The sequence below is a fragment of the Clavelina lepadiformis genome, chromosome 7 (genome assembly GCF_947623445.1).
Source record: "Clavelina lepadiformis chromosome 7, kaClaLepa1.1, whole genome shotgun sequence".
NCBI classification, from domain to species: domain Eukaryota; kingdom Metazoa; phylum Chordata; class Ascidiacea; order Aplousobranchia; family Clavelinidae; genus Clavelina; species Clavelina lepadiformis.
The window spans coordinates 16230628-16289419 of NC_135246.1; the positions used below are offsets into that span (position 1 = coordinate 16230628).

The 58792-nt window shown below is 38.9% G+C and overlaps 3 protein-coding genes and 1 long non-coding RNA gene across 9 annotated transcripts; 1 reads left to right on the plus strand and 3 right to left on the minus strand.

The window, feature by feature from the left end:
• Nucleotides 1–376: 376 nt before the first annotated feature.
• Nucleotides 377–5208, minus strand: LOC143465993 (uncharacterized). 2 transcript variants are annotated; one of them, XM_076964564.1, is made up of 7 exons: nt 5020–5208; nt 2609–2663; nt 2202–2312; nt 2024–2134; nt 1852–1950; nt 1619–1671; nt 377–1329 (listed from the first exon to the last, which is right to left on the minus strand). In XM_076964564.1, the coding sequence occupies exons 1-7, from the start codon at nt 5056–5058 to the stop codon at nt 1258–1260; spliced, it is 540 nt and encodes a 179-aa protein (XP_076820679.1). In that variant the 5' UTR covers nt 5059–5208; the 3' UTR covers nt 377–1257. The 2 variants fall into 2 exon arrangements, with proteins under 2 accessions (XP_076820679.1, XP_076820678.1); XM_076964563.1 differs by lacking the exon at nt 5020–5208 and adding an exon at nt 2886–4973.
• Nucleotides 5209–6267: 1059 nt separating this feature from the next.
• On the minus strand, nt 6268–22742 carry LOC143465410 (uncharacterized). Its single transcript, XM_076963665.1, has 9 exons — nt 22623–22742; nt 17792–17955; nt 17642–17706; nt 11916–12060; nt 10644–10850; nt 10396–10490; nt 9644–9738; nt 7357–7496; nt 6268–7099 (listed from the first exon to the last, which is right to left on the minus strand). Exons 2-9 carry the CDS (start codon nt 17943–17945, stop codon nt 6507–6509), a joined length of 1494 nt encoding a protein of 497 aa, XP_076819780.1. The 5' UTR covers nt 17946–17955; nt 22623–22742; the 3' UTR covers nt 6268–6506.
• On the plus strand, nt 11564–15592 carry LOC143465411 (uncharacterized). 2 transcript variants are annotated; one of them, XR_013118613.1, is made up of 4 exons: nt 11564–11955; nt 12019–12119; nt 14531–14728; nt 14833–15592. It is a non-coding gene; the product is annotated as an uncharacterized LOC143465411 (long non-coding RNA). The 2 variants fall into 2 exon arrangements; XR_013118612.1 differs by having other exon boundaries at nt 14845–15592.
• An 818-nt stretch (nt 22743–23560) lies between the features above and the next one.
• On the minus strand, nt 23561–56721 carry LOC143466148 (histone-lysine N-methyltransferase 2C-like). Of its 4 annotated transcripts, none has more exons than XM_076964779.1 (86): nt 56544–56721; nt 56055–56234; nt 55521–55745; nt 55291–55403; nt 55049–55134; nt 54719–54847; nt 54412–54511; nt 54109–54247; nt 53862–53976; nt 53689–53766; nt 53465–53584; nt 53064–53343; nt 52807–52949; nt 52444–52636; nt 52248–52365; nt 51972–52135; nt 51631–51755; nt 51329–51481; nt 51038–51171; nt 50652–50816; nt 50148–50349; nt 49913–50022; nt 49705–49781; nt 49300–49395; nt 48415–48555; nt 48134–48313; nt 47734–47847; nt 47471–47595; nt 47260–47366; nt 46989–47100; nt 46423–46555; nt 45968–46111; nt 45635–45807; nt 44958–45477; nt 44523–44722; nt 44244–44350; nt 43997–44115; nt 43742–43887; nt 43041–43372; nt 42772–42950; nt 42526–42596; nt 41904–42423; nt 41512–41644; nt 41115–41344; nt 40739–40893; nt 40444–40596; nt 39631–40219; nt 38459–39502; nt 37733–37949; nt 37404–37548; nt 37092–37224; nt 36916–37013; nt 36572–36745; nt 36321–36437; nt 35852–36198; nt 35305–35704; nt 35055–35138; nt 34507–34941; nt 34250–34403; nt 33992–34099; nt 33635–33852; nt 33121–33303; nt 32833–32925; nt 32419–32547; nt 32028–32231; nt 31531–31692; nt 31112–31296; nt 30756–30928; nt 30504–30565; nt 30304–30402; nt 30159–30206; nt 29931–30038; nt 29414–29485; nt 28894–29125; nt 28654–28799; nt 28377–28532; nt 27683–27844; nt 27291–27462; nt 26981–27126; nt 26713–26869; nt 26304–26440; nt 25991–26121; nt 25064–25235; nt 24739–24929; nt 24413–24521; nt 23561–24130 (listed from the first exon to the last, which is right to left on the minus strand). In XM_076964779.1, exons 1-86 carry the CDS (start codon nt 56642–56644, stop codon nt 24038–24040), a joined length of 15225 nt encoding a protein of 5074 aa, XP_076820894.1. In that variant the 5' UTR covers nt 56645–56721; the 3' UTR covers nt 23561–24037. The 4 variants fall into 4 exon arrangements, with proteins under 4 accessions (XP_076820894.1, XP_076820893.1, XP_076820892.1 ...); XM_076964778.1 differs by having other exon boundaries at nt 36342–36437; nt 49681–49781; XM_076964777.1 differs by having other exon boundaries at nt 32836–32925; nt 49681–49781.
• Between the last annotated feature and the right edge of the window lie 2071 nt (nt 56722–58792).

Genomic DNA, 58792 nt, shown 5'->3' on the forward strand with positions numbered 1-58792 from the left:
TGAAGGAAAATGGTTTCCCATGATAAAACTCTGTAGCGTTGGCCTACATGTGGAAGTACAACGTTTTCGATGTTTTAAACCAGTAGTCACAAATCGAAAAAGGGTTTTCTTAAATTTGTGGCGCATGTAATGGAGGTTTAAACAAAATGCCCGAATGCTGATGAAAACTGACGTAAACTCCTGACAAAGGCTGCGTGTCCGTTCCAGAGAGCACAAACTGCTAGTAGAGTCCAAAAACTTTTATCTCCACCGTTCACAAAGATAAATGCAGAAAGCTTATCTTCTCGAAAACGCGTTAAACGATCTGTGTTACCTGAAGGTCCAAGAAACGTGCGATTTAGGTCAGGACAACATGCCAGAAATCAAAGCGACAAGCTTCAGTAAAAAAGTTTATTTTCTTTGTTAAATTTGTGCGGCGCAGTCACTTCAGATTTTCCAAAACTTTTCCATAACGGCTGTCACAAACAGTTTTATTACTAGGTTTTGAGAAGAGCTCGTTTTGTTTTATAAACACGTGCGAACTGTATTGTTTTGCAATTACAATCATGTTGAGGCTTCCTAGACAGCCTTCTATCCAACCACAATTGACAGCATTGACAGCTGACCACCAAAATCGAATTTTCAAAGTCAAAGCCACACACGTGGACACCTATATAGGAGTTGCAGATGTTCTTGAGAAACAGCTTTAAGACGGAAATGAAACACACAAAATAAAATAATTCGTTAGCTTATAGGTTGCATCAATGTCCATGACATTTGAACGCACAATGACAATAAAGCTTATCCTCAGCATCAATGTAGAAAATCGAGGAAACCGCAGATTTTTCATTACACCACCATGCTAATGGTTAATCCAGCACTTGTTTTTATTTTTAGTTGGATTAAGGTCGTAGTAAGTGAATAATTAGCACTATTTTGGGTAGAATTAGATCTATAATCTTGTGAAAGTTTTCATCTGTTTATGAATGAATAACTTGAATGACGTAGAAATCTTTATCTGTATGAAATAAGAGCTAATATAGCGATTTCTCGTAAAAAGCCTTGCGCGCCTCACATAATGGAATAAGAACAAAAAAGCAATGGGGCATGGAATTCATACGGCAGGCAGAAATAAATAAAACGCATGAAAATGCAACGATGTCTCAAAAGTTGCCTTTGTGTTATCACAAATGCGACAGCCTTTTTATAACTACAGCCATGCTAGCTTGGGTTTTCCCAGAAAAAGAGTGGATTAGCACTTGTACCGTCCTTCATCAATCAAACAATTTCCGTCTTTACCGGTGCATTGGTCGTAATATTTGGAGTTGTAGTCGTCCGGTCTTTATTAAGCTGAAGTAAAACATTCAAATTACGTCGTAGGCATCCTAAAATTAGTGGTTGAACAGTCAAAATTATTACAAGTCAACTACCATGCACTTCAAAGCAGAAATGAGATCTATTTGAAATGCTATATCATTAAATGACAAAATATCTAATTATGAGATTTAATTACAGGACAAATTAAGATTTCGATGGTTCTTCGAAAGATAATAAGTCGTGTGCTTTGGCAAGCAATTACCCAAACAAGGGTCTCAAAGGCTAAGTGAGTTTGAAGCACAAGAAGACAAATGCAATTTACCTTCAAATTTGGACAGGAAATACTGATACATCTGCTGGATCCCATTACGAAACCTTTAAAAGGCAAAAATAGCCAGTTTGTACAGACTTTAACAAACCATCAAACTTTAAGCATTCAGACAACTAAATTTAATTATTTGAGTCATATCGGTTAGCGTGCTCCCGAATATCACGTTTAGATCGCAAGTATCGTGCCTAATTTAACTAGAAATAGTATAAGATACAAAAACCTACCAAAGAGGCAACCCCAAAAGCAAAGTGCCCCAACTGCGACGCAACCCAACACAATGAAGAGGAGGGTGGTAAAATTTGAACTGGATTTGACCGGACGACCTGAAAGTTTTTCGCAAGTTAAATTCACCGCATAGGCAAATGAAACGGAGTTAGAAACTGCAAGCATACATACCGTACTTAATAGTGTTATTCTTGGGTAAGGGTGGAACCCTGCAGGGTCTGTTGTAAGGCTTAACATTCATATTACACATGGGTTCGTTGCAACAACAACTTGCTTGGGGACCTTGGTTAAAATGAACAAACAGTAAATACCTCAAGCATTTTTCAACTTCAGTTTACAAGAGCCTCACCTATTGGGCAGAAGTTTGTATCTGGGTGGTGTATGTAATATGGGACGCAAGCTGTGGTTCTGCATAGTTGCGAGTAAGGATCCTGCACCCCTACCACGCTTTTAGCACAGCCTAGATCAGCAAAAAATTGAAGTTAAAAATGTGAGATCAAAGTATGTACTATAGTACTCTGGCTACTGAACGTTATACATTTTTAAATAACTTCATAATTTTGAGTTCAATTCATACTCAAAACCACAAAAATATTTTAATAAACGTTTGTTATATTCTTTTTGCAAATTGAGTATGGTGAGCAATACCATAATAAAATGAACTAAGTTCGGCCATGAATTAGCTTACGTCGAAGACGAAAAGAACTGCAGCAACAACGACCGCCAAAAAGTTCTCAAAAAATGAAAACAACTGACCTTGTCTCAAAATCACCACTCTAGCGCCATCTTGTACCCAGGTAGAACGACAAATCTAAAATGATAAATACAACGGGAACACGTAAAATACATTTTAACAAAATAGTCCCATTGCACAAGCGATAGCATCACAGAAATAAATTTTTTTCAATAATTCCCATATTTTTGAATAATTTCGAAAAATTGTAATTAAATTAAGTTATAGCGTAACGAAAGTTACCGGCAAGTAACGCTATAGTGAAAATCTTGTGTCAAAATGCAATGCACCGGGTAATACCTTAACACCGTGACAGACTTCTGTTTCATGAGGTAATTCTGAATACCGCTCGAAAAAGAAAGAAGCAATATTTGACATATTTCTTCTGACAAAAGCACATCGAAACTCTGTCTCCTGAGCCCAGACAATCGATGATACGACGAAAAACAATAAGAAACAGATTAAATTTACTATTCCTGTCATCTTGTGCTCGTAATATATACAATGAGGCTGTTTCCCGGTTTTATAGTTGATCTACGAAGAAAAACGTGACTTTTGGGTAAGTCTACTCATATCGATAACTGAATAACATCATCACCGAAATAGGTTTAAAATGGCCTGAGTAATTCCAAGAAAACAACAAGTTCTCGAATGTTTTTAATAATAAGCTCAACACGCTGTTTTTTAATTCCGACTGTTATTGGTCTTGTTCCTGCATTTATCAACTTATTTCATTGTTGCAGCTGATACAAGCTCCATTTTCTTCTTTGATGACGTTTAAATGTCCTCAATAATTTCGCAACGTTTCCGGTCGTTAAAAGTGCACATAGCATTCCACAATGGGACGCTTGGTCGAAGTAGTAACACAGCTTTGAAAGCGGATTATGCCGCAAACTGAGCGTCGACGCCTGCAGGTGACTAGAATAACAACACCTGCTAATCAGTTTCTGAGACTCATCGAAAGTATTTAAAAACCCCATAAATTGCCATCAGGGTCTTATTGACAAACAACAACTACAGCCTGTTTCTGTTTTACATCCTTTTATTAACCCTTGCCTTCCACAAGCTGTGCTTTACCAATAAAATAAGATGATTCAAACTTTGTTACTTTGTTTTTGATGACCGGTGCTGTTTACCACCGGACAAGTCAAGTGCAATGGTTTCTGTTGTATGAAGCCAAATTCTATGTGGGAAAAGCATAAACTTAAAAACATGCCGTACCACTGTAACAAATCGTTATCAGACTGAACTTTTGTGAGTTGAAATTTTATATAAAGCTGCGAATTACTGGGCTTTCTTCAACGATGACATATATCTAGTCGTTTATCAAGCCTTGAGCTAGACAGGCTTTGGCAGTGCTAGAACAAATAAAGTATTCTGCCACTGGCAAATGGGACACTGTGATAAATTGAAAGTTAGCCAAACTTAGTGAAAAGTAACGACAAGAAACAATTTGTTTTTGATGTGAAAGCTTACTCCCATATTTGCACGATAATAAGCCATAGTTTAGCTGAACTCCAACACAATTTCCTCCCTAATATGATAAGACTAGCAGGTGGCAACGAGTAAGACAAATTTGGCGCAATTACGTCACAAGTAATATTCTTCGCTGAACGAAAAACAATATTTACGTAATACTGTAATTGCCTGTAAGTACCAAAGTTAGCACTGCTTTGACATGCCAAGGAAACCTGCAAGAAATATCGATAACCAAAGATTGGCGAAATTATAAGTTGTTAATCTCACAAAACAATGCTCAGTAGTCGACTTTTAAGAGGGATTTTTCCAATTTATTCTCAAAAACAACTTCTCTCAACGCATTACGTCATAGAATTTGGTGTAATAGTCGACCTGGGATTGGCTTGGTCAAAGGTGACTTGCCGATAAGGTTGGAAATGGAAATAATTTTCCACAAAAGGACACAGTTTACCGCAACATTGCCGTAACCATGCCACAGTTTCTCATTAGAACAAACTGATAGGCCCAAGAAAAATTGCTTGTTTGAAACTTCTGTTATGCTGTCAACCCATTGTAAAATCGTAACTTTCTTTCATCAATTGTGTTTTTTACAATTTTCCGACAAGATGCAGCCAAGAGCAACGGGCATAAAAACATATTTAGACTTAGACGAAATAATTTGGGTGGTTCTTCAAGGTACAAAACGTCTTTGCCAGATGAAACGCATCATCTGCCAGGTTTCTATCTCAAATCCTAACACCCCAGCAAACCAAACCACGTAATAGTAATCCCAAAACCTACATGTTGACAATTTCTTCAGTTTTGTTCGACAGGCCTACTAATCTCAGAAGTTGCTCTTACTGATTACTCTCAAAATTATCTAAAACTGAAGTTATGGACAAATTTAATTTCTCGCGCTGCTCTTCCTCGCTTAGTGGAAATGTAGCCTACCGTTGTAGGTATGTAGCCTATTTACCTTCAGTTGTAAGCCCTCAATCAGCACAACAGTCACCATGTCGTTCACCCTTATTTGATTCGTCGGAAATACGAAAAGCTAAGTTTTAATGGGATTTTCCCAGCATCGCTTGCAATTTCCTCAGCAGCTGCACGGCAGAAAATCTCGGCGGTGACGCAGGTGTTTATGCCCGGCTCCCAGTCTTATCACATCTGGTGCCTGGCTGTGGAAAAGATTGATCATTTCTAGTAGGTCGTAGGAGGATGGTTTCTGATATGAAAGCTTTAAATCAAATTTTGTGACGAACAATGAGCTTTGTGAGATAATGTAACATGAAAGCTGCTTCAAACGCAGTAAAATTACTCTACATGGGTATAAAAACTAGGAAATATTGTCATGACTGGCATTCCTAAGTTAAAGCAAGAAAGTTCACACAACTGAGCATGTACCAATACAAGTTCACGTCGTAGTTTTAGTAAAAAAACAAAATAAACAAATACTTTTTAACTTTTTATCGTTCTATTAAGCAAACTAAAAACATATTCTGAGTCAAATTTCTGTAACTAGATTATGAAACAGATACATAGAGCTATGGGCTCTTGTTTAGAATCTTCAATTAACGTTATTAACTTTTATTGGCTTAAATGCCAGAAGCAAACGTTTAGTATAATTTAATTGTTGTCAAGTTTTATCTGAATTTCTGTTTTTTTTTTATTACAACTTTAATTTTCTAATGTTTCTCAGCTCAAAAATGTTGATTTTACAAGACTTGAAACGTGTTAAATCAACGGAAAATTTGAAGCCGCGATATTCGCAGAACAGGTAGAGGATGTGTTGACGTATTCAAAATGTATAGGTGCATCTATTTTGCTGAGCTCCCTATACAAATTTCCATATTTCAATTTAATGAGTAACTACCTATCTGTAGCAGCAAAGTAAAAGGTAGCATAGAAAAAATGAGCCGAAACGACATCAGTAATAATAAATGCGTTAATACAAATGACCAAACAATGTTTTGTCGTTATACCCTACCCAAGGACTGACAATTAATTCGTATCAGTTTTGGAGCATTCCACGCCATTTCTAACTACTGTACTGTACTACGGTAGGGTAATGAGTTATCTTTAAAGTGCGAGAGCCAACACCGTAGGTATGTTTTGTCTAACAGTCACACCGCAAACCACATCGTTAAATGTATATCTGTCACAGGCGGCCCGGACTACACACAGTGAATACGTTGATGACAACTGACGTCATAACCAAACGAAGTTGATTTCAAGGTATCAAGCTTGAGCGTTTATAGACATGCACAATAAAGTTACAATAGCATATTATAATAGAAATCTAGCTTTTAAACCAGCACAGTGGGCAATAAAATACAGGTAAAAGCAACATTCAAGTGATTCTAGTTGTAATACTGTACTGTACTTAAAACAGTAATACTCATAGCAAGGAATAACCTAAAAGGTCGACCTATTCAACATAAACATGTAACTAAACCAGCTTGCTTATTTATTCGACTGTTCTGAGACTAATTCGGTCAACGCGCGCTGCATGACAGTGTTGGCGACGCAAGCCGTAACTTGGTCGGTTTCGGAAGCATTGAGATCTTCAGCGTGGTGTAATAATTCCTCTACTGACGACGCGAGGTCACGTGATGGTTCAGAATCAGAGCAACCTCCAGGATGAATGCGTTTCGTCGTGAAAAAATACATCGGTTTGCGCAGATTGAGTACTGAATGTACAGGCGTGTTAGCGCCATCTACCGCTTGTAATTCATCGCTTGCACTTGATTCCTGCGAGGATTGGTCGGGCGATGACGTGGTTTCTGTTAGTTCCGAAGTCATAATGGGGGCAGGTAAAGAACACTGGACTACTGAACTACTTTGAAAACTGATCTGAGTAGATTCAGCTTCAGTTTGAGCAACCACTGCAGAATCAAGCGTTGTAACGGGTGGCCTTGGTATCTCTTGGTTGAAAGATATAATCTGTGCTTCGTTGTTAGCATTTTGTGGCATCAACTCTTCGTTGCCACCAGCTGTCGATATTCCTTCGACGAACATGGATGCACCGGGGCGTGCTTCTTCATTGTCACTTGCATCTGAGAAATAAGTAAACAACGCATTTCCATTGGTTACTATTGTGGCTTTTGTTATATTTAAAGATCTATGTTGATAAAAAGGACAGAACTGCTTTATATGTGGTAGATGGCGGTATAAGCTCTTATCACATTACCAGTGAAATATAATCACTAAGAAGGCCAGAAATATCGGTACAATCTTAATTTTAAAATTGCTATTTGCGAATTAAGAAAACATTTTTATGAAAAAGGCTTTAACCTTTTGTTTAAAAACTTACCTTCTCCGTCACTGCCCTCGTTTGTGACGTCACAACGTGGATCACTCTGCGCGGTTGGGTTCAAACGATTCGAAAAGAAAATCGAACGCTTCGATGGTTTGAAGTGATCCGAGCGTTTCCAAGGGTGGCGCTGGCAGTGGCTGAAAGGCAAACATCATTTTACATGAAATCGAGCATAACCAGGACACGGGCGCAAGTTTAAGAAACACAAAACATTTCAGACGGAATCATGGCGCGTTGATTTTAACGGGGGAAACACTCTGTCAGCAAAGCACACGGTTATGGCGCCACACAAGGCGGAAAAATCGTGAATGCGCCACGTGGCCTCATTCAACCGCACCTGTGAAACCTGACAATTTTAAACATCTCGATGTCATGGTGATAAATTGTGTATGTGATGTAACAAGAAAGATAGATAGATATTAGTTGAACTGTAGAGGACCAGAGCGAACTTATCCAAACTTAGATTATTTAGGGTCGTAGTGGGCCAAGGCCGTGGTGAATCCCTGCAGCCATCCGTAATCTTCGACATATGTTTAACTAAAAATGGCGCAGGAAGATGTGACACCAATCGGGGGCCCACACGTGATGAGGTCGCCATCTGGAGGATATATTCAACGTGTTTCGTGGAATAGGAAAAATCTATCGGATTACAAGAACTTAACACTCTGCCGTCTCTGGCCACTGGGTGTTGACAAGCGACTATCGATCTAAACGAGGCCGCACAGAAACCAAACTCCACCAACCAATCTAGTTATTTTGCAGAAGACGAAGTTGTGCTTTGCCAAAGCAAAATGAACGAATTTTCTTCGTACGCTATGAAACTTAATTATGTCCTGGATCTCGTCGGAGCAAATACAACTAGACAAAAGATTGCCGGTTAAAATTAAAACATGTCACCAATTTGGTTACTTTGAAAGTTTGGGCATTATTTTGATTTTGAATAAAACGTTCAAATATTATTACTTGACATTTCAAATATATTATTCGACGTTATAATCAATCCCCATACGTCATTACAATCTCATACAGCCACCTTTAACTCGTAAAATAAAATTAGAAATTATTAAGTCGAACAAGTGTCGTGAGTACTCCTTATGTTTAATTTTTGTACTGTATTTCAAAAGATAATTAATCAGTTAACATTACTGTTATCAACTGTTTTACTGTTTGTTGAGTGTGGATGATTGGAGTGAAATTCTTGCCTTTTCCAGTTTAAACTGGCAATTTTCAGGTGACGCAACAGTAAAGAAGTGTTCACAATACAAAATTGACGTCCTTATTTAAACAGTAAGCTACCTTCTGAAAGGCTCAATAGAAAAGTCAAATGTAGCTCACAAACCCAGGGCTTTTGATGGACAAAGGCGCCTTAGACCAAAAAAGAGGAAAAAGTCACCAACATTTCAGCTCGTCTTTTATAAACGTCTTTAATAAGAGTGTCTTGTTACTGCCACGAAAAGCATCCTACAAAAGCCTGATAAACTAGAGAGCTTTATCTCTGGGCTTCAGAGCTTAAAACGTCACAATACATTGAATGTTTCGTCATAATTACAGTTTGTGTCGTAATCAAGTATTGATAGAATTGAAAAGGCTGGTTCTACTTGCTGTAAGTCACCGTGAAGAAATATTTCTATGTTAAGATGAATTCGTAAAGGGCTCGGTGGGCTCACCCATGACAACGGTCCCGATTTAGGTAACTCGGGGGCTTACAGGGTTGCTATTTTAGCAAGCCCCGCAAATAAATTTGACTTTTTCACAAATTGTACCTTATTCATGCAATGCCATATGCGATTGTTAAGGACCATGTGATTATGTAAAGTGATTAGGTAAATTTAGTCTACGTCAAGTAGGGGATATCTGCGTGAAATCAAAGGTTACGCAGTCGGCTTAAAAATGCACAATGACTAAGCTGTAAAAATGCATCACGTGAAACGACTTGGTTCTCAGTAAAAACCGTGGGCGGAAGCTAAATTTAGCAGCAAAAAGATTGTTTTTGTCGGTTGGACGTGACTGTGTTAAAATAGTATAACGTTAATGACAATGGGCGTTAAAAACAACAGGTCATTGTAATTTGGAAATTAGAAGGCGGCAGATTGGCAAATATGTGCTAAAAATATTGAAAAAAAATTCAATTTTCAATTCGTAATCCGCACAAATAAGCGCTTCGGTTACCTCGTTGTTAATTTTAGTTAAAACTTGTCCGCCAACTTTATTACTACGAAAAATACAGTATTTCCATATGCAATTAGAAGAACCTTTCTTGTTTATACCGCAGCGTTTCACTCACCTGACGCAATTTCCCTGGAGCCAGGTATCTATTGACCTGAAGTGATACTCCATGCTGTGGTAACTTGTACTTTCAAATTTGTAGGAATCGAAAACCTAGACAAGAAGAAAAACCCGACTTTATCGTAAAGTGTTTTCCCCTATGCAAATAAGCTTGGCAATTTGAGTTGAATTTTGATTGTGACGTACGCCGAACCATTGGAGCCTGACGTGTTTCGCAACGTGGCAAGTGCATTTGGCGGTCTCGGGTAACCGTAAATGGGAAAAATTACGTAACCTCTAGAATTTTTTGTTAAGACTTTGGTTCAAAAGTATCAAAATTTGGAGATGAGTTTCAGCTTTCGTTGGAAAATCTACAACACGAAAGCCTAGCAACAGCCTTAAGAACAGCAAACGGATAAAGGTAATCTATCTTTAGACCAACATGCACAGGAAATTTTTGAAAAATTGTGGAGTTTCTTTCACCCTTTCTGCTATCTTTGACCACGTTTCCGGATCAACGAACTGAGCCGTCTATGACGTCGAAAAGGGCGATGCGTGTGGCGCAACAAACGTCACAATGACCACGTGGTTTATTCTCCCAGTGGCAACGAAGCGGTGCTGTTCCCATGGTAGCGTAAACAACAAAAGCGCGCCAAAATAATCGGATCACACGTCACAAAGAGAAGGGAAACCATTTGTATGACAACGTGACTAAATATTAAGTGCCGGACGGCATTCAAAAAGTCGCGCTCCTGAAAAGGTGACGGTTACCTGTATCCGGCCTTTGTGCCAGCGAGCCCCAATCGTCTTGTGCCCGTCACCCAACCAAACCTCAACGTGAACCATGTCGTGTGGTTGTCGGCGCACTGCAGAAACAGATAACGCTTTAATACAGCTAAATTAGTGTTAGTAACACGAGGTTTCGAATGCGATTTGCTGGAAAATTTATTTCCAATCTCTCGATAAAATAGCATTAATTATGACACGGCTTTCAATTCAAATAGTAGATACTGTGTTACTTTTTTCGTTGAAGTAAACAGCCGATATGAAGACGAGGTCCCCAGGTTTCATGTCTTGTTCGTTTTCGACAACGATGGGCAGGGTATCGAGCATGTACGCCTGGTTCCATGGACCGACACGAAACCCGAAGTCTTTGCTCAGGTCTCGAAGTGCGCGTCTGACCAAGCCGCAACAGTCGAGAAAGATACTGGAGTTGTAAGCGGCGGCTGGAAAAATGAGGTTTGTTCAGCAAATACGATTAAGAAGTACGTATTCGGGATAGTTAAACATTGACATCGTCGTAAAAATACCACAATTCGTCATGAAAGTTTTAACCTCTAGCTGACCACATTTTTTCGGGTAAATTTTTCCAACCATATCGGGTTACAATTAGCGGTTTTCAAGTTTTACTCGCGGCGTGGTTGGCGCGCGGGTTCAAACAACGGCGCATGTCGATGCGGAAGCGTTGGCGCTTCGCCTTACAACATCCTATTCGCGCCGTAACGTGAAACTTCAGTTTCCTGAAAACTAGTTCTCTTAATGCATGAAAAACGTGGTCGATGTATAACGTGCCGGGAGTAAATCATTTATCGTTAGAATGGACTCGAAAGCTTTAAGAAAACGTCTTGTTTCATATTTCAACTAAAGTTGTAGATGTGTCCACGCCAAAAGTAATGGCGTTGCAGCATTTTACAAAAAATTAAGTAGTTGCACGCAAATAATCTATTTGACAATTTCATTATCGACTGCACCTCAACCGACGTTTACACTGACACATGCTCCGGTTTACGGCAAACATCGAAAAGACAACATTTCTTGTCAAACGCGAATAACAAACGACCTCGCGCTCGTAAGTTGTAGCAGCGGTTTCCTTCCTGGATTACGCACTAAAGTGCATCTCTCTATCCCAGAGCATTGTATTCTGTTGGAGGGTTCGCGTCGAAACAGCTGCGAGCATTCAATCCGCGGCAAGTTAATTCATCACAGATATCAATGCTCGCGTTGGAAAACGCCATCAGGGAAAGAGAGATGGAAGATCAGTGGTCGTTTTCCAATGCGCCCGAGATGCTGTTATCAGTAAAGTGCCAAAACCGCAACATTTTAATCGCACAATAATGACGAGCATTGAATTCTTGCCCTGGTTGAACGACTAGGCGCGAAGCCAGCTATGTGCTCTGTGTGGAAACGGGGCTTTTCCTGTGATCGAAACGAAAATGAAGTCATCAGAACCGCAGTTCGAAAATCTTTTTCGATGAACGTAAATTTACGCAAGGAAAGTCAGCGTTCCTTACTGCCCGGCTGATGGTACTTCTTCCTGTAAGGGACACCCATGTAAGACTTGCATTGCTTTAGAAATTTCTTCCGTAGCTTGAGCATACGTTGTGGATTTTGCAGACGCCATTTCGCCTGGGAGGCGTTCGATGACAAAATCTCAGCCTGCAAAAAGATACCGAAAAGATGACAAAAAGCTGAGTGATTCAGAAAAACACGAAAATGTAATCAAACTTTTGACAAGTTTTAAAAAGTTAATATCTTTAAACGTTTACAATATCCGTAATTAACAGTCATTAGTCATGCTTTAGAGTGTAAACTATAAACACATGTCTAATTCACCACAATATGAACAACTTCACCAGCTACAACTAACGATGAGATAGTGTGACGTCACAGACGATAGTTGCGGGTCAAACAAATTCGTTACCAGATAGACACGTGACTTTCACGTGATTCTACTTGCTGGTAAGACTTCGCTTAGCCTTCCGCATGGTTAGTAAAACTACAGCAGAACCTATAACTTTGCTACATAGTTATTGGATGCTAATTACACACAGTGAGGTGATCCATCAAGCATGATATATAAAGTATGATTGTGATGTGAAAAACTGATTTATCTGAAACACCAAACACACGGCTTTTGCAACTTTCGACTTTCAGTGGAAATATGTACGGTTAAGGCCGTAAGCAAATCGTGAACACGCAACAAAAAGCTGGAAACGTCGCACATAGCCACGGCTCACTAACTCTTGGCTTAAAAGGTCATCAAACGGAGGTGGATGATAGGGGGAAACTCGGCCGCATCTTTACCAGACAGTGTTAGACATATCTCCAAAGCACTGAAGGATAAAGATTCGGCAGATTACCACGGAATGACACACGAAGTGCTGGAAATACTTGCACGGTGATTCACGCAACGCGTTGCAGAATATGCTCGAATTCAATAGAAATGTCACTAATCCTGATTTTAATCTGCGCAACAAATTCGCTTGCTGAGAAAGGTTGCTGGCAATTCATATATTTTTGGCTTTGCGCACTTATACAGTAACACTACGCGGCTTTCAACGGTACCAAAGCTGAGTGATACAAACCACACAATACAGCACAACGCTTAGTTTAAAATAACTAAAACTTCGAGCTACACGTCGTATATAGCGTAGAGCGATCGTTCGTGGGATTTCAGCTGTGACCAAACAAGCCCACTTGACAATCCCTGAGTATCAAAACATCGTTCCCTTCATTTAACCCCGTTGACGTGGAACGACAAGAAACCCATCAGCGGTTTTCATGGCGTCCATTTCCTGGGTTCTGGAGCGACGACAGGATTAAAATGTCACCCACAAAATGAAACCGCAGGTGGCGTAGTTTATCTGGATTTTGACCTAACTCACAGTTCTCATTAGCTTGTTCTAAAAGACAGGAAAGAAAATGTTGAAATCAGTGGCATGGAGTGTGACCGTAACGCACCATGTCACACTTGAATGCTTTGCTGATTCTAAAATACCAACATAAGCGCAGAATTGCTGGAAGCCCTCGAAACGCTTTTTCACAAACGCCGACTCGTATGATGGTACAAAAATTATGTCCACCATACCACTTCAAGCAGCGAGTTAAGTGCAAACTAAGCTCGCCGCAAGCTACTGCCTAACACTTGATCTTTCGTCAGATTAGGTTTGCGAAAAATACTCCAGTGATTTCAAAGCAAATACTTTAATCTAAATATATCACATAGCCAGAATTACTGACGAAATTTTCGTCGAAAAAAGTAATCGAGCTTTAATATTTCGCCCTACCTTCGACCAAGCAAGCTACTCAAAGATTGCCGCGTATACAAGCCTAGCAATGTCATATATACACCTTTCACTAATGCTTACACAAATTAACGTCTTGAACGGCACACAAAAGAATGTTAACCTTACAATTCGTTACAACGTTGAGTAAGACTAGCAACGAAAAGGCCAAACTGGTTATTACCGCTAACTAAATTGCTTCTTAACTAGCGATTACTTCTTCCGATATTGGCTTGGCGTGGTTTTCTTTTGTGCAGCGGCCTGTATGATGATAGGATGAAGTCAGCCTTTCAAAGACCGTTTTAGCCTATCCCCATTCCTCGATATCGGCTATTATTTCAGCTAGCTTATCGTCACTGGCGCTAAGGCGGTTATTCAGATGGCCGTACGCTAGTCGCCCTTTCAAACAGAGATCTGGGGTTACGCTCAGATGAACGTCGATTCCTGTAATCAGCAAGCGCTGAGAAAAAACGACCACTTTTTTTAAGCCAACCAGGTGTTTTTTGTCGGTAACAAAGAGTGGAAAATAACAGAGCATAGATAGGGCGATAATAGACAGGTCCTGTCATCCGTAACCGAAGAAAAACTTGCGGAAATTTCAACGAAACTTGCGTTACAGGTTATCACGCATATGACGTCAGCTGAGAGTTCTCTTCAGTATTCATACATAATCATTTATAGCAGCTCAATCGGTTATTACTATACACAATCATACTGCGTTTATGAAATAGCGCAAATCAAGCCAACCGTGTTTTACCAAAACGAATAAATTAGTTATGTGCTAATTGGAAATTACGGCACTCATGCCAACACCTGACACTACATAAACGGTTACTTTTCAGTTGTAAACTGCACCGACACGTTGATTTCACAAAACCCTGAAATCATCATTACCAGGCAGTATTAGACGACAATAAACGCTCCAAGACTGCCGAAATGATGGGTACAGGATCTGTATTCCGTGAGGGCGGAATTGCCACGACGAAAAATCGCCTTTTTCTACGTGTTTGTGGACCCGGAACCGTATTTATTTGCAGAAGGTCTTGACAGTTAAAAGAATCGAATTTTTCACCTCGTTTTGTTTCTCTTAGAAGTAAAATTGAGCTACGTGATGCGACGGTGCTTAAATCGAATTCTTTTCAAGGCATTTCTTTAGGAGGGAGTGACACGCGGGCGCGCAGAAATCATCGCGGGGATCACCTCGAAAACGTATTTGTTTTTCTTAGCGAGTCACAATGGAGCTCAGAGAACACAGAGGCAGCCAATTTGAAGAGCGAAATGACGTCAAGTAAAAGCCTGAAGCGCTTGAACAAACATCGAAATATCCAGGCAAGGAACAAAAAACACCCGACATTTCGTATTACTGCTGCTTAAGAATGACAAAGGCAAACATTAAAGATGGCCAGGCAATCGACGTGGCTACCCTTCTAGCTCGGCTGTTTACTGCAGTTACATCCTGGACAATTTAAATATTTCTTGTAACCGATATACATTTTTTATGAAAAACTACTGTCTGGAGCATATTTTTAAATTCTGCTAAGTGCTAATGCATTAACGGCGAAACGTTGAGTCACTCACTAAGCACACAAAGTTTGCTCTTGTTTTTCTGTGCGTCCATTTCACAACGGGGCTTCGTTGCTGCGTAACCTACCGGAACAACTACACGATGTTTTATCACTACGTTTGACAAAATGGTCTCATTTCAGCAGACTATCTTGTCACACATCGTCGTCTAATTTAGCCCAAGCATTTGCTGCACGAGCTACAAGCTAATTGTAATTCCTTTTCTAATTAGCTAAAGATATTTTGATGCCTCCCTAAACTAAACGCCAGCTAAACTTCTAATTAAAACTGAACTGAAGTTAAGTGTCCATGACTTCTTAAAGCGACAGCTTTCGTCTGTAAACATGGCCAGCCGCTAACGCGTCAAACCGGTAATTACTTCGTTGCTCCATAACGTCTGGTAAAGGCGACTGCTAACTTCTACTACAATTTCGATACGACCGCGTGGTATCTTAGCACCACGTGGTTGGCGCACAACTTATTGAAAAGGGCGCCGCCAAACGTGAAGCACAAATAGGTTTGGAGCGCGCGTAAATGCGTTGGTAGGAAGAGGCGTAGGCGTTATATTAAACCATTTACTTCTTTGCGCCTTGATTTATACAATAGGCTAAAGTGATACGATTTTTTCCCGGGCGTCTTGGATTCCAAGTCGGAATTATAAAAACTGTATTGGTTAATTTGATAGGTGTGTAGAATTTCAAAAGCTGTCTGTCTCAAAACAATTAGCATTGAAAAACATCTTTGATAATACACCACCTTAGATCTTACTGGCGAATCGCGGGAATACACCAGCCTGGAAAAAATTTAACCCCTAAACAATCGTGGCATTGACTAGTATTTAATAGTCGCCACTGCACTTTTGATAAACGCATATTTTAAGCCATTTCAGTTCGCACGCTTCGCTAAATTCACCATGAACGCCAAGAGCTATGGAACGGTTCGATCGTTGCTTTTCCCAGAAGGCGAAGCACAACTATCGAATTACCGCCAAGTTAAGCATATTTACGCAACTCAATTTTAAACATTTTAGACTAGAAGCTGCACCACTACGATCTGATATCAACATTACGCCGCACTCCTTTATACGTTCTACACAGCCGGATGTAAAAAACGCAAAATTTTACCACATGGGCAGCAAGTGTGTGCAGATCGGGGTTAATCCCACGCACATTCACTCTCGACAAACGCATGGTGTGGTTTTAATACCAAGTGTGATTTGTTTTAGGTTAAAAAGTTCTACGTGGATAGGAAATTCGACATACTCAAGCAAATCGCAACGAAGTCATACAGCGAACAAATAAAAAACCGAAATCGCACACGTAAATACCACATAGGTGTAACATTATAGAACTGGACACAATATTAGCAGTTTAACCAAATTCGCGCGCCTCAATACGAAACGAGTTTGGCGCACTGCTTTGCGAACGGCCAAACGACGATTAAACAAATATTGTTTGATGATTGATACGATTCAAGCACCACAGCCTGTGATGAAGCTTAAAATCGGTCATTCTGACACCTTAAGAATTTAGTGTGAAGTGACAATGCCTTCAGTGTGACGTGAAAATAAAGCTGCGTTAGTCTAGCATAACAGGCCGGCTTCAGCAAAAATAAACTACGCGAATGATTATAAATGCATTGGGGTTGATGAATACATTAGCTTCAGGTAAGCGCAAATGCTTAAAATCTGCGAGTACGCCAAGACATGTAGGAATTGACTTTTCCAATCTTAAAATAAAAACGTCTTGAAAATTTGGCAATTCGATGCGACATCGAACGTGTGAGAAAAAGCTTAGTGTTTGATGGAATACAGGTTTCATTTACCTGCACAAACAAAGGCAGGAGTGGCGCTAAGATGGGAAATGGCGCTTAAAAAGGTAAATAGAGACATTCTTCCGTGTTTGAGCATAGGTGCGCCTGTAACTGTTTGGCGGGAAACCGGAAAACGTCTTGTGTGCGCACATTGCACAACGTATGGTTTTAAAAAAGCGGGAGGGCAGAAAAAGCATACCACACAGAACTCCGAAAAAAGCAATACGTACTACCAATTAATCCAGTAAAATTAAAATTGAATATGGTTAGTGCTTTTAAGGTTAGTGAAAATAGTGAATCATAGAATTAGGCTAAAATGAAAACAGGAGCAGATTAATAAATTACCTGAAAGGCAAAGTATGGCAACTGAATCTAGACTTAGCTCATACAAATCAATCAAAGTGAATCAATTGCATAATGGCTGTAATTCTACTACTAGTGGGTTAAATAGCAAAATAAAATCACGTGGTCAGATCTAACGACGCGTTTATGGTTTTACTTGCACCATGCTGCAGAGTTCAAGTTGACTTACCAGTAAATAAAATTGAAATAAAGTTAAGCTGTATTTTACACCTTACCTGTCGCACATCACGGAATTTGCAGAAAGCTTCTTGCAGAGTCGTTTTGTCGTCTTTAGGGCTGCCTGCAGCATTACAACATTGCAGTAAAATATTTTATTAACAGAAGCCTTTACAAAGAATAGACTAGGTTGACAATCGAATCAATACCTGATCCTTCAAAAATATAAAAATCGGCAGGTTTGGCAGAAGGTACTTTGTCTGTTGACGCTTTTGATGTCACAATATTGGATGAAACTCTCTTTTTCTTTGATTTCTTATCATTTTTGGGCTTTTTGTCCTTTTTTCTTATAACAGTGTTCATGACTAGATTTCTATAAAAAATAACACTACAATTGATTTTAGAAATAAAAATATGACTCTGCCAATGCACAGTATTACATTCTATTTCTTATACATATGCTATGTATGTCAACATAAGCGCAATTTTAACTTCGCTTTGTAACTAAATCCTACAACAGAAAAAAACTTGTTACTATATATGTGATTAAGTGAATGACCATGCTAGAAGGGGTTAAAATACTTAAGTAAGAACACAATAAAAAGCACAACTTTTTCTTGCATGGCAAAAAAAACAAAAAAAAACAGCAATCAATTGTAGTTCAGATACCCTTGCAGTGTGAACTGGTGATGTGGACTTCGGTACACATTACAACTGAGGAACAACAAAGAGCCCTAGGCTATTAACTAGTTTGATAAGAAATGTTTGCATTATTCGATTTAGGCCAAGTGAGCAGAAAAGAAAAGCTGCTGATGACATCAAACAACGTGTTAAACCGGTTCAATAAGCCGTGGAAAGTTTAGCAAGTTTTTATGCATATCACCACATCTATCTACACACTGTAGGTAAATACATGTGACAAACCAAAAATTGGTATACAATGTAGGAATTTGTTTTTCATTCATCAAAACTAATTGATTCTGACATGAAAAGAATGAATTGGAAACCTGTAAAAGGCTTGTAAATAGGAGTAATAACAAGTTTCGAGTAAAAATCAAAACAGTTTGGGAATCGCTTTTGTGGTAAGGCTGAAATAATGAAGTGGCTTGCTTCATCTTATTGCGACAACCACCGTTGGCACAAGGTAACGGCTCAATCACACAATTTAACAATTGTAATAATTCCCATGTCAATACAGTAATAAATAGCTCCATTGCAATTTTCAACATCTAAAAATATATACTCAACATTTTCCCACAAATTATGTGGATGCGATATCTCTAATTTTCATCGACTCAAATAATTCAAAAATGTGATATTAAAATGGGCAATTAGCTGCTCAATTTTTAGAATAAGACAAAAGTACACACATTCATGAAATATCTTTTAACACCTATTCATGAAAGATAAATAAACTTTTCCTACTGATTGTAAATACACGCCCTTTAATCCATTATTACTAGTTGGCATCATAATAAAAGCAACTAAACAATTGTGGAATTCTTTAGGTATCCCTCAAAGTGGCCACTATTAAGTGTCAAATGTTTCACAAAACAAAATTTGTATTCTTTTATGGCTGTTACCACTGTTCAAGAAAATGATGGGAAAATTTTTAATTCTATCACATATCTGAAACAAAATTAAACTTGTAAAGACATATGGACAGAACTCACATGTCAGACAGCACAAAGTAGCTATGAGTTTGCATAGATAGATACAATTTGATTTTTATTATAATACATATATATTTTTTACAATTTGACAATCAACAAACCATGCCTTGGTTTGTTACTTTAGAAATTGGTGTATGATTGACAAAACTTGTGGCAAGTTTTGTGTGTGAGCATGCCACATTGTTTTCGATGGATGACAAGCGCATCTTTCACGTACATGCAAAATATGTTGATATGATATCAAATATTCAACGCATGCATGTTAATTATGCAGAGTAAATGGAAAAGTTGATTCCATTCATCTATCCCTAATCTCAAAGTGTATAACTGATTAAAACTAACTCTTAAATGCAGACTCAAATAATGCATTGGCATTAAATTGTTTTGTATCTGTTTGAAACGAACACATGAACCCCTCGCATTTAAATAACCAAGCGAAGATATACAGCACTCATAACTTTTCTCTTGAAAATGCAAACACATGCAACAATGATATGCCATGCAATGATGTACAGTAATAAGTATTTGTAGTAAATATTAACAGGTTTTGTAATGACAATACTGGAGAAAATGAATCGAAGCAATAGTACCCGTGTATCTAATCGCATTAGCATGTTTGAGTTAAATGTTAATTGCTAAATTTAACTTATTCAATTTTTTCAAGTACAAGTAACAAAAGCAGTAAAACTTTTAGGGTCTTGAAATTTGATGCCTCTTAATACTGCAAACATATTTTCTTTTGCAATGCCCGCCTGGGTGATTTTTTTCATTTGGTCGCTTTGTTTCACTATTAGCCTTGTTAGCTGTACAGTAATGAGTAGCAACATGCCAAATCCGTATGACAACTCAATTGATTTCAACAAGCAAAACTTTAATTTAAATACTAATAACATACAGCTATGTTTAAAGTTCAGACAACCAATCACAGATATCCACTTAAACCGACAGTTGTACATTGCTCAATGAGCCCAAAACAAAATACTATGGGACTTCAACTGGACAACAACTTCAAGGATTTAAATGCAGAAGCTTGTACAGCTCATGCATAATAGCAGAGTAGTATTACTACAACACAAATAAAATTCAGCCCTGTTTGATGTTTTGTGTATGTAACAACAAAGTTTCTAAAAAAACTTTTTGGTACAACAAATGGTAAAAATGCAACATATCATTTAAGAATGTCAAACGTAACAAACCAATCAAGTTTAACACATACCATACCACTTTATTACGAAACAAACAGTATTTGCAATACCTTTACTTTTAGTTATACTTCATGTTAAGTACAAGAGTGAAAAAGCTGTGTATTTTCCCCCAACATTGGCAGGAATAAATAAATTTGGAAAAGCGTACAATCACAGTAATCCTACATTAAGACAAAGGTAATCCAAATACTGACTTCTGAGTATTTGACATTCATAGATACATGTTGTCATTTCCCCAACCACAACAGGGTATATTGCCTGGCATATCAGAAAAACATCAACCGATTAAACATGAGAATTGTGTGCCGTAGTGGAAAGTACTGTACAGCAAATGCACCCTCGGTATATTTTTTCACACTGTGCTTGTTGCGCCTCAATATCAATTGGTTCAAGTCAGGGTGTGGGAAGTGTGCCTTTCTACCATATTGTTACTTGTCTCTAAAAAATGACAGCAATGTTAGAACACAAAACTACGTCTTTTTTTAGAGATAATCAAGAAAATGTTTACAGGTTGCAATTTTTCTGCCAAAAAAAAACTTACAAGCTTTTAGTATATAAGTGCATATGAAATATGAAGTTGTGCACTACACTTAAACAGGTTTAGTTTATATTGTAATTATGACAGCTTAGAATTTTGACATTACCAGATTATTATAGATTTTATATAGCTAGTCTCCCACTATAGAGCATTACGCTTTTTTATGCAAGAAATGAATAAACGCAAAAGAAAAATAAAAAATATTATTTATGGCTAATAAATACCATGTTATCTGACAACTGGCAGGCATTGTAGACTTACATTTTTACATTAACTTAAGCTTTCTTTGGCACCAAATCTAAATAAACGAGTTTATTGGACTAAGTTTACCTCCATTTTCATTTTCCATAACCTTAAGGGCACCTTGTTGCAAATATTACCTTGAAAACCACTATCATTAAATAACAGCGTCCTTCAAGCGACAGTGAAAAATGTAGCACTTGCATTTTGTATAATAGCGTCTCCCAATCACAGTGCGCATGATTTCAGAACAAGTGATTTGCAGCTCAATATTTTAATGACAAACAATTTTATTTTGCTTTACAAACCCCATAACAGACTTTATCCACATTATCTGCAAGTAACTGGTACATAAACAAAAATTTAAAAGCATGTAGCGCCCTATAACTGGGATTTAACACAAATGAGAAGTTACTTCCAGAGAACACTTCGTAAACGCACAACTGCTTACAACCTTCGAGGTGAGTTTACTTTTTATTTGTAACTAGCCAGTGGTAGACGAAGATCACCTCTGCTGCAAGCAATTTAGGAAGCAGCAGATTTTTTTGTAATGAAAAACCAAAAAAAGTTTAGAACCACTGCTGTGTGGGTTAGTCCCAGACAGCATGATGCGGCAGCTCTCGCCGAGATGTTTGTTGTGCAGAAGCAAAATACCAGTTTGAAAGGAAGAAGCTGGTGTGCACTGCGACTCGTGGCTGCCCAGCGTTTGTGAAGGCAAGATGAGACCCTATGCAATAGAAATTGGGAAAAAAATCAGCGTTTCTCGTTTTCTTTTGAAGATATCGGTTTTAAACATGATGAGTTTTTATGCATTTTTACATGATTGAAAGCAAGTTTTTTTTAGCAAACAGAGGATTGCCAAAACCTGTGAGGGTGCAAAGTACACTCTTTAATCTTTTGTGCATCCAAGATCTTGTAAAAAAAGGTCAAAAATAATGCAGTCCAGTCACATAATTGATTTAATGCACATTACCTTGCATTAAGTGCACATTTATTTATAATCGAGTGCATTAATACACCTGAAGTGCGTTATTGCACTTCATGAAAACCGGACTTCGGTGCACCTTTGCTTAACTTAACAGATCGATGTACACACGACTTCTCGACAAAAACGACTAGTGTGGCAGGCCCGTAAAAACTCAATAGGCCTATAAACATTAAAATTATAATGGAAGTAACAGTAAACGGTTGTAACTCACGATACGTAAGGCCATATGACCTTTCAAATGACATATTATTATATGCAAATACTTTGCATGGTGTTAATGTTAACTTCAAAATGTACTCATTCAAACATTACAAACACTGCACTAATTATCTATTGCTAATTTATGTTCCTAATAAAACAAATATCATTGATTGTTTACTACTAGAAACTATTTACCTGCATAATAAACACTTCAAGGTTACAACAAATGCGCCAAATCATTCGACGCCATCTTCCACTTGATCCACCAACAATATAAGTTTTCCCCACGTGTCAGGTGATTGGTTTCGCGGGAAACTATTTGCACACGGGATGGAGAAATTAAACTTTTTAAGTTTATGAAAAAATTTCGGGTTAGACTTAACTTTTCTGCTAACCTTGACCAAAGTTAAACTAAAACAATTTTGACATCGATATGATGCTACATTTTTAAATGAAAACTGCAAATTTTTTTTTGATTCATGTTTGTTTCTCATTTTCTTACCTCAATCAATTGCTTGTTTTGGACTTTCTTGGACTCAAAACGGACAAAAACTGTCTGTATTAAAGTTGATGTTGTTAAACTCTTAGTTATTCTGAATTATTTGTTTAGTTATTCAAAATGCGATGTTAAATTTTTCTCATAAAACCTTACAATTCAATCAAATAGACTGATCAGGCTCGGCATAAACCGAGCGCTAGAAATCTTTTTTCTCCTGATCGCTTTCCGGTGGTGCTCATTTACGTGGTTTTGTTCACCAGAGCCAAATAACAGGAGCAAGCTTAGTTAACGGCTCGCATTGAGCACTGCCTGCAGGTATTTCAACCATGGTGGAGCGAAAGCGATCGGTGCAAAACCTGGATATAATAATCGCGAAGTGCACGCTCCGCTTTAGTTATGAATTATGATCAAAGACGACATTCATAATACAAGGGACCAACCGTGAGATACTCCCTGTTTTTGAACACTGATGCTCAGAAAGCAGGATTTGTCTTTTAACCGAATATACATGTTAGGCGTCATGTAACCAAAGTAGACCGACTACTTATAAACTAACGTTTCCGGGATTTTTGTGGTTGAACGCATACCTTTTTCACGCCCTATTTACCTATTCTCAGTAGGCTGACTGGGAACAGCAGTTTTTAACCGGTGTATAGTGATTCTTTCTGTACAGTACGCAACAACAGGCTACATTGACAATTGCGCAAAATATGCATTGATAATTATGTACATCGTTTACAAAAAGACGCAGAACAATTCAATAAGTAAAGCAATTGAACGAGCAGACATGAAGGCAGTGTGCACATTGTAAAACAAAGAGCGCTTTTATTATGACGCGATCAAACGACGACAAATTTTTACAAGACCATTTATACATTAGGACGACATGAAATCGAAAAAAAAAACAAAAAAAAATCGTACAAAATTTCTTAATTTTCTTTACACATTTTCAAACGCTAATCTCAACAGGAGTAACTTGGACTTGTCACAGATCGTTCGGACTTCGAGCAACCGGCCCTGTTAGATCAACTGCCCGCTCGATGTAGATCTCTCGGCTGGCAGCTTAGATCTAGTCATTATTTTTGAGAATACTTGATCGAAAGTTCTAGTTTCAGTTCATCCATTTTCGGCAATTAATTGAACCGCAAAGACAAGGAATTTTGTTTCCTTCGTCTTCGAAGTCGAACTTGTAGTCGTAGTTGAGCTGCAAACGCAAAACTCAGCAAATTAATAAGACAGTATGACCACATACACTCATACCGTCTATGCCCATCGTAACTAACACATGCACTTTCATACAATTCATGTACATTCATTCATAGTAACTTCAACCAAAGAATTATTAATAAATAAGTATTGGAAGCTTTGGTATAATTGACACTGCTACTGATGGTAAGATTTCGGTTGCTGACTGCATTTGAATCAAATGAGACAACACAAATTCGTTTCAAATATCACATAGTACTTGTAGAAACAAATCTTATACCTCTTCGCCGCTTAAGATGTGTCTGTTGGAGATAATCATTATTTTCTTTTCTTTTTCAAAGTTGACAACTTCGGCTACGCAGTTGGGATTGCAAGCGTGATTAATGTACCTGGAATAAAAGCAATGGTTATGAGAACAACACGAAACAGGGCCAATTCAAAATACACGGCAATGCGTATGTGTATTAACTTCCATTGTTTTCTTGATATTAACCAGTAACCTTAAATTCCAAGAACACAAAACGCTGTAAGACGTTGACGTTAAACAGAAAAATGTATTTCTCGGAGTGACCAATATTTAACGCACACGAGTCAATTAGGACTAACCTAGCGGGGCCACCAGTAACAGTCGCATCGACGATATAATCGGAGTCGAGCCGGAACATGTAAACTCCTCTGTTGGCTGCCTCGTATTTCTTCTCCCGCTTCTCCGCGACCTCGGAGCGAATGATCTCTCCGATATACTCGATCACCATCGTACCTGGTTCAATGTCCCGGCTTGCGAACAGACCAAGGCCCTGTAGTAATGACGAACGTCAGCGAATAGGGCAGTGTTAGTTTTTCATTGAAAAAGTTCATACCAAAAAAAGGTGGTATACCGTGTGTGTATACTTGGATGTACAAATGAAAACGATAACAGTCAGATGCAAACCTGTATCCTGGATCTCGCCAGGTTCACATTATTCCTCCATTCCGACTTCATACGACGGTATTGTGACGATTTAGAATGGACGAATTGCTTGCCGTACAAGGACGAAGAAGCATCACCGATGCCGGTCGACTCATAATACTCGCTTATTAAGTTGCTTATTAAAGTGTGAGGCCTGTGTTTCAAGGAAGATTTACAAAATATTGAAGATATAAGTGACGTTTTGGAGGTAAGGTTTGCTTATTATTATCATTAAAAAGCCAAGTACGTAATAGAATTGTAAAAAGCTCCTAATAAAAAATAACTGAATACAATGTATCGAAACACAACGATTCTAACTTGTGAAAGAAAATTATTAAAGCTAGGAATCTACAATAAATTACTGACTGAAATTACTGTGCAACTATTACTGCAATACCTTGGTCTCTATGCTAGAGTTAAATGAACGGCTGTACTATCTTATGGCTAATGCTCATACTCTACACTTCAAAAAACTTTTCAAGAAGCAATTCTGCACCTGCCTGCCTGCATGAATCAGCACAACCTCGCATGCTTGACTCAGCATTAATTTTGACTTGCGTTCTAGTTGCCAACGCTGAGCGGCTGAGAACTTATAAAAGATGTCTCTGTGTGCCTGACTGAATAAAAACAAGGTGTTACCACCTGCATGTACGAAAGATGATTCAGGAAAATTTTCGATCCCATCACAATGTAATTTTCAATTTGTTTCCTGCCTTTATGACATGCAAAACTGTAAGTACCTCGTCTGACTAATTATTAAAAGCAACCGGATGCAACTAAAAAATGAGTGAAGCTGTGGCATCTTTCCTCAAAACACTCTGATGAAAAAAAATCTTCAACGGCCACAGTGCAAGGCGCCATTGTGACGTAAATGGATAAGGGATATTTTTTTATCAAAGTAACACTCACTTCTTCCGCGAATGCTTGATGTGCGGCTCGGACCTTGCGCAACCCGTTGGGTTGATCGCTAGTGGGAGCTCAAGGATCGGCGATCGACCGTAACGAAACTTGTAATTGGCACAAAGTTCAATGTTGGGAAGCTAAAAGGGACAAAAGTCATACAGATGTAGCACACATCGTCAAATATTATGCACGAAAAATGCAGCTACTCTGACACGTTACTTAACCTACAACAGCAAAATTACGAAGGCAAGCACCAAGATCAAACTTATGACATTTACGAAGCAAAAATAACTTGACAAGATAAAAGTTCTAAACTTACAGATTCGAGTATGCGGCACACAACTGGGGATGTGAGTCCGTAGATGTTTTCACCGTTGATGTAATCCGGGAAGAGCTTCAACATCTTCTGCTGCGTCCTGAGGTTCGATAACTGCTCCAGAAGATCTCTCCATTGATCTGGACATGATAAGATGAGGATTATGATAAAAAAGAACCAACGCCAAGTTTAAGTCAGGCAAAGACTTTCCTCCGTCAGAGGATAAAAATTAAGATACCACACCAAAGTGTATTTAGATTAATTTGAGGCATAAACGAAATAAAGGTAATCAGTATACAACGACAAGATATTATTCAAATTATGAAAGGCCAGTATAATACTATCCTTCAAAATAAACATGGATAAAGTTACATAGACACACGGCACTCGAAATAAACAAATTTCATCTCACCATTCAACGTTGGTCCCTGCATCTCCATCCACTCTCCTTGCAGATTTTTATCGTTTGATTTTGGCCTCGACGCCACCGCCTGGTACCTGGTGGTGAACCACGGTTTGCCGTCTTTCTCCGTGATCATGCACATGTACTTGCTCCTCTTGCGTGTGTTCTGTGTGGAAAGGCGATAAATCTATATCATAAAATGCCGCACTTTGCCAGATTGTAAAGTTATACGCGGCGCAGATGTACTCGAGTTTACTAAAAGTGAAACGCCACTTACATTACAACTCCAATATATCCTTGTCGCTTTGTAACCGATTGGGTAAATAGCGGTCTTGCTGTGAAACTGAGTCATCTGGTGGGTGGATAACTGTCCAACGGCATAAAACATGAGGGCGCCAACACGCAGAATGTAATTCTTTTCACCTGTGCAAATGTATGCAGCTCTTGTGTAAGAAAGCAATGAAATATTTCGCTATGTCTAATGAACAATTGAACACGCAAGTTTGTGAGTTAACACATTTTCTCCAAGTTAAAAAGAGCAAACCGTTTAATTCAAATCTAAAATGAAAACTTTGCGTAAAATTTACCTTGTGTGAGCTCGCCCTGCTGCATGATGCTGGCGATCTGTTTTGTTTCTTTCCTCTGCACATAGACCTTGCGGAAGACGGCGAGTGATTTGAGCTGTTGGTCATTGTGCTGCGGCGTTCCTGTCTGATTTGAAGACGCCAAGCCATGCACTGGACATAAAACCGTCTTGTCCTGTTGAAGCGAAACAAAGTTCCCGATAAGATTGTGTAGTTACAGTAAGACGTACTATTAAAATGGAGAAGTAAATTTAACCGGTCGGGCAGTTTAGTTTCAATATTGTTAAATTTTAACTTGTTAAGATTTTTAAATTCTATTTCAAAATCGACGGATTGCGCCTAGATGATTAATTGTAGCCTTTCTGCTCATAATGTCACAAACCAAGTCAACCAACCTTGTAGAAGTGGCAACCGCACTGCAGCGCGCATGCGCAGTGGTAGGAATTGCTGCAGCGAGATCGGTTGCAGTGGATGGTGGCACCTTTCTTCTGGCAGACAACACAGAGAGCTGACAGACTGTTTCGAACGGCAATATCCACGTTTATGAGCGCTCCGCCCTACAGAAATAGAAATTTGAGAAAACATTTCTTCTTAACAGGCAAAGTTTAAATGGCGGCTAACCGTATTTACAGAGAAACTGTTAGATGTATTATTATGCGTTTGTGAGAGCTGCAGTCAAGTACCGATTTTGCATTTCAAGTACAAGCACCTGCACTTATAAAAAACTCAAACACGGGTAACCTGCTACCTTTGCCAAATACTAAAACATGTACTGGTTCTAATATCACAGAAAAAAGAACAAAAAAATGACGGAATTTGCATTATTAAGTACTGATAAAAAGTATTTAATTATGTCTGAGTACTCAAAAATTGATATTTTATTCAAGTAGCGGTGGTGTTCATTGTGGTAAGCATGGCTACTGTGTTGGTGATAATGTACGTAATTGATAACACAAATGTATAAATCGGAAACAAAACTTCAAGCTGTTTCGTCTTCTTTTGCAAGGTGAATATCGTTTTAAATTTTTCTTCAAGTAAAACGGGTCTAACAATAGCCCAATATTCCCGAGATGAAAAGCAGAATGTTACCTGGGTCTCATAAACTTCAGCAGACCATAGCGCACAATTGAGATGGATCCAACTATCCACGTCTAGGTTGAGCAATCTAGCGACCCCTTTTGTATCTCCGTCTCCGCAAAGTCCGCACAATACGCACTTCCGCGTGTCCCTCATCTCCGTTGGGGGCTGGAAACATAAATTGTCCGATCACTGACCGATATTACCAGTAGCTTTAAAGTATTATTTGGTAACATATGACATTAGTATCCCAAAGCATCAACGATCTTCAGAGTAGAAGTAGGTGTACCTTTAGCGCCGACCCGTATTTGGTTAGCAGCGCATCGACATCAGGTGGTTGCTTGTGAGCGGTTGCTTTCACCACTGTGATGTTGACATTCCACCTCTTCCATTTGATGCCTTTCCAACGCTTGCTTGTTGGTCTACTTTCCTCACCTGTGCGTTATTATGACATAACAGTAAGTTGCAGTGTTACGTAACAAAACCCCATAGACTTAACAAAACTAAATTACAAGTGGTGTTGACTGACCCGGGCCATTTGATCCTCTTCTTCGACCCCGACTTCGAGCTTTGCCATCGGCTGATTTGACGTCATCGTACGAGTCTTGCGTCATATAAGGTATCACACTTCGCCCCCTAGTGGACACATACTCGGGGTCCGGGTTGGAGTTGATCAATGACGTAATATCGATCTTACGCGTGCGACGTTGGTAGACCTGTGTCGCTTTCCACTTCTTCTTCGGAGAGTGCGTGTTTGTGTTCTGAGTCGAGAAGTAGAAAATTAAATCTTAATTTCAAACAATTGAAATTTAAATAAAAGAAAACGTTAAAGTAATAATTTACAAATGATATATTCAATACATATGCAAAACAATTCAAATAGGCACGTAGTTTGCTGATTAATAAAGTGTTAATTCGTAGAGATTTTTTCACTTGGCTATTTAGAAGGCCATCTGAACACTGTTGCGATAAACGCTATAGCTACAATGCTATACATTGAGTTAAAATCCAGAAGCTTGACCATTGTTAAAACCGATAAAAAAACATACTTTGTTGTTAAAATGATGTGCAAAGAAGCAATCTTTATTGCAGAATATGAGATCTTCCTCTGCCAGGTTTACCTTCACACAAAACAAAGCGTAACAATGCATAGAATTCTTCGAGAAAACTGCTGAGTAATGGGTAAATTAACACAGATTTCAGATTGTGACTAGTAAAAGTAAAAATGCATCATCAGAAATATGTAAGTACATGTACACCAGAATAATTTCACTACACAAGAGATTGCTGGTTAAAAATTTGTTTATATTTATGATGTTTTCAGAAAATTTTGAAAGTTTCCTTTCGCTTGGGCAATAGTATTAAATGAAACTGAAATACATATCAAAAATATTTAGTTAGAATTCTAATTATGCAATTTGCATTATTCTGGTGTTAGAATAAAAATGATGACCAAATCATTCATGCATAACCTTGACAAAATAGGTTACACCAATTCACGACAAACATATCACCCTTTATCTTCTTTGTGAACTTAAATTACGATACATGGAATATACAACTTACACCAAACAAAGGCTTTCTGACGCCGTTTCCAACCACCCATCTGCTACAATGGAAACATTTTCGCTGGCTGGCTGTACCCGAGTCGGCATTGGTTTGATTGGACAATTGCTGTAAACCAATGGAATAGATTGATTTATGGCTGCTTTTCTTCAAAACTGTTTGTTACTTACTTTTGCACTAATTAGCGATGATAATGAAATAAAACAAAAAAAGGGCTTGAAAGTTTACCTTGTCGTCTGCCTTTTCATTTTTTGACTTAGCAGCTTGTTGACCAGACTGCAGCAAAACATGATCACAGTCATAAATAACATCAAGCATCTTGCTTACATGGTTGTTATACAACATACACACATAGAAACACACATGTGCTTACCTTTGATTTTGCGTCATCCTTTGCACTATCAACCATCGTAAAACTTACAATCGACGTACCGAGAGCTCGAGACAACTGAGTGAGTGATTTCTTCACTGCCTGTAACATGCAGACCGACATAAGCCTTTTGATTACTTTCATCTTGAATTATTCATGAGATGAAATACAAATGTTGATGTGAAAAAGTGATAAAACCTTACCTTGGATGTTGCAGATTTGAAAGAGATTGTCACCGTCACTTGGTCTTTGTCCTCAAATGATGCTGAATATAAATGATAAACACAATCGTCAGGTCCATTGCACTAACAGTTATATCAATTTATGTAGGAGGTCTGATAAGTCACTAAATGGATCTGATGTGAAACGCCTGATCTAACTTGTTTAAATTCTAAGAACTTTAACATTATTCTTATGATAGGAAACGTTTTAAGCAAAGGAAGTAAATCAACTACTTTTTCTTGGCTTGGGCAGAACAGGGAGCTCAGGAGAGGCGGCCTGGTAGGAGAAGATGGAATCATCTTTGTATGCGATCGCTTTCATCGATGATAACCTGCTCAAACTCCATCCGGACTTGCTATCCTCTGGCTCTGGTGAGGATGGAGCAACAAGATCTTCGTTCTGCAACCTGAAGAGGAAGAAGAAAGTGGATAAATGATAATAGCCATGGTGGAAATCGATGAGGTGAGCTGAAACGTGTGCGTTTAAACGGTAAAAATTGTAACTGACTCAATATTTATAATTTTTTGGTGACATATTCAAATTTAAGCCTTCCATAGCACGCAACATGAACGAAGATGACATGTCATACTTGGAAGCATCGTCTGGAGGCTCAGGAACAATATGGGGTGGAGTGGGAAGGGAGTCAGGAACTTTAACATGCTGGACACACGATATCGTCATCTTCATCTCATCGGCGGAATCTGCTCTTTCTCGCTTCGGAGATGGGGGCAGCGATGATGGGGGTGTAGGAGGGTTCATGAACTTCAACGGATCCTTCAAAGTTAATATAAAAACGATGTCATATGTGGATATTTCTACTCCGAAAATCAAAACCTTTGATGAAATTTAAGCAGTTCTGAGAACTAAGAACGAACTTCTAACACTTTGCTCCTACAGAGAAATTTTCGGTGACGCTTCAACGCAAATAATGCTAAAAAACATCACCAACAGTTGTAAGTGCCATCCGTGAAAACGAAACATGATATCGTTAGTTATTGGCCGACTTACTTTACATTCTATCAGATCATAATAGTCAGGTAATCCCCGATATGAGCACTTGCCCATCATTCCTTCCAATAACGACTTAGACCGGGTGAGGCCTGTACCTTTTGGCATGCACATGTCATAGTTGATCTTCATGTCGGGTTCAACTAATGACAGCAGAGGAAGCTGGGAAGAAAACAAAAATAATGATAATACAAATCTAAATTCGTTTGGAAGTCACTGTAATAAGATGGTATCTAGTTGATGTAGTAACTTGTACAGAAATGGCTCCATGGAGTGGCACATAAGTATCTATGAGACGCATATCGAGAGAAACCAAAGTGAAAAATCAGAGTTTTGGGAAAAACAGCTTTAAAACAGTTTCAAAGGAAAGCTCTGGTATGTTAAATATTATTAGATATTTTATCTATTCTCTAGTAATCTATAGTTGACAAGCAGAACTTGACGTTAAAAACAAAACACTTTTGCACCAAAAAAAACATATTTGTTTAATCTCTCACCTGCTTCCATGGACCGATATTTTTTCCTGCAGGGGACGATTGTGAAATCTGCAACCCAATCATTCCTGCCACGCTGTGAGACCCATCTGCACCCAGCTCTTCATCCATTTTATCTTGATTTTTTTTCTTCCTCTTCTTTTTCACTCCGGACTTCGCATCTTTGTCCTTGGATGCGCGTCTGGAACGTTTCTTCTTCATGCCATCCTTTAATGATGTAATCAACAGTAAGATCAATTTACTCTTTAACAAAGCTAACGATGAGAATGCTAATAACCTCAACAATCAAACCAGTACACAACAAACATACATACATAGCATTGACTTTTGTTAAATTCCTATAGGCAGACAACAAGCAACGATTCACAGTTTTCCAGCCTTACTGGTAATATACCTTATTAAGCAAGTACGGGTTACTTAGCAACTCCATGTGCTTTTTCAGCTGCTCTGGAGTCAGGTTCATATCGGTTCCAGCTTTTTCCAGCCCAGCAAACGATGTTATTGCAGTTGGCATCGATGCTCCCTGTAATGTTGAATAAAATGTTGAGGCTGTACAAGTGTACATGGCCTGCTACCTTTAGGCCACGACTCATGCCCTGGCATCTAGTCTGTGTGGCCGAGTCACATTGGGCTTACAGGACCCAACAACGATATGTTAAGAAATTAAACAAAGCCTGAAGTTTTGCTAATTTAGAATTAAACAATGGCTTGAAATAGTAATTGGTGGATAGAATGTTTTTAGAAGGAACTTGACGTGAAAAACGTTTATTTTCACCACAAATTTGCACACAAACTTTTCTCTGCTTACCACGCTTCCCGGCTTGAGCATGTGACGAAGCAACTCCTGGTGATTGGTAGACAATGGCGGGCCATAACCAGGTATGAATTGGGAGTGAGAGGTCTGGGGATGGTCAAATGTGAAATTGAATAACTAATATAGATGGCAGACTAGTATTGACGCAAGTGTAGAGTGGTGGTTAATTTATTTGAAGGAAACGAGAAATTCAAGAATTCTGAGATAAAAACTGCAAAGTGCAATAAATTTAATCATTTTAGCCAAATTTAGATTCTTTTGATCGTTATTTTACAAACACACCTTCATGAAGATTTGAGAGTTTGGAGTTGGCGGTTTAGGAGGAAATTTTGTTGGTTTTGGATCTCGCATCCAGCTTGGAGGACTGACAGGCAACCCGCTCTGCTTGGCCTTCTGCAGACGATCCCCATATTCCATCCCATCCCTGATCACGGCACTTATCGTATCATCAACGAGAGCAATCGACTAAAAACAAGACTTCATTTGCCTACAGCGAGCAGTCCTTATTTGAGTCAATGTATATATACTATATAGGATATACTCGACACTCGTAGTGATGATAATATATAAAGGTTGTTGATATTAATGCCATAGCAGGATTTCAGAATTGGTTAAGCTTTTATTGTTTCATAACATACAAGTTTTGTAATCATCAATAATAGTACATCTATTAGCTTAACTCATGCGTAACATGAATCACAATCGTGATTAACTGAAACTGATTAATTATTGATAGCGCAGCATATTCGAGATCATAAAGAGATTATTCTAAAAAATTTTAAGAGTAAATACTGACATTTTCCCGATCTGGATCCAGCGGGGACTCAGTGGAAGGTCTTCCACTCTTCAGAGGAAAAGGAACAACCTGACTTGGAGTGTCTGGGGTTGCTGTTCTGGATCTCGCATCAGGATCGGTCGCGAGGATGATTTCTAGCTCCGATTCAGTAAGTCCGCTCAAGTGGGGGGGAGTTGCAACAACCAGAGATCGATTGAGATTTATAGGTTGAGGTGACACTAAGACGAAAACATTAAGGTTGACCGGTTGGTTGCTGACAAAACCATAACATATTAAAAGAAACTTTAAGAAATGAATCAAATTAGATTTAACAAAATTTTGCGACTTTGGCCATATACCAAGTGAATCATTTGTTACCAATATCTTTCTTCACTTCGTTAACCCAAACTGGTTGCCTGGCAACCAAGAGTGGTGGCGCAGATGATGCTGTAGTGCTCCCATCATCATCATGATCAAGTTTCATCGCTAAAGTCGAAGAAATTTATTGTTGTCTTAATTCAAAAGCGATTAAGATGGTGATCCAAGAACTATATGCATCATCGTGTGCAATAGAACGAGGTTTCCACAATCTTATCCTGGCAAGTTTTGCAAAATCTAGTTAATCAATTCACTCACTTGGTGAGGAACCAGGCAGAGGCATTTTATCAAACGTGGGAGCGGTGGGGGAGGGCGGTATCGGACTAGATAATCCAGATGGTTGGGTCATAGGTCGGTTATCGATATTGCTCTCATGGAAAACGATGCTTGAAGTTGTGGTTGTCGTGGCAGTCTGGATGACATGGATATTGGATAGCATATAGAGATAACATGAAGACCACAAAACTGTGCGCAAGATATGAAAAAATACAACAAAAGAGTGAGATGACACTAACCTGGGATATAATGCTCATGGTAGGGTTGATTGTCATGACTGTAGAATTTGAAACTGCACTGCTCAGTGTGCTGGTGACGGTGTTTATCGTAGTTGTGAGTGTCTTGGCACCTATTGAACCCGCATTCAATTTTAAATTCATATTTGTTGCTTGTGTGGTGGGCACCATCGATGTGGCTATCTTTGCAGATACAGGTTGTGTAGAGAAGACAGTTGTTAATGGAACCGCAGAAGAAACGTTCGTTATGTTCATCGGCGTCCTAATGCTGTTCATTACTGGTGCCACATGCTGGCCAGGCATATGTGGCGTTCCAAATTGCGCAGGTGATGATGCCGGGTGGTATCGTGACGTCATAAACATACCCCCAGGCGAGCTTACGCGCGGCATAAAACCGGAATTGCTCATGTGCATTCCAATGCTTCCAGGCATCGAGTTCTGCAATCGAAAACATAAAAGTGAACAACTGGCTATAAATCATGTCTAATGAACCATGAGAATAACACAGTTGGTAAGGGTTTGACTAAGCAGGATGAGAGCTGATTTCACACCTGGGTCACCATCTGATGCTCGATGATCGTGCTGTCAGCAGATGTGGTCTTTTTCTTCTTTTTTCTTCTTCGCTTTGGCTTCTCCTGAGAGAAATTTTAAAATGAAGTCGTTTAGTTTGTTTTGCTACGACGATGATTCCATTCCACAATTTGGTATTTAACTAACTGAAACCATTAATAAAATCAGACCAATTCTAATACAATAGGAAATGACATAAATGTGTTTTCTGTTTTCTTCAAGTATGTTTACCTCCTGGGAGTTTTGTTGCTGCATCATTGTCATTTGCTGACGATCATAACTCATGAACTGGGGCATCTGCATGAAAGAGGAGGAGGGTATCGTATTTACGGGGATTTCCCCAGCCCCGGTATGAATGGGTTTCATAAGTCCTTGGGTAACCGTCATGTTCCCACCAATGTTAATGTTAACAGACGCAACCTGAGCGTGTTGGCCCCGACTGGGGTCAATTTGGCCCGAGGTGCTAGGCATCATCAATTGTTGGTGAGGTGAACTTGGCACTGTGCCCAATTGCTTGGGCGTACTATCCCCCTGCACGAGATTAGGGTTGGAAAAGGTGGGGTAAGTAGTTGACCCCGATATGATAGCACCGTGTTGCATGATTTGTTGTACTTGAGATGGATTCATTTGCCTGGAACATATCAACAACTGATTTGAATTCATGCGAGCTTGACAATGTCAGTCAGATGTTGTAAGTTTATAACACAGTTTTCAAACCTACAGAACTAGTGATACGATACAGAAGCGTAATGTTAAATAAACAGATATGGGTTCAAACCTTAGACCGGGCATCTTCTGTAACTGAGCGAACAGTGCTTCCTGCTGCTGCATAGACATCGGACCTGATGTTCCAGTGACATTTTGAGCACCGCTCACAACAGTGGCAGGAGTTGAGAACACCGATTGCACCATCGATGAACTGACGTTAGGCGTCGAAACTGCAACCACAATGTTGCTGCCAGTCAAGGAGGATGGTGTGTTTAGTAGTGTACCAGCTACTCTACTGGTAACCGATGGTAATTGATTAGACACAGCACCAACAGCAGACGGTCTGATCATTCCTTGGGCTTGTTGTGGAATTTGTAACTGTTGTGGTGAAACCATTTGCACCATTTCCGATGAACCCTGAAATAAGCCATATTTGTATTTCAATAACCAAAGCTAAAACCAAAACGGGGTGTCCAAGCATTAAATGGAAATCTGTTAACGTTATTAACTGTGCAGTGATTTGCACTCTGCAGCTGTACCTGTTGTGGCAACACACTTACAGGTCGATTCACGGTAATTGGTACGAAAGGAACAGATCCTTGCTTCATGTTATAGTCCTGCACACGCTCACTGTGACGTAGTTGCTCTTTGCGAATCTGCCGTGCAATATCATATTATGCTTAATGAACGTATAGTTCTAGGCCGTTGAGAGTGCAGACCGATACTGCGAAACTACTTTGGCAAAAACGTTAATGAACTGTGTGGTAGAGAGCATTTATGACAAACCCACCTCATCGAGCTTATGCTGAGTGTCAATCTGTTGCTTGCTAACCATTGTTAGTGTCTCAGCATCGATCGGCGACAATTCCTCACCATTTTTACGGCTTAATCTTTGCTTTTTGGTCAATGCAAGCTTTGCTGACTTCTGCTGCTTCGCAACTTGTTCCAGTTGTTTTAGTTGCATCTGTAAGATTTTAGTAGAATTGATCAATGTGGTACGACAAGAAGTTACTTCAATTCTAGTTACGCATGAAAAATTGATGGATATTACACGGAACAAATTAGTGAGTTTAAAGCAATAGCGGCAAGTTATTAGTGAACGAAGCTAAGTTAAAATGCAAATATTAGCAATACCTGTATAAGAGCTTGATGTTGAATCAAAAATTCCTCATAACGCTTCTTGTTCTCGAGCGAATCACCTTCTGTCACTGGAGGAGAACCACTCGATGCTCCTGAAACCACTTTCAAATTTAATATCGTCACAAGCAGTGTTGTAAATATCACTTTTTGCAAATAAATACATGGCAAACCTTGAGGTGGCATGTTCTGTAGTCCGCTAGGTACACTAGTCCAGTTAGTGGTGGCGGTAGGGTGCTGGACGACTGGACCTGATGAGAAGGTACCTTGCGGTCCTGCTTGACTTGTGGTGCTGCTGTTGATAACCTGCAAATTTTATATATGTTTGCATTATCTACAACCTGGTTATTGCCTAATGTCAATATGCCACAATGTACACGATTGGTTGCTTGACTTAATATTCATGTAAGTTATCGAAAGAATATTGATTGTATATTTATCATTTTCAACCATTGTTCAGAAATCAAAGTTTGATGATCCATTACCTGATTTATGCCCGACAGAACCTTCAGCTTGGCTTGCATGATCTTGTCATAGCTGACATCAGGTTGCTCCACTTCACCAGAAAACACCGGCAGCATCACCTGCTGCTGTTGTTGTTGCATCATTACTTGGTTTATTTTCTCGCGCCTGCAAGATTAAGTTTTAAATTCTTACTTTACAGACAATAAAAAATTTATTCCTCAACATTTTGAAATATATGATACTGAATTAAAACTAATTTATGTTTTAAAGAAAGTTTATACAAGGAGAACAACTGTAATAGGATCTGCAATTTTAGAAGAGGAATCTTGCTCTGGTCAAAGATGCATACCTAGCTCTCTCCTGCTCTCTTTTTTCCTCGTCCAATAGGTCCTGCAAGATTAAAGGCTGTTCCTTGATGAGGAGCGGCTTCTTCGTCTTAGATGTAGGTGGTGGATGCTGTGCATTTATGGGAGCTTGCTGAACTGGTACGGTCGAGTTTATGAAAGCGTTCGATTCAGATGTGGCATGCATCATCATCACCGATGTTGGTGGGTGCAGATGCGAAGCTGAATAAGGAGCAGGAGGGATTTAATGACGAAAACTAGCCTGTGTTAACTGTTTATGTGGCTAAAATTATTATTTCTAAACCTCTTGCTTATAAATTCCCAGGGAACGATTCCCCCAAATACCTCTTTTATAGTTGGTTGGGTAAGCGTTTAAACCAGGAGTCCGCGAATACTTTTTGGCGCGGCCCTTAAAAAATGGTTCTAAATTCCCGCTACCCAAGCATTTTGTGAGCATATAATTGTAACAAAAAAAGCATAACTGGTTGCGCATGTGTTCTCGACTATTATTGCATTGTTACGTAGTAATTACGTAAAAATGCAATAATAATTGTAATTAGAGGTTTAAAAAAGCTGAAGTTCATTGTTACACAGATGCGATGCTTATATTTATGGTAAGTTTAAAATATTTCACGATCCAGACTGGAAGGTCTCACAACCCAAATTTGGGTTGCGACCCACTATTTGCGGACCCCTGCTGTAAACGACTGAGATATTTGAAGTGTAAGTACCTGCAGAAACTTCGCTGAGTGATGAAGCTACAACAGCTGAAATCTCAGTTTTAACTGCATTTTGATGAACTGTTTGACTTGCATTCGGCATTGCAAAACCAGGGACCGTAGGCTGTTGAGCCTGCATACTAAGTGACAAAGTGGTAACAGGGGTTTGTGTTGATGAGATCTTTACCATGCCAGCCGTAGCATGGGATATATTGCCTTGTATCTGCTCTGTTGTAGAGCTAAAAGTAGGCGTTGTGTTGCACACACAAGTTAAAGAAGTGATGTCAGTTGAAGATGGAACTGACAATCGGGCAGGTGTGTTTGGGTTCAGTAGAACTTCTGCAGCAGTGCTGGTTGCTGGGATAGTTGTTTTTGAAACAGCAGTTGTGCCCACATTTTCAACAGGTTTGAGCTGATTATTTGCTGTTGTGCCTGAGGTGTCCATGGATTTGGAAGTTGATACGAAGAGCTTACTTTCATCGATTTCACTAGATGTAGATTTGGGATGATTTTCAGGTTCTTTGGTGTCAGCAGATTTCACAGTTTCACTCTCACAACCGGATGTAAGAGTTTTTGTCTGTTTTTCCTCATCTTCTCTCGATTTGGAAACCGTCTTCTCTGTGGTATTGTCACCAGTGTCAACTACCTCTTTTTTCTGCTTTCCCAATTTCTCTTCAGTAACAGAATTATAGTGGCCATCTTTACCCTGTAGGTCTCCACTGACGCTAACATCTATCTCATTTTCCTTCTGATTTTCAGAACTTTGTTCGACATTCTTCTCATCATCAGCAGGTTTAGTTACCACCCCAGCAGCAACATTGATGTTTCTTTCTTCCTTCCTGTTGTCAGTGTCACGAATTTGTGGATCATCCTCTTTTGTGCTAGATGTTGTAGCTTGAACAGAAGACAAACTGGATTCTTTACGAGTGGGAGAATTTGTAATTTTGCGTGAGTCCGTCATTTTACTTGATTCTTCTTCTGAGAGGTTCTTTTGGTCATTATGCTCTGTTGCTTTATCGCTTTCATCAGCACCTTTTGCTGTGACAGGTTCCTCAACTATAACATGAAACATTGCAAATTTAAAATTTCATTGAGTGACAATCAAAATCAATACTAGGGAGATTTTTTTAACAACAACAATCAAAAGATTTTGAAATTTTTATCATGCTTAATAAGCCACTCACCACCAGATGTTTGTTGTGTCTTGTCAGTATTTTCAACATTATCTTGTTGTGTTTCTGTTGTTTTTGTTTCATGAAGGCCTATTTTAGGTACGGGGGATTTTGTAACAGATTCGGACACTGATGGAGCTATCGTTTCCAAAGTAGTTTCTGTCCTTTCGTCAACTTTTGTACCCTCATGAGTTCCCTGATTTAATTTGTCATTCGGTTTCGAATGAAGACCCACAGTAGGCATTACAGCTTCAACCTGACCGCCCACTTTGTTTCCACTTGAATTTTGTTCAGAGTTTTCAGCGGAAGTGGTTTCAGGTGGTGGCTGTAGAGTCGTGGTACCTGCTGTTTGGAACCCGGTGGCACTGGCAGAAGTCTGATCGAACGGTTCCGACTTGACAGATTTCAAGGAAATCTCAGACAGTTGTGCAGAAGTTGTGACCGTTGTTGGAACACTACCAATGGGAGTCGTCGGTGGAATCGCTGTAGCTTCCACTTTTGTAGTCGCTGGGGAAGCGGAAGGTACAGATGATGCCAGCAAAGCTGCTACACTTGTGTTGGTGGATGTGGAGGCCAGCTGGGAAATAGCCGGTTTAATGTCCTGAAAGTACACAGAGGATGTATGTAGAATAGATGCTTGTTACCGGGATAGAAAGTCATAACAAATTAACCTCACAAAAGCTTTAGAAAAACACATTTAGTTCTTAACCCGCATAATCTATAATGAACACAGTGAAATGCACTGTACTTAAGTATTGTCTATAAAGCATGGTTATGCAAGTGCAATAGTGCATGTTCCATATCCTGACGTACAAGTTTAATTACCTTTGGCGTTGCTGGGGACAAATTCGGCTGTGTAACTGTGGAAGAAACAGGCAACACTGCTCCAGCCCTTATGATCTGCTCGCGACGAACGGCAGGGTCAGGCTGGGTTGAATGCCGGAGCTCAATGTAACCACCAGTGACAGGCACCTGGCCCTAATAACATGCCAAAGATCAAATCATAGAAAAGCTTTCAAGATTTTTCAAAAAATACACAAATGAAGTCCATACAGCTGCAAAAAATTGATCCCTACTAAAGTTGATCGTAATTATCCCGTCTAAAGTTGCGTAAACTTACAGCTATGTTATGAACTGATGGACTGGGTGCAGAAGAATTAGGGGTAGGTGTTCGTGGGGGAAATCTTTCGACACCAAATGAAGAAACATTGCCAGATGTTTGTAAATTCGGAGGAGGATGTAAGCTCTGTGAAAATGATGGTGATGGTGGCATTCCTGAAATGACAAAATCAGTTAAAAACTACTAAGATTAGGGTCGTAGTGCACAGTCTCTCAAAAGCACGACTGTTACCAAGCACATTGAAAATTATTTATATTCAATAATGAGCTTATGCTCATTATAGATATTCTTATCAAAAGTGAATAAACAATAATGAGAAAAATGATGACAAATTTCAGTGTTAAATTTTTTAAATAAGATCCGCCGAAAAGCCTGCCTGGTCTAAACGCTTGGACCACTGATCTTGGCATCCTTGGACCACTGATCTGCATCGCTTGACCTTGTGCTCCAGGAAAGCGCTCCGGTTTTATATTGGGAGGGAAAGCAAATGAGCCCGGGTTGGCGGTCTGAGATGAGGGTGACTGCGAGGGGTAGGGGGGTGGTGGACGGGTTGCTGGGTTTGCCCAGGACCCTCCCGGGATGCTCTGTTGTTCAAGGAGCTTATACCTGGGTTAAAAGGAAAAGTTCAGAAAAAAATTCAACAAACTTATACTTTTAATGAACATGAATTTGACATGACTTGTAATAAATAACACTCACCAAGTACACCACAAACTTTGTCGAAGTTTTATTTTATATATATGAGTAAACATTTTTATCAACTAATCAATCACCTTCTTTGAGTCGTATGGCGAAGTATTTCTCTTATCTGTGGTCTTCCTACTGTGCCCTGCATGACACCAACAGGAACCATCTTCTCACCTGCTTCCATTTTAAATCTCTCCTCTTCACTCCTCGCGACTATTCCTGGATGACAAAAAGCAGTCGTTTGTGGAGTGAGCAAGGTTGCTTTTATGTAATCGGAAATGCTTAATCAGGATTTCTATTATTTTCATAATACAGTGGAATCTCTTAAGCTCAGCTTCACTTAATTCAAAACTTTGGATAATCTAAAGTAACTTAATGGGTACCTTCACCTTTAAATTAACAAGTATCAACCGTATATTTATTTGTGCAATTGTTTGGATAGTTGTGATTACAAATCAACGATTTCAGAAAATCTTACCTGTCTCTGGGTTTGGAGTTGGCCCCATCATTGCATTTTGCATATTTGTCTGAGCATTGGGAATAGTCCCAGCATTTGCAGATGGGACTGAATCTGGGGCTGACATTCGCCGCTGTGACGGTTTTTCTTGGGCAGCAATGTCCATGAAAGGGTCTCTCATAGTTATCATGGGTTGTGGGGTGGCAGGCTGGCTCATCGGCCCTTGGGTACGCATTCCCATGGGGTGTGGGCTTAGTGGTCGCATTGCGGGGCTAACTGCCTGTGGTAGTAATTGCGGGGGCATTCCAGGTCTAGGGGTAACCTGAACCCTCCCTAGTGAATCCTGATTGGCGCCTGATTCAGAGAATTCATGAAACGATCCCTGTCTTTGTATAGGAGTGCCAGGTGAGTTCAGAGTTAGGGGAGTTTGCCCGGGGGTCAAGGGTTGCTGCAGGGAGGACTGAGGGAATCTCATTGGTTGCTGGGACATAGCGGGGTCGATTGTTTCCATTTTTGGCATTCTCAAACTCAACTGCGAGTTCTGTAAAAAGTTTTTGGTCAACAGAAGTTAAGTAAATTGCAAATTGTTTATCGCTATTTGTTCAGCATTTCAAAAATGAACAAAAATCAAATGTCTTAATACCTGTTGATTCTGCCAGGCTTGCCGTTGTTGAGCAACCACCCCAGGCTGCATATTCGGTATGTTGGCTTGTCCTGTTAAACACAAATGAAGTGAGCAACATCAAAAGTTGAACATATCGGCATAATAGCACAAAGTTATTTAATTGTGCTTAGTACCCAAGTAGAACATGCACACGTTTTGCATATCACCAAGCACCATACAACAAAGTTAAATGTCAAAAACCCAGTATATTTAAGCCGAGCTTACCAGGAAAGTGCTGTAAATCAGCCTGTTGTTTTATCATGATGTTGTCTCCAGTCATACCCGGTGGTCTTGGGGTTCTTGACAGGGGACTACTGGGTAGGGTATTCGCTACAAACGGAGATTTGCTCCGGTTTGAACCCATTGGGGTGGCCCCAGGTGATGCAGGTTTGGGTGTTGGTTCCCTAAAAGAGAAAGCAACGGTGGTTCTACTTAGAAATAGCCACAACAGTTTCTTTTAAAATACCACAATGGTGTATAATAGCTCAAATTACCTTGAATACGGCCGAGGTTTCACAAAGTTTCCAAAATGCAAAGAGCTCTGTCCCTGATTATTTCCTTTTGTTCTGCTCTGCTGCATTTGCTGCTGATTGGTTGGCATCATTCCATGCGTCATCATCGAAGTGTCATGTTGCAAGCTGTTGAGCTGGCTGCTGATGTCTCCTGTTGGCAGATGTTGTTGGTCTCTGTGCGGTTGATGAGCGTGGGTTTTCTGCTCGTCTTCCTGATCAAACATCTCAATCGAGAGAAGATCCTGTTCGTTGAGTTCCAGGACTTCCCCGCGACACCGTGATTTCAGCAATGCTCTGTTGTCCCTTGCTTTTTGCTGTGTTTCATACAGAATGTTAACTAAAAGAACCCTGTAGCAGAAACCTTTCAACTAAGCAATGAAAACTCGACAACACAACTCTCAACTAAAAATTGCAATTAACTTAGAGTATCTTAATTAGTCTTAATAAAATGTCTACAAATAGCTTATCAACTTTGGATAACTAAAAATCTATGTAAATGAATGAGTAATTTAATGATTTTGTTAATGAGTTATTTGGCTTTTACTGAGTTATGTCGTCACAACGCTATGGGAAACAGTCAACAAAACTAATGAACAATAACTTTTAGAAAAAGTCTACTGCATATGCTTTGTCATATCGTTGCCATATTAAGGAGTATAATTCCAGCAATCATAACAACATACCAGGAAAGGAGCCCGTTCATCGGACGTAGCTTTCCTCCATAACTTGGCGACCTGTTTTGCTCTCGTCTGCCAATCTGGATACTCTTTCTTTAGGTAAGGATGCTGCATGTTTGCATACAGGACTGGAGATATAGTAGCAAGTGGACCTGCAAATGAGAGAATCTCCATAAACATAACATTAATTTTAGAAAACTACGCCAATACTTGGACCTCTCAACGATTGAAGAAGTCACAAAACAGAGGCCACAAACTGACCAAGTGGTTCATCCTTTTCCCATTTAAGGATGTTTCTCTGATTAACACTGAGTGTGTCGCCCTCTAAATCCGTTCCAAGTGGCCACGGTGGCGGAGCAGGTTCGAATATATTGCTGTCACTAGAAAATGATTTATAAAGTTTCAACTTATGTTTGAGCATTTATAGTCCAATACAATTTTATGGTATTTGATCTGGTAGTTACGGAGCGATGTGGATGTGTTTTAGATACTATTGCGTTACTCTCACCTGGTCAAGTCAGGGAGATTTGAAACAGAAACAACCTGATGGGATTGATGAGTTTTGCGAGGACTATCTGCGCTTTCCATTATGGACAAGGCTGGAGAGTGAGGCACCTGAGGAGCAAGAGTTGCTTTTATTGAAATGGTGTTAAACAGTTTATTTTTGTTGTCACGACAACAGCTAAGGTGAATCTTTCAACTGTAATCAGCATGACAAACATGTAACTTTACTGCTGTAAAATACACATTCATCCAGTGGATAAATAAGATTCTGAGACGAACTTACTGATGGCTGTGACAGCCCACTACCAGGTCTAGACAACGCCTGAGGCTGACGATTTCCTACATTATTGCCAAACATTTGCACCAAAGGTCCTGTTGTGCCCATCATCCTCAACTGCGAAGGCTGCATGTTAACGTTCATCTGATTTTGATGGGAACCGATGTTTACTGTCATTGGAACCAGCGTGGTTGGTGTCATTGGATCTGTCAAGTGCATCAATTACAGACTTCAAAAGAAAAATCAATGTTAAAATTTTTTTTGTTAAATTAAAACTATTACAGAAAATAGGCATCAAGCCACATCTTCAAAATGGCATTAAATGCAATGATTTGCTTCAGTAAGTTATAGCTTAATGTGATTTCTATTTTAAGGCAATTGACCTACATTGCCTCAGGTTACTCCTGATACTATCAGACTGTTTGTTCCAAACTGGCTTACTCTGATTTGTCATTTCCCCTGGTGCCAGGGAACCTATAAACTGCTGCTGGTTTAGTGAAGTTTGTTGAAGCATGTGAGGTGCCTGATTGACGAGGACTTGTTGATTGCTTGGACCTTGTATTGCCGTGTGCTGGTTCATAAATACAGGTTGCTGTTGGTTGCTTGGTACCATCTGATTAGGAACTGGTTGTGGGGTAAGTGGTTGCTGGTTTGTTTGTTGGGAGTTCACTGGTTGCTGACATTTAACCATCTGTTGTTGACCTGGTTGTTGTGCAATGTTTGGTGCAACATTTGCATCGTGAAACATTGGCCGTGACAGCTGCATACTATGTTGCTGTGCATTGGTTGGTTGTTGGGCACCAAAGTTGCCCTGTTGCATGCGTTGCTGCTGCTGCATCTGCAAATGTTGCTGTTGAATTTGTTGTCGCTTCATCTGGCCGTGTATTTGCTGTTGCTGTTGTTGTTGTTGTTTCAGGTCATTTTGCTTGGCAATTGCTTCACTCTGTTCCATCTCCTTAGTCTGAAATAGGGATGACAAAAACAACATCTCATAAATATGAACCAAAGCACATAGTTGTGGTCGGAATTACAATGGTTGAATCAAATATAACCTATAAAAATCTTTGGTCACTACATAATCAGGAAAGTGATACGGTAAGTGTCTGGGTTCAACTTACATGTGCGGCTGTGATTTGATCCAAGATCGCTTCGGTTTGTTCTAATTCAAGTGCAGTGGACATGGTCACATCATGTGAAGAGTCTTGATGGATGTTTGAGTCTTCTGTTTTGATTTCTGGAGCTGCTTTGTTTACTTCGCTGGACTTTGACAAATCTCCAAGAGCTGATTCGTCTGATAAGAAAGTTAAATAAGACTTAAATCAAACATAGGATTAGTACTTGCTTGTTTTACACTATCGACAACATATCTGTTATTTGTTGCTCATGAACATTCCGATATACATATTTCAATGATGCGAACAGATTGACATGAATTGCATGAGGGCACTTACCATTGCCTGTTGCGCCATCTTGTGTATGACTGAGAATATCCGGGAACAATGATGTCATATCCCCGTCCATTGTTGCAAGCCCATCATTGACAAGAGTTTCCAATGCGCTCGGGCTCAAAATATTCTCGTGGCTATCCTGACCTCCTGCACAAAAACGCCTGAAAGCTTCACAAGCGCTCAAATATGTTCAATCCTATGCAATATAGCTCAAAGAAGACGAACCTTGCAAATCTCAAAAACTTCATGACATTACCGGTGCTCTTTACTTACGACTACTTTAAATAATTGTATTAGTTTACTAATTTGCATGGTATTGCTAAAAACACGGTCTTTGTGTACCTTTGATGTAATTTATTATTCAATTTAATTGTGATAAATTCTGAAGGTGAACCACCAAATCAAAAAATAGAATACAGCATTACATGCTGTGGAGCAATAAATGGTGTAATAGGTACCTTTGCTACCAGAAAGAATGCCAAGAAGATCATCATCTTTGAACGGTAGATCATCGGGAAGAACTCCCAAAAGATCCTCACTTTCTTTATCGATCATCATTGGGTCATCATCACCTGATGTCATCATCCGTGACTGAAAACACAAGAAAGGAAATTAAAATTACTCTAGAATAACTTTTAGCAAACTCAGGATCTGAGGTCCTATTCTAAAATAGTTTTAAACTTAAAGTCATAAAACACAAGTTTAAATATGCCATTAACCGATTAAAGTGCTCATTTTTTTCATCTACAAGTATGGTATGGCTCTATTAACAATAGCTATTGCATGAAATTGTTTGGTTCTACAATGTAACGTGAAGTATCATGTGCTTACGTACATTACGTGTACTGGAAACAATAGAAATAACTGTTTCTGCCAATCAAACTTTTTGCGTAAAAAAAAAGGATTTTGAAAAAATGTGAAAATTGGATCTGGATAATTTGAGTTTTGGTTCGTGAGAATTTATTATTATATAACGTATATCGACAGGTAATTTTTACACATATCTTGGTATGGATGATCTTACATGATGCCGATCTTGTTTTAAATCATTCTTTATTTTTGCGTCAGCAGCCTTGTTAGAATCTAGTCTCAACCGGACATTTTCAGGAAGCAAAATTTGGGAGTCTGACTTGACACTGCTCAAAAACATAATTTATAATTAATTATATTAACTGATTAATTAATTTTTATAAACTTAGTCAGCTAACAAAATATATATAAAGCAAACACCAACAAAAAGTAGCTTATTCAAAGTTTGACTAGCTGGACTGGTACGAGCAAAAACGTAAACTGACGTTTTTTTGTTCAGATCGACTTTGCTTTCTTCGATACTAATGACAGAGTTATTGCTTGTGCCCTGCAACTTAGCTTGGGCTAGTATGGTTGGTCCAAAAAATCCCTCCTGCAATTTTTAAGAGCAATAAAATTTTAACATACCTGTACCTTATAATGAAGAGAATAATTTAATATTGACATGCTGAAATATTTAGTAGCATTTTGAGTAACCTGTATATATGGTGGAAACTGATCGATCAGTCGTGAGCGCTTCTTCTTTTTCTTCTGTTGTGTTGGAGGCTGAGACACGGTGGATATCTTGAGTCTTAACGGGGACAAAAGCATGCTGGTTTGGCCTTTTGAAATAAAATACTTGTTAATTTTCATCTTTATAGATGTAAAAAGGTCATTTATGCGATGTTCAACACAAAAATTTTGTAGGAAAATTATGCTTGTTTCAAGGCTAGGAAATGAATGTGTAAATCTTGCGTCACCTTCACTTTTGTCTTCAGGGGTAAGAGTGGGTTTATCTCCTTCTGGAGCTGGGTCAGCATGGGCGATGGTGATCCCCCCTTCCATCTCGTGTTTTATATAGCTCGACCCACATTCTACACATACAAGGTATTTATATTTATATTATACAGTTTAAACTAGACCAGGGATGTCCAACCTGTGGCCCGCCTGAGATTTTTGTGCGGCCCGCTAGTCATTTTCACTCCTACCCATTTTTCTTGAAATTTAATAGGTTTTGCGGCCCATTCAATTATTTCAAGTGACAATGCGGCCCACTATAATAAAAGGTTGGACATCCCTGAACTAGAACAGCAGTTTGTGGAAGGCTTATGATTGCAAATTGTGAAAACTGTACTGGAACTAAATTGCATTTAGTTTCACCTCCAGTTATTTCAGTTGCTCTCAGTTTCACGTCATCTGTGTTAGATGGTGCGGTGTCAAACCCTGGGGCTCCACTAATTGTTGGGGTACTTGAACCACCCCGGTGATATCGACCACGGCGACCCCTACTGCCAATGAATCCGCCACGACCACGTTGCCGGACCATAAAACCTCCGATACCTTTAAATGATAATTAACCAACTGTTCATACTTTTACAACTTCAAACATTAAAATTAGAAAAACTAACACTATCTATAAATTTCATTATGCAGTCAATTACCAGGTCGGTAGGGTTTTCGTCTTCGTTTAACCCCTCCATCCTTCACACCCATGAGAACTTGCTTCGTAGGGTCAGGGGAATTTCCAAGATCACAAGAATCCAAGCTGTCATTAGCTTGGATCGAGACACCTCCTTCTGTACCTGTCATTACATAAATGCTATTTATTGACAAATAACAAAGCGTTATTGGAAGCATGGCGCATGTGATTAAAAATAAACCAAAGTATTGTGGTTCCCAAATAACAACCGTTTCTGATAAGTATTTATAGAATTTGTGGCGGCTTCTTAATCGAGTTAGATTAATGTGGCTACAACATACATTTACTAAAGTTTTGCTGTTTAACATAAAGTACCATATATTAGTCACAACTAAACGAACAGACACCAAGTTTCACTGTACAACTGACATTGGATGGCAACATTACATAGACAACAAATAATTGAAAGCTATTACTGAAAGTAACACCAAAAATTATAAACCATGTCGAAGAAGTAAGTCATTTTACAACATATATTGTATAAAGTATAACATGGGCATTTGACCAGATGCATCACTGCAACGATGTTTACGGGGCATGCGTTTAATAACGGACATGAAAAACAACATGTACATTTTGTTTGACAACTTATATCCATATTAGGTGATGAGGCATCATCAGACATATGAAAGAGGGCATCTGTATATTTGAGTGATTTGCATTCTAAAATGCAGTAACTTATTACATACGGTTTACAGGAGATAGAATTATTTCAATTAAACCTGCCAGTACTGTTGCTAAAACCGTTTACAGAACAAAAACTGTACAGTACCCATAGATAGTAAATATGCACAGGTAAGTTCCTAATGATACAATGAAACCAAACTAATTCATTCTGATAATGTACCTGTTTCAAGTTCAGGTAACAACGCACTTTCATGACCTTCAACTTTAATAGGATCCATTGTCTCTGCCTTTTCCAAAGTGTTCAAACCATCTTCACCTTATTTTAACAAGAATCAAACGAAAACTTTCATAAAGTAATAATGGATAGTAAAGAAAAGAATATTAATAATAAAAAGGATCTATTACTACTTAATCTTAGTGTTAGTAAATTTATGCTCAGTATTTTATGCACTTCTTACAAACAAGACAAGACAAATAACAGTTTGCATCAAAATTTGAATCGGCTAAACTTCATGAAATAAGCTACTGCATTAGACCTTGTGCTAGCATAAAAAATACGAAAACGCAAATATTGAATAAGCTAATCCAAGAAGAAACTGACTTTTCATAGCTTGTCCGTCTGCACCTGAATTTATGTCCTGGGAAGCTGATTTCATTTCTATGGAGTTTGATCTATCAACTTGCTTTTGCAGGTGAGATTTCCTGCAAGTCCAAAACATCATATACAACACACAGTACACAAACTAGATAATTACGCTAACAAATTAATACTTATGAAAAAACAGTCACATAAACTTGGATATTCAAATCAATTTATTTCATATTTGGCACACCTTCTCTGCACCCCCGCTTTCTTCTTGTGCAGGCCCATGGCTTTCTGCATTAACTGTTGTATATGCTGCAGCCCGGCACTGGTCAATGCCACTCCATCTTTGTGGTATTCCTAGAAAAAATGTTGTGTGTTGCTGCTCAATACCATACAGAGACAAAGGTAGAAAATCAATCCCATGATGTGATGCCCGTAACATGATAGGTTTTATGGGTTGCAGAGGAACGTATTGTACCAACCTTTACTTGTTCTGCATCAGATCTGGTTCGACCGATGTATAACCCTGTCATTGGGTCACCATCAAATGTTTGCGGGGGGTTTAAATCAAGATGGGGTGGTGTTGAACCCTTTGGTCGACAAAACAAGCATGTATACCCCTTTTCCAAAACCTTTTCAATATCAGACTCATTGTATAAATATTCACAACTTGAATGCAACCATCTGAACAAAAATGAACATCTCTTCAGTAACATGAAATGTTAGCATAATTATTAGCTAAGTTACACTTTTTCTCATACGTTTATATCTTACGAAAACATGAAATCTTGTTGGGTTAAAATTTCCGTTTCTCAATGTAGCTTAACCATTCCTAGCAAATGCTCTTGTATATGTCTCAGGTAATTCAATTGTAATTTAATGAGTCCATTCAGCTTCGAAATAACAAGCATTCATTGCTTGTTCAATGCTCATAGAAGTGCCATATACTTATATAGACTGTGATATAAACCTGATGTGTGTTGTACCTTTCACAGTTGGAACACTGCATAATAATATCCTCGTCGCGATACAAACGTCGACAAATGGGACAGTGATTGAGCGAAGCGCATGGACCACAGAGAGTGTAATTTTCTGCCCAATCGCAATTCGTACCAGGAGTGGTGGTACCACAGTGATTGCATCGAACACACCTTGTGAAATAAAATCTTGTTAGATTAGAGGTTTCAACAACAAAAACAAACAGAAAACAGTGCTTGATACCACTAAAACAAAGTGATGAATAATGGATATGGCATGGGAACTCATAAAAAGTCATTTGTAGTAAGGCTTGAAATCAAGACTATTATTATTAGTATATACATGAAACTTCTGTCCATACTGAGGGATGTAACGGTTGGGGAAGACAACTCACCATTTACATTTCCAACCACCTTTAGGCACGTGTTGAAGTGGAGGTTTAAGGCAATATGTATGATATGAAATATCACAGTCGTCACATAACAAAAGATGGGACGGGTCATCAGCTGCTCCACATTCTTCGCAGACCTTTAGTAAATGAACAACATCATGATAACTACCAACTGCCTGTCACAGTCACACCAACAGTCAACGAGAGCAGACCTTGTTCTCAATGCTAAGTATTTTGCTTTCATGTGCTGAATGCACAGATTAATTTTACAGAAATATGTAAACAGGTGCTTACAGTGCAATCCAGGCATCTCCAGCCTTTCCTCAGGACCACTTTTGTTAATTTAAGGTTGACACAGTAGGGATGGTAGCACTGACCACACTGAGAACAGGCAATTAACCGACCCTCTGCTCCCAGACCGAAACTGCCGCAGACGACACACATGTCCTGTAGTGATGCATAGAAACATTGATTGTAAGAAACACATCAAGACTCGAAGCAAACCAGTAAAACACGCCAATAAACTAAATTAGGCATGTTTCATTACACAACGGATAAAACTTTGGGGTTTTTCCATCTTTTTTTTTTTTATTCACCTGATTAAGTGTAAAGTCGTCGTCAGCAGAACAGAGAACAACTGTGTTATGCATAGAATCTCCGTACTCCTCGTCTGGACTCTCCTGGAAGTTTTCCGGGGGAGCAAGAGCATTGGTGGTGCTCTCTGTGCATAAAAAACACAGATCATCACTCAATGATGGAGTATAGAGCACATGCATAAATGCATAACTAAATAAACTGGATATATATGTCAATGACAAAACCATCCAAAAAGGTTAACGCTTAACTCTGTAAAAGTTCGGCATACATGTGAACATGACTCAATGAAGTTTGAAACTATGAGAAAAAATCTAAAAGGTTTGAAGAATTTAGCAAATACCTTGTCTTCGCCACCGTGTTCTTGATCTTCTCCTCGCCATTCCACTGCTCACTGGACCAGCACCAGGTTGGGATGAGTTTAATGCACTTGTTGGACTCGGAACACCTGACGACGCCGATAAATTGGAGGACATACTACCTTGGCGATGACGGCGGGCGCCTCGCCTTGAAAAATTATTCGCAAAATCTTTCCAATGACAGTAATTGGCTTGACATGTAAAAGCATTTGAAGCAACCAACCACGTTGCAATTTGTGATATTATCCAAAAAATCTTACCCTTTTCCCCGTGATCGAACAGCACTAGTCCTTTTTCGAGCTCCAAACGGTTTTCCTTTTCCATATATTCCACCTGGTTTACCAAGGTTTTGCCTTGGAGACAGAGCCGTTGGAGTATCTGGATAAGGAGTAACTGGTGTTTACTCTTAACATTGGATATTGTTTTAGACAAGGTAAAACAGCAATAACAACTTACAGTCTGGAGAAGTGCCACTTGGTGAAGGTTTTTGAGGTATTTTAACAGGGGATCGTTGCCCTGATAGTTGTCGCAATTTCTTTTTTGGCCATTCAACACCATCTTTGTGCAAATTTACCTGCTGCTCTTCGTACAACATCGGAACACTGACAATTGGTTGAAATGCATCACCACTGAACAGACCGAGTTGATACTGCAAAGCGACAAGCACTGATTTAAAACTCGAAAAAAGATGATTAGAAAAGGGAGTTACAATAGACGAAAGCGCACTGGCTAGAAACAATACACAGAAATTAGAGGTGAATTAAAACTAGATTTATACTACTTGCCATACGATTCACATGAAAGGGAGCAACAGCGTACCTGTGGGTCAGCATCAAATATTGCACCTAGATGGCTGTCAGATGATGATTTACGATCCACCAAACTACGTTGAGGCTGTACAACTTCTTCACTAGGGGTACGCTGTTTGCCACTCGTAAAGAGCATTGGGTCATTACTGCTCCCTACAAATAAAACATTTTTCAAATTAAATATTATTTTCAATTGCTTATCAGGCACAAGAAGAACATCAGCAGGAAATCTATACTAAGTTATAACAACGTTTTTGCAAGATCTACCTTTCATGGCAGAAGATGACTTGTCAGAATCAACACTGCTTGAAACCATCATTCGTTTTGCTGGTTCCTGCAGTGAGGTTGGTGTTTCCTGATCTACAGCAGGTGTCCGGTGATCAGGAGGAGGTGGAGGAAGATCCACAGCTTCAAACTCCAAACGCTCAATGGACTGATATTCACCTTCGATTTCCTTTTGCTCATTTCGACAGCTTGGACAAGTGTAGCTGCTACCCATTTCGCAGTACGCGTCCATGTCCACTGAGTCATCGCAATCCTCATGAATCTACAGAACGAAACGTTTTTCTTATCTTTTCCAAATCACACATTTTCAACTGCTAGTAAGTAACGCAGTAACAATTAAATACAGAGCAACCAATAACGATTAAGTGGTTTTAAGAACTTGCCCATTTCTTGCATCCATTGCAGTGCATCATGTCATCCCGCTGTACGTTAGCCCTATATGCCTTGCCACACACAGGGCAACTTAACCCCTTGTTCCTTTGCTGATAGCAGCCATCACAGACCTGACATACAGTAATGTTAGTTTATGCCTTACAAGCAGGTGTATCTATAAATGTACAATCAATTTACATCACTCTATTTCCAAGTGACAATAAACTTTGTCTACCTGGTAGTTGTGGTGCCATCGGGAACTGGGGCCACTGCCGGCTGATCTTGAGCCACAGTCCGTGCATCGTCTACAACTCTGTGAGAAGAATTTGCTTCATGTGTATTACAGTTTTCAAAATTTTTACTCGCATACAAAATAAATAAAATATTCTGTATCTCAACTTCACTTACTTGACAACACCAGCCGTTTTTTGGAATAAATGGCATGGCAGGCTGCAAGCAGTAGGTATGATAACCCTTGTCACACGAATCACACACAAGCATCTTATTATCGTCTCCTGGTTGTCTAATAAATTTATCAATATCACTTAATAACCAACATCAATTAAGAATATACGGCAATGATTAACGAATGGGGAAATGTTAATATTACCATTCAATATTAATGTCTTGTTCATATTTTGTTAATTGTGAATACCTGCACGTCTGACATATCTTGCAATCTGGACACTGCCACCCAGCACGGACAACAGGATTCACGCTAACATATGGATGCAAGCACTGACCATGATAGTGATGGCCACATGACGTGCAAAATAAGAAATCGGATATCTCACCTTATGAAAGAGAATTATCGCATTTTAAAATAAAACCAAACAATATTTTCAAAAATCGTTTTGAAATGTCAACAAAATTACAAACTAAGTAGTTTGGTGAAGAAATTAGCAACACAGCAGTTTATGAGACTTACCAAAACAAATACTACAAAATTGGCACTTACCCATGTCATCACAAACAGCACAGTTCAATTCCTCTGGAGCACCAATTGATGGGGCTTGTTCCAAGTGATCGGGACAAAGCATCAACATTGACTTTATATCCTTAGAAATGAATGAAAACACTGTTATTTAAAACTACCCTGCACCAGGAATGTCTGCATAACTAACATATTTGGAGTTTATGTGGTTTTGCCAGTCTAAACAAACTTTAACGATAAGCCAGCTGGGAAAACACCAATTAACTCATTTTCCATGAAATCTGCATAACAAATTCATAATTTTCTTAAGTACAAAACCACAAAGATTAACCTGGAAGCAACCACTCCCTGCCGCACATGGATAATGGTAGAGCTTGTCACAGCGCGTGGCTTTGCACTTAATGGTAGCACCATAATTGTTGCAATAACTGCATCTTTGAGCCATGCCATGATGAACAGCCTGCAAAATGTAGCGAAGATTACTAAAATAACTACGTTTGATCTCCATTACAACCTATAAGCAACATAAATCTCTTGTTTTGAAACTATCCGTTGTCAAAATACGACTGCAGCTGGGATGTAAAACTTCAATTTTTTATAAAAACGCTGTTCAATGCAGAAATCAAAAATAAATAAAATATGAAAGATGCAATAACCTCACCTTGTCAACAGAAAGTAATTGGTACAATTCATTCTGAGTGACACCTTCAGACCAAGCAGCACAACAGTGATGAGCAGTTACATGACCTAAACCAAATTGAAATACTAAGATGAAAATATAAAATTAAAAACGCCACTATGAAGAACTAAAAGTTATTAAATTTCCAACATGCTCTGCAAAATAATGTTAAAACAAAAACTTTTCCAGCGCATCATTTTTTGCTTTATACCACAACAGCATACCCGTGGGTTCAAAAACTTGATTGGGATCGGCAATTTCAGGACAACCAAGACTTTGAAGCTCTTCAACAACTTCTACAGGTCGACTTTCAGATTGACGGCTGTTCGAATCACGGCTGCAAAGAAGACAGGATATTACCACTTAACAAAGTGGAAAAAACGCATCAGCAAATTCTTTCGTGCAATCTGTTAACACTATTTAGTGTAAATACAATCTATGAATTTTTACAGACCTGTGCCTTGTTTCACGGCTTCTGCCACGAGAAGGAGATTTTGCTGACCTATCACTAAAGTCTGACCCTGGTGAATGACCGGAGTAAGAGTCCCTATTACTCCTAAATTTTGATGATGGCTTGCGAAAAGGATTAAAGCTGGGTGTCGGATCGTAGCGAGTCAAGTCACCCTGACCTAAAAGGCTTTTTTCCCCACAATAACACAATGAGCAGATTGTTCCAGAGCTGCAAAATCATTATTTTGCTAATCAGAGGTGAGACAAATTAAAGGCTGCCGAAATTAAGCTGTTTAAAATGAATTAAATATACATAAATCTTGTCTAAATGATAGGTATGACACAGAACTACTAAAACAATTGATTGTGTTGCGAAATTCTGGCTCTGTTTTTCATTCAATTGGAAAAGTTTGTGTTTTTAGCAAAACCAATTATATGATGTAGAATGCGTTATTATATATACTACAGAAAGTTACACCAACACACAGAAAGCAGCTTCATGAAAGGACAAGTTAGCACAACTAAGTATCGACATTACCATGGAAAAACTGGAGAACTGAGGGCAGGAGTTGACTCTATTGGCGAACATTTTTCCTCCACTGGAGTTGAGCAGGTTGATATATCACCACTGCCATCTCCTAACTCATCATAAGGGCTATAGTCTGGGTCATTTGATATTGTATCTCCGTCATCTCGTATTCTTGATCTACTGCGTCCCCTGTGAGTGCAAAGAAGTTTATCTATATATAGATATTAATACTTATACGTATAACTATTATCTATCACTTCAACTTACAAAATTGCTTACTTGCAATGAGTCAACATATTTACATAGCAGTAAGACCACAAAATATATATAAATTAGATTATGCAATGAGCTTATGCTTGTAAACAGCATGCCTGGTTGCTAACAACAGTTGCAAAACTACAGTCCAAAAGATCACCCTTGAATAAATGGTACATATTAAAAAACAGATTTAAATAACTCGGTTAAGCTTATTAACAGCATGGAGTACAAAAATCTTACTTCTCTTTTAGAGATCGAGAACGTCGAGTTTTCGCCTCAGAGATAACCGGACTGTCAGGAGCATTTGCGGCATCAAACTGATTGTCACTTTGCTCCGACATTTCAAAGCACAATACATATATACAAACTAAAACATCTTCATAAAAAGTATCTAATATTGCAGCATAAAATGAAAATGGTATCTGGAATGGAAAGGCATCACTTAGCATCAAATCAAATTGTTTAGCATATTAACTACCAGTATGCGTTAAGTTTACCATGAACTGCATCATATATAAGTTACCAAAATGCAGCCTTAAAATAATTTTATATAAAATCATCTGATGCTGCTGTTTACATTACACTTTCAATGCATTTTTTAAATGTGTAGATATGGATTTGGATTAAAAAGAGTGATTGATAAGCTTATCAAATATTGTTAACTTTGCAACCAGTAATCAAACTGTAACTATATAACCAGAAACTTCCATGCAATATTGAAGTGATTTTGCATGTATGGCATTTACATAATATACACACAAAACATGTGGTCTATAAACCTTTTGCTTGGACAAAATTTACTTGAGTTTTATCACCAGTAAGTTCATACTGCATTTTCCACTGTGTTTTGAGGACCATTGAGAAATGAAAAGTATGACCAGCGAGAATCATCTGCAAAAAGACACAAAATCTAGCTTGACGGCTTGCACTAAGGCCTTAATTGCTTGCTTATAAGATATATTATAAATTGGTTTTGAAGCAACCAAATACAAGTTGTTTGTTTATCATAAATCACATTGAACTGGAAGACGTCAAACATTCGAGTTGAAAAGTACTAGTGGCTTTTGGATCACAACCAGTATGGCTCAGTGGTTGCCGCCCAGGAAAACATGATGCTTTCAGTCGAAAATATGTTTTCGACAGGATCAAATGAAAACAGCACCAAAAATTAAGGTGTGCAAAAAGCTGGGCTTGGTGTGCGAAGAATAACATTCAAGCGTGTCGCCCAAAAAATGAGCCATTTCAAATCGCAAAAAACTGCAAGACTTTTGCAGTGTAGCTCCAATAGTTAATATGGGATTGTGTGGGATAATGATTAAACTGTAAACAAACTATACATAAATGTGTAAATTGTGTGGGTACATGTCAAACTATGGAGACTTTAAACTATGGAGTGGGCATATAATGTCAGACATGCAAGTCACAACTATGCCAACAAGGCTTAATGCGGGTCTAATGCAGAAGTGCACAACTAAATAATGTCAAAATTTGAGTAGTTGAGGTTTAGTATGCAATGTATTATGTGGTTGTGCACTAGACCCCAAATAAACTTGGCATTAGGCCAATGCTGTACCAGATATGTTACCGGTTACAATTTTAGCCTGGTTGGCATAGCTCGAATACGAGAATATCAAATATCGGTTGGTATTGCAAATGTAAGGTATATGTAAGGTCTTAGACCTCTTACAATGCTAAGATGTCCTGAGGAAAAATGATAAAAGTTGATTTTCTACCAACTGAAGTATAATGAAAATGTGAGAGCGTTGGAAAGTGAACTCGCTAATCAACCAAACCTGCCAAGCTGTGAAACTGGCGTGAAGTAGGCGTTAGATGGCAGTTTTGGACGTAAAATTGTGCAGGCTAGACAAACTTTTTGGGTCTAGTATATAAGTTCACAAACAGATAACACAACAATTTAAGTGGCTGGAGTCTAGTAAACAAAGGCATCCTGTGGTTGTGCATTTGTATAGTACACCCTCATTTGGGATCTCACTAAAAGCCTGGAAAAAGCTAAATTTTAGAAAATAGGCTTAGGCTAGGCCTAGTTGGGAAACGCTGTTTTCTATTTTAGCGTTTTCAGCCTTATTAGTGTGAGCACTTAGCCTACTTGTATTCCTTGATTACTGTTCGTGTGCTGGTATAGCGCGCGACTAGGCCAAGTAAATGCTGACCAAGCAGTCATAGGTCGGGTCTGCCTACATGCTTGTGGCTGCGATAAACGAGCATGTAGGCCTACCAGTGCCGTTTGACTGTATCAGTCTGTCTGACCAGGTAACCTTAACGTAAGGCACGACATGACAGCATGTGCTTCAATAGCTTGTATTTCTGTACCGTACTTCTTATACAGTTATACCGTAGGCTACTCCGGTACTATAGGCTTAGGCCTATAACTTACCGGGATAGCCAACCAAAATCGCACCTTGCAACAACTTTTCCGCTACCAACGAAAAAGGAAAAATTAGTTTTTTCCAGCTTACACCCAGACTAAC

Bases quoted from the DNA above. Each gene is read 5' to 3' on its own strand.
- LOC143465993 (XM_076964563.1), bottom strand. From the start codon at position 3,068: ATGACAGGAATAGTAAATTTAATCTGTTTCTTATTGTTTTTCGTCGTA. The intron at 1,951-2,023 runs GTATGTATGCTT...AAAAACTTTCAG, and splicing joins GAATAACACTATTAAGTACG to GTCGTCCGGTCAAATCCAGT. The intron at 1,330-1,618 runs GTAAATTGCATT...GTTTTACTTCAG, and splicing joins TTTCCTGTCCAAATTTGAAG to CTTAATAAAGACCGGACGAC.
- LOC143465410 (XM_076963665.1), bottom strand. From the start codon at position 17,945: ATGAACACTGTTATAAGAAAAAAGGACAAAAAGCCCAAAAATGATAAG. The intron at 10,491-10,643 runs GTAACACAGTAT...CTGTTTCTGCAG, and splicing joins TGTTTACTTCAACGAAAAAA to TGCGCCGACAACCACACGAC. The intron at 7,497-9,643 runs GTGAGTGAAACG...TTTGCCTTTCAG, and splicing joins CTCCAGGGAAATTGCGTCAG to CCACTGCCAGCGCCACCCTT.
- LOC143466148 (XM_076964776.1), bottom strand. From the start codon at position 56,644: ATGTCGGAGCAAAGTGACAATCAGTTTGATGCCGCAAATGCTCCTGAC. The intron at 54,848-55,048 runs GTGAGGTTATTG...TACATTTTGCAG, and splicing joins AATTACTTTCTGTTGACAAG to GCTGTTCATCATGGCATGGC. The intron at 37,225-37,403 runs GTAATGGATCAT...TAAAATTTGCAG, and splicing joins TTCTGTCGGGCATAAATCAG to GTTATCAACAGCAGCACCAC.